The following is a 70,943-nucleotide window of genomic DNA, read 5'->3' as shown; positions in this document are numbered from 1 at the left end:
TAAGGTGTATTAGTCTACTATCCATTTCACTGGTTTAGTGACTTCACTCTAATATGTAGAAATGTATCATTTTGTAATACTATTTACAATTAATAATATTATAATTTTTTATTATAGTTGTAAGTGCAATACAAAGTGACAAATACAAAACAACCCTCATAAAATCAATTTGATTACGGCAATTTTAGTCATTTCTATTTGACCCATGATACAAAGTTGTATAATTAGTGAGGAGAGTCGAAGTAAAACAAAAGAAAACAGTGAATATCTACTACTATGTAGTGCAATTTTTTTCATGCTTCAAGTAAAATCACTAATGCAATGTTCTGTTCTGTTTATAATATAATATGTATCACTCGTTATCTTCGTATCCTCAAAAATCGGTGCTAGGAAACTGTTTTCTTATCGCGTGGTATGCACAAGCAGGCAGTGGGATTCTCTTGGATCCTCCTCCTTAATAACCATGAACCAATTGGGTGAATTCCCTGTAAGCTGTTGCACGAAGAAGCCTAAAATATGAAATAATAATTTGTTAGTATATAAACTTATCAAACAAACAAGAATATATTCTTGCAATAAACAACTGTCAGTTACAATTGCTATTTACATCATTATCATGGAAATAAGTAATACTTTAAAACGGCATGGTATGACTTGTAAAGCACGTGAACAGTAAAAGATATAAGAAAATAAGGAAGAAAACATTAGTGTAGTGCTAGTCATAGTTATTTTACTTGTTCTGGGCCCATGAAATTAAAACTAAGCTTAGGAAAAAAAAGGATTTACTCACTCTTCTTCACTGCCAGTTTGTCTATACTTATATCCGTCGATAGTGCGGTACTTGGCACATGATGAACGTAGGGACCAGCGATTTAAACAAACAGGCTCAAACCCTGGATGTAAGGTCACACAAATGGGAGGTACTTCCAATTCTTCGAGCACTTCGGAAGACTTCAGTGACTCGAGACAACCCTCTATTTCGTGACAGCAATTACACTCTTGAGTTTTTTGAAGTAAGTCTTTCTTGCAATGACCGCATCTACACCTAAAAGAGGAAACGTTTAGATTTGCGAGTTAGTAAAAAAATCAAAACGAAACTAAATATTTTGCAAAAAGAGTGAGCTTGTAGCTAGATCTTGATAGTTACATACCAAGCGCTATTCGGCGTGACGCCATCAAATCTTTCTTGAAGCTTTTCATTTCTCTTCTCGATCTTTGACATTTCTTCGTTATATTCCCTGAGCCAGTCCGCATCAGTAAGTGGTTCTGAAGAATATGGTCCTACCAATTCGTGAGATTCAGACCTTGGGTAGCTATCATCTGACTCGTGTGTTTCAGCATGTTGATGGCATTCGTCCTCGATTTCTCCATCCTCTTCCTCTGAATATACACTTGAAATCTCGCTTTCAGAGCTGCAATCACTCCCGTAATAGTTCGTAGCCATCTTGTGAAATTATATATTGAAATTTATGTTTTTTGAAGGAATGAAAGTCACTAACGGGTCAATGTTTACAATACTTTGTCTACTCGTATCCTTGACAATCGCTTTTCTCGGTTCTCGAATTTACGTCACTAGTTACCAGTCTCCCAAAACACGGTCAACACGACTGGGCGTCGCCAGAAATCTAACTTTGAAGGCTGATTTCGAGGTGAAAAAAATTCGAAATCGAAAAGATTTTTTGGCAATATTTATCAACCAGCTGCCCTGGAACACCCCAAGAACAGAGATAAGGTGCCAACTGCTTTGGAGACCCCTCAAGTTCTTTTACACTATCAAGCTGGGTGTTTTCATGCACAAGTGCTACTACAACCAAGATTCCAACCAGGAACTGCAGGACCACATCAAAAAGAGAGATGTTGGCTACTCCCTACGTAGTTCCAACCAAATAACATTGCCTCTTTTCCATACAGTCAATCATGGAAAAAAGGCAATAAGGTACCAGGGTGCAAAACTGTGGAACGCGCTCAACAACAATACCAGAGAATCGAGTTGCCCCATTATTTTCAAACAAAAACTTAAAAAGGACATATCTCAACTAAAGATGTAATATCTCTTTCCAGTCAAAATATTAAATTATGTAATAATTAGCTTAGTAGTAGATAAGATCGAGAGAATGAGAGAGAGAGAGAGAGAGAAAGAGAATGTGTGTGGGTGAGAGTGAGAGGACTAGTATAGCTTAGGAACTAGGATTAGAACACGACCACATCAGCTACGCTGTATATAACTTATCGTGTATAAATAAATATTATTATTATTATTATTATTATTATTATTATTATTATTATTATTATTATTATTATTATTATTATTATCTATATCATCTAGAGATGACAAAACCGTAAAAAAATTCTAGACCTGATATACACTTTAAGTAGAAATTGGATATCACGCGCCGTCGGGTCTCTGTCTCCAGTCTTATTTTCTTTAGTTTTCTGTGACATTATGGAATTATTCACAAAAAAAATTTCTTTTCAAGAACGAAATGTTGCCCTAGTTGGAGAGCGAGTTAGAGCTGTTGATATGGTATTTTATGGCAATAAGGACTTACATGTTGGAAAGACCCACAGGCTAAGGAGGCAGCCCAATAATCCAAAAGACAATAATTGTATAGAAATAATAGACAAGTTTATGAAACCCAAGGCGGTAGTGAACCGTGATGTCGCTCTTATGCTATCTCAACTATTAGACAACGGAAAGCTGGAAAATGCCTAATGGTGAGTATGACTCACGATCACTTTTGAGAACTGGTCACTTCAGACAATAAGTTCAGTAATTGTGGTAATTATAACTAACATATGAATATTTGTTTCAAAATAGCGAGGTGCTTGATGAGGCAAAATGGAGCAAAGGGGATAGACATGTACCAGCAAGGGCACACAAGATTAAAGTGACAGTAGCCGTTGCGACATCTCACATTTCTGACAGTGATGTGAAAGCATTTATGGAAAATGTAAAATTGTCTTATCTAATAAACTAGCAGTGTTTATTCCAACTAATTCCATTTTAGATGTACGGGGTAGACCCTTAGGTATCAATGCCATGTATTTCATATTCGTATGCCATTTATTGGTTGTATTGGCAGTGAAAGCTTAATAAACGCGTTGTATTAACTTAAAGCTGCTCTGGGTCCTCACTTTAATAAGGTGTGCAGGATGTTTCCAGGGCTTGTAACTATGCACTGCCAACATGGTAATTATAGTGAATTGAAATGCTGGGTTTTATTCTTTATTGCATTTTACTTTTTCTGACATTTGGCTTTAAAGAGCATAGAAATGGTTGTTTTTCTTAAGCGCTTGGAACTTGCGAAAGGAAAATTTTGTCCTCAAAAATGTTTATACTCAAACTGAACAGATTCCCACAACAGGAGCCTCTCAAACTAGGAGAAAAGGGAGAGGCAGGGTGCAGAACTCTTTTCCCTCTAAAAGAAAACAGTACTACATCTTTGATGTAGCTTTGCTGGATCGAGATGTCGCCGCAGTACCAAGAGGAAATAGCAGAACAGTTCTCATTGGTGCTGGCCTTTTGAAATGGCTGATCTTAGCAAAAGGCTGCCTAGAAGGGGAAACCCAAGCACAGCTTGTGCAGCTGTTCCCAATTTTAAGGTAGCTTTGTTTGTAATAATCATGTTATCCCAAAATGTTTAATTACTTTTCGGAAGAAATCATTTATATTCTATTTTGCACCTTTTAGTGACAAGGATTGCAAAATAATGCAATCTGTGGGACACAATATCCTTGCTCCATCTGCTAGATATCCCTAACAATGCACAGCGAGAGATCTCAATTCTGTAAGGGGTCAGGGATCCCTATATTTGAGAATTTGTCTGACTCATCTGTCAGATTGGTATGTTTTTATTTTTCATACATCTTGTTTTTATAATTCCATATTGGACATTTTTTTGTTTGCGTGATAGTCATTTTGTGTGAATATTATGTTTATTTAAAATCTAACTATAATATATGACAATTTATATTAGAATTTCCTGTAAATTACGAAACATTTTTCTTGTTGAAAATCATATGTCACTGTTATATTAATTTTGCTCTTTTCAAGTGAAAAGAGATTAACGTTATGATTTCTATTTTCAGTATCTGGTTCGTATTTTAATGCGAATTTTGATACTTAAAAGCGTCTGCGTAATAATGACCTTAAAGAAAGAATTGAGTGCGGTAATATTCGACGACGAATCGAAAGCCCATAGAGGAGAACGGCATATTGACGGATGATAGAGAAAATCGAGATTCGTATTACAACGAGAGGACGTCTTTGATTTAGTGAAAGCTGTGATAAAGAAAGTTTTAAAAAAGCCATATATTACAAGGGCTTATCGGTATCATATTTTGAGAAAAGTAATGGATAAAGATATTCGTATAAGCATGTGAAAAATACGACATTTCGATTTACGTGGTAATCAGAAATGGAAATTATTGTGGGTAATTATACTGAAATACTATATCATTAGTCCTACCAAACAAGTGGTAGTCGTTATTGTCAATGGTATTCCTAGACGTTATGATAGTATACTAGATGACTATAAATACAAATATAGTTTGGAAGATTATGATTCTTTTTCTTATGAAATTAAAATTCCATCCTACTTTAAAGAATAAAAGAAAGAATGGTTAATCAAAATGAATAAATTAGAGCATAAAATGTTTGCTCATTTCACCGCCATTCCAAAGGCGACACTGATGTCCTGATAGCTAAGACGGCTGTGAAATCTGCTAAGGACAAAACTACCGTACTCGTCGCCGATGACACTAACTTGCAATGCTAGAGTTGCTACTGTACTTCATTTCTTCATCCCTTCAAGCCTGAACCCAGGAGAATGAATGTTAATCGAAGTAATATGATCATGCGGGTGGATGTAGTCCTGAGAGGGACTGTTTGATGTGTTTGATGTGACTGCCGTTTCGACAACCTGAGCGAAAGTCATCTTTAGAGTCAAGTGAAGAATAAAAGTCAGATCGGTCATATTTATACTGCTATGATAACAATAGCCTGTTCGCCAAATTTGAACCCAGTGGAGTTTTATTTCAATAAAGTCAAAGGTTTGCTGAATGGAAGGCTGGCACACAACGCGAAAAACCATTTAAAGCTAGCAGTCATTGAGGCAGTAGAAGACATTTCTAGCTCAGATGCTATAAAATTGGCAAATACTGGCAAGTCAGTAAAAGCGATTTTTTTTTTCGATGTTGAGCTTGACGGTCGATTATCTGACACACAAGGTGAGTTATAAGCAAGAGGTTTCTTTCTTGGGGGAGATGTTAGACCTGGTGCATCAAACACAAGTGCCTTGACTTCAATAGCTTTTGTGGAGCTTGTCTCTAAAATCATTCTCAATTGATGTTGGAAAAAGAAAGTATATCTACATCTACATTTTATTGTCAGCAGGAACTATACATTAAGTTATCACGCTAACTACGGGAAAATTAAATAAATAGATAAATAATAAAAAATAAAATATAAAATATAGAGTATATAGAATAGCCTAGATCATAGACGAGACATGCCCCCCGCCACCCCGAGTCCTACGCCCGCGCAGACAGACTTTATGGTCTGTCTTAGTGCGCTATATACATCAACTTCACTGCCATGATCTTGAACAGTCAGCCGGAAGTCTAAAGACTTTTTCAAGTGTGGTATCTCCTCCAAAATATTCTCTTTGAAGGCATAAAAGTTCATCTTAAATAAATCTTCCTCGTTAATAAAGATTGTTCTTTCAATCGAGTAATAGGGATAATACACTTTGAGTTGTACAAGAGACATTGTAACACTGAGCTAGTCTAACTTGCAAACGAACTGTTATTGTATAATAGCGATCTTTTCACATGCTCCCAAGTCGCTCCCGCTTTTCACAGCTGTCAAAAAAGTTTGGATATTTAACCAAATTGTTAATAAAATAAAATATTGAGAAAATTAACTAGAATTATTTAAATTATGCGCATAGTTTTTGCAAATTTAGTGATTTAGTGACGAAATAAAACGTTAATAAAAAGTTTCAAAACCTTGTAAAGCGTTACAAAAACATGTTAGTTGTGTTCTTCAAACTTGATATGTTCAAAGTCAAAACTTTAATCAACCACGCGACAAAGGCGGCCGCTCGTCTAGTCAGTGTCAGGTTTAACGCTTGAGCAAACGCGGTAAGATGTTTGTCGTTCACGATAGCTTTAAAATGGTATTAGTTGATTGTTTCAGGGAATTAACAAAACAGACCTTCACCATGAGGAGCCCCGACCCTTCTTTTTCTGTCCCAGCGGTACATCTTGGAAGCATGGAGTAGGTGATAAATCAACTAGCATTATCCAATCGTCAGAGGCTTCGAATGATAATATCAACAGCATGAAGAAGGTTGCTTTCAACTCCTTTCGATGAAAATAAGCAGCTCAGTTTTTCAAGCTTCAATAGGATAATGCTTTTAATGGTTATGGCCAATGGTCATGGCGTAAGAATCAAAACTTTATTCTCCTCTCGCATTCACTTCTTGGTTTGTCGTTGGCACCTATACATGATCAAAGTTTTTCAAGGTTTTTCCAAGCGATATTCAAGAGGTTGCGATAAAAGAATTGACTACGATCCATGGAGGCGAATTTCCCACCAAATGGTTCGCAGGGTCAAAGTCGGATGCAAACAAGAATCGAACTCAAAATGTTTTCGTATCATCGACGCTTGGTGCATTTGCAGGCATTCTGAGCTCATGCAAGGAGAAAGGAACGAAAACTTTGGGTCTAGTCAAGCACATATTGGACCTTATTCAAGAACAGAGGCTTGACAACGAAGACGTTTCGACCCCTAATAAAAAGAATAAGAGACCATTACTTGATGAAAGAAAGCAAAATCATGCCCATTTCCAGCTGAGCCAGCCAAATCAAATCCATTCCCAGCCGACTAGCCCTCCTTCAAATCTCATTCAGCCCAGCCCGCCTAATCTTATAAATCAGTCCAGCCCACCAAAACTTAATTATTTCAAGCAGAGCACACCAAATCTTGATTGCAGTTTTTCTTCATGTACTAGTGGCAGCTTGTATATACGAAGAGACAAAGTAAGAGAAAGATGAAAGCGAGTGTTCCAAAAACCAAAAGAGGAGGACAATATTGTGTTGCTGGTGCACCAAACGATCAAAGCTGCACCAACTTGAGCTATTCCGAAGGCATAACTATGTATCAGTTTCCTGTTGACCCCGTTATACGAGAAAAATGAGTGAAGTTTGTGCAAAGGCATAGGAGAGATTCTGGGGAATCCGTAAACAAATATGCCGCCCCTTGCTCGGCTCATTTCGAAGATTCGTGTTATTTGCGAAGACCTCTACTTATTGAGGGAATGGCTATGAAAATGAACAAGGCTTTAATAAAGGGTTCGGTCCCAACTCGAGCTACGGTGATACCAGCTAATCAACTTTATTATTGCATTCAATATTACGTCCAATAATGTAGTTAATAATGTTGTCCTAAATCTACCTTTAATATAAAGGATCACTTCGACTGTACTTCATCTAACACCATCTACTGCATTCAATGCTCTTATTGTAACATGCTGTATGTTGGAAAAACTGGACGAAGATTAGGTGATCGTTTCAGAGACCACCTTTACGATATTCCAATAAAGACCTCTCTAAACCAGTTTCTTGATATTTTATTTCTGCGAACCACTCGGAAACTAATGTTATTGTTTTTAGTCATTGCTTAAAACATGGTAGCAATAGTTCATGCAAAACAAAAGAAATGCGCTTGATTTATTTGCTTAGCACAGTTAATCCGCATGGGATGAACGAACGCTTCACCTTTAGTTAGCCATTTCTCACTTACCATTGTTATTTTCGATCTTTTTGTTCTCTTTTGCTTAACGACTTACTATTTTCTTATTGGTCTGTTTTCCCCCTACACCACCATATTAAGTTCCATGTTTATCCAGACTGCGTGAAGCAGGTCATCAGAGCGATAGTCGCTGATGACCTAGCTGATTATCCAGATCCTACAAGGGTCAAGCGTATGTAATAAATTCATTATATTTCCTCAATGGCATCCACTCAAATAAAAATGTATTCAATTTCTCTCTGTATTATGTTCTCAAAACAATAGCATGTAACTGTGAGCAATGTCAAAATGAAAGACCTATTCAAAGCCAAATGGCCTGCCACCAAGAAATAGTAGATGTTGTAAATAATTTAATGCTCACTTGCTCAGTCAATTTTATGCTCATTCCACCTTTAATTCTAAAATTTAATGAAAAACATTTGTATTTAAGTGATTTTTAAAAATCGTATAAATAGTTATGAAAGATTATGACAAAATAATTTTTTTACATTTTGGTGTCCGCATAAGCCTGTTATAAGAGATATTCTTTACAAAAACCAACCATGTGGTTTTCATTGACGATCCAATTGTGACATCCAATTTCGGAGAGCTTCTACTCCAAATTCAGAGTGGGCCTGCCATGGGATCCCAAAAGGCAGGACTCACGCATCCTCAAGGACCACTCCTGATAAACTCTAATGACCCGGTTAGGCAAAGGTAATAAAATAAAAAAGAGAGAACGGCTGCCTTCTGTTTTCACTTTAAAAGATGTGAATTGTGCTATGTCTTCATAAGTTTAAAAAGAAAAGCTTAATATATTTTCACAGTTGAAAGACGGCTTATATTTTCCTATTACTATTGTTATTACTATTACTATTACTATTGTTAGCCGCAAACGAACCTTTATAAAATTGATCGTAATTGGTACGTGATATTATACGCTTTTAATTTGATATTTGACAGGAAATTGCAAGTGCTTTAAAGCCAACTTAGACTGCACAGCATTATGTTTATGTGGTGGCCACTCACTCAAAGACTCCTGATGTAAGTTGTATTTATTGTGACACAAATAAATTAAAGTTAAGTGATAAACACAGAAAGGCTCTCACAACGTTTCAATATCCTCGATCCTAACACAATGTTTTTAATCTGTTTTCAGCAATATTCTATTACCTCATGAAGTCCAATTACAAAAGCAAAAAAAAGAAAAAAAAGATTGCACAGGAAATTTTAAGCGCCTAAACTTAAGACAGGTTAGACTACACAAATGGAGACTCTTGATGTAAGTTATGTTTATTGCGACACGATGATGAAACCAAAGTACATCGGCTAGCTCTTGAGTCACGTGTGTGATCACGTGATAATCTCAAAAACGCTCTCCCAACCTCCTTCAATTACTATTTATATTTACATAACCTCTTACAACTGTTTTCAGCTTTATTCGACCTTAAAAAGTGGTAAAAACGCGATTCTTTTGATCAGCCTCGTTTCCATGCAATAGCGTTTTTTGACATCCGCATTACTGGAAAGATAGGCCATATCTCAGATGGCTCCATATCACAAATCAACAAGCACATCGAGAGGAGTATATGTGCCAAGTTTCATGCTTTTATCACAAAACGAACAATTTATCACCTAACAGCTGGACTACTAGCCTAAATCAACAAATGCTGTTTTCCATTAGGAGTGTGCCGCAATAAAAACACTTTAAAAATATACATAAAAAACGAATGTAAGTATAATATATTAGATAAAAAATGTCTAAAGAAAAACAAATGATAATAAAGGACAAAGGAGTGATTTCTGCAATTTCCGTTTAAAGGTAAGCGATTTGCAGCTTCGTATTTCCTCCAGATAGTAGTATAATCACTTTGAATTTGGGATGAAGCTTTGCTTCTTGTAAATAAAATCTTTCTTTGTAAACCATCAATGCACATAAGCTAAATGATTTGATAACTTGACAAGATACTTTGCTCCACATTCAGGAACAGGACAATCCCTGCACACTCGGTTTACCGTGTTGACGGTTCGAAGAGTTGTTACGAATGAGAGTTTTCTCAAAATGGCCAAAACCAGGACCGTAAGGACAAAACCAGGATGATCAGGACAAACCCAGGACACTCGGGAAAACGGGACATATTAAACATAGGGCCATTTTTTTAGATCCCTTTGCTCAATCTAGCTTGTCTAAGTACATTTTCTATTCCCTGAGTTCGCTTAACTCCAAAACAGCTTAGCTCATCCAAAATTTCAAACATGCCTGAACTTTCCAAGGTGACGTCATTGCAAGGGCTGTTCCGCGATCCGCCCTGATCCACCCGTCCAAGAACCCCTATTCTGTATACTACTCACGCTCTTTATATCCAATAACGCTAATATTTTAGCGCGCACAGTTTTGGGGGAGTGTGGAACTCTCTTCAATAGTCGATTAATGAAGAAACACTTTCATTTGAAATACACGGCGTGAGAGTTAATAGTTTAAATGTTTATAGTTCTCAAATTCTCTGAACGTCAAGCAGTGAGTTGGGCATTTTTATCCGTACACTTTTTGTGGAGGAACAATGCCTTACGGATGTCTTTTTCGGGACTAGTGAAAATTTCACCCGTCTTGAGGATCTTGTATTGCTAGCTGGGGTTTGAAAACATAGCAAAATTGCATATCCTGAGCAGCAGTTTTCTCACGGTACGTCCACCATCAATCTCGGGGATGTAGCAGCATCTCGATTTGGAGTACTGGACGAATACATCCCAAGATATGATAATGGGATGGTTGTTAAACAAAGGATTGATGTTCTGGAATGCCAAGTCACTAGCCAGCTCTTGGAGGTAGATTTTCTTGTCAGATACTGAGAAGGCATGGCTCTTAACGTGGTTCATTTCCTGCATCAGTTTTATCATTTTTCCACTGTCGTTATTATCGTATAGTTCGTGGAAGTAGTTTCTCAGGACTGGTTTTAAGTACTCAAGGTTTCCTGAACCATGTTCATACTTCACGAAAGAGTCGAAAGCTTGCAATAATGTCGGTAAGGGAAATTCTCTTTGCATACGAAACCAGACTTTCTGAAAGGCCTTTTGCCAAAAGGACTCATCCGTTTCCCAATGGATTAGTTTATCAAGAGTGACCTTTCTTCCCTTGGTTCTTTCAATCTCGTTAATCCTTTCTTTGTTGGCAATGTCCTCACAGCATCCATAAAACAAAAATCTAAAAAAACACTAACAATAGCTGGACGCCTTAGCCAATGAGCGCCCCCATGGAATGACACCGGCGGTTCGACTCGGGACTGGGATCAAGCACCGGATGGCACCGGCACTGGATGTTGGTGAACTCTTACTTTCCTACTACTGGTAATTTGTTCAACTTTCTGGAGTATTTTTTTCATTTATTTTCTAAAGCTTTCGACCTACATCGTCATCTTCAGGGCAGAGTTGAACATTTGAACATAAGGAAAGCACAATAAAACGTTATCAAACAGCGTAGAGCGCGTGCAGAAAATCAAACGCTGAAATAATTGATATTGGATGATATTTTAAGAATAGATTCTAAAAATAGCATCAAAGTGTAAACATGATGGTGCACGGGGATTCCTTCTCTTAGTTTATATTCTCTTGGCATACGTCATTTACTTACTATGAAACGATCAAACTAGAACAAATTAAACATAAAATACAATTAGAAGACGGAACAAACTTGAACTGGAAAACTTTGAGAAATACTTACATACGTTGGGGAAAAATAACTTGAACCTGTAACTGATTATCACTTGAACTGTAACTGACTAAATTTACGAAGGCTGACTCTAAGCAGAAATTAACATAACGAATACACAAGTAACTACGAAGGAATTACAACGAACGGTACAACGAGAAAAATACCAATAACCTAACAATATATATTATTTGACCGCTACACAAAAATATCGTCAACTTTAGGGGGAAAAAACAAACGTTTCCAATGAGAACTGGTCAAATGTTTGATCAACGGCTTCTCCTCTCACAAGGTTGGTGTAGTGGAAGGTGCTGTCCAAGAGGAACATTGGCCAGTGAAAATGTCCAAAGGCCACTGTAAAGTCTGCTTGAAGGGCAAGAGAGTTAAGTTCTGCACGCAAGGATATGAGAAGTGTGGACTGCGAATCTGCAAGGACTGTTTCAAGAACCACAACTTGCACCTATGAGCGCCTTCAAACAAAATGGCGCGAGATTCAAATTGTAGTGAACACTGTTGTTGTTTTTGACTGTTCTCAGTGTATATAGAACACGAATTATTGAATACAAGTACACTGAAATATCTCTTACATTTCTAGATTCTTATTTCTCAATTTTAAGGTCTATATTTAAATGATTTATAGCACTATATTAGCAACATCAGTTTGTATGTTAGTAGTTTCAATTGAAACATCAAAGGAATGATTTTACCTAATGAATTTTGCTATTTAAAATATTCATATTATTCTTTAATAGGTATCATTGAAAAGATTATTTTTTGGAAAATAAACTTTTTTACTATTGTATTTCTTAAAATCCTCTGGTTTTCTTGATATGAATGATTTAGTAAGGGTATCCAAAAACACCTCATATTTGTCTGGCACCCCTTGGGCAATTAGAGCAGTTACAACCTGGACCCCTTGGGACTGAGAGGGTTAATGGCCCTCCACACAACAAGGGGATCCTTATCTCCCAGAATGCAGCCTTCAAGGATTCCAACATGATGCTTAACGCAAAACTGAAAAGCCTGAAGCAAGAAGGAAAGCACAATGTACAACACAAACCTACAATTGAGATGGAAGATCTCCGGAAGCTCAAAACAAGTGCTATCATGAGTCCAAGTACTCCCAACAGTTTACTAATGAATGTATGGTTTCATTGTACTTTATACTGGTGTAGGAGAGGGCGTGAAGGTCAACGAAACCTGTCTAAAAGCAGCTTCAAGTTCCTCAATGACGAAAACAGGCCGTATGCCACTATGACTCATGACGAGGCCAGCAAGAATCACCCAGGTAGTTTTGGCGACCAAGAAAGCTATGAAAAGCTTGCTTTGATGTACAAAACTGACACTCCACATGACGGCTTCTCATCTCTTCAACTTTACCTTAACTGTGACGCATTATTTCAGGTTCCCAAGAGAAACTTGGCACGTTCTTCCGAAGCGGTGTGGTGCAAGAGTCAAGTGCTTGGTGTAAACAAACTCGGAAACATGATGAAGGAACTGAGTTTGGCAGCCAAACTTTCCAAAGTCTACACCAATCATTGTGTAAGGGCAACTATGATCACCCTCTGGCCAAATGCTGGGCTATCAAACAGGCATATAATGGCTATTTCTGGCCACCGCAATGAGCAGTCTCTACAGAGCAACAACTCGCGGCCTTCGTCAAACCAACTTCAGCAGTGTAGCAACATCCTCTCTCTGGCTGTTATAGCTTATGCATGATAGAAGTGGGTTCCCTGTGGAAGAGAGAGAGAGAGAAGGAGCTCGTGGGAATGGGACAGAGTTGTTATAGGGAAGAGTAGACAAGTTGTTGTGGTTTAAAAAATGAATCCGGAATTCGAATGATTTTATCTTCAGGACAGTACATATGTGTAAGTATAATGATCCCGTTTTTCTTGGACAGAATATATTCTCATAGAAGGTTTTGCAATTGTCATTCTAGCGAATCGTGAAAACCTGAACTCGTGAAAACCTGAACTCGTGAAAACCTGAACTTGCGAAAACCTGAACTCGTGAAAACCTGAACTCGTGAAAACCTGAACTCATGAAATTAATCCTGCAGCGTGGAATTGTGAAATCATTGACTGACTGAACTCTGAATAAACTGATAATCTAGAACTTGAACGTCACGCATCTTGACTATAGTCCTCGGGATAATCTAGAACCACTACAAAATTCGACATATCGTCAAATCTGAACGAACTGATCGAGAAAGAAAACACAAAATGAATGCTGAAGGAAACCCGAACTTGACCATCGCACAACAACATGAAAGAATCCTCGAATTAGAAAAACAACTTGAAAACATGATAAAAGGACCGTCTGAATATGGGAGACAACTTGAGCGAGAGTTGGATCTTGGATCCCGAAGAGGTAAGAGAATTATTCAAGAAAATATGAAAGATTTCGAAGGCCGTAAAGCCGAACGGATTACACAAAGACAACATTCCTTGGCGGGATATTTATCCCACCTGTCAAGACTTGTCAACCAAGTTGGAGACGTGGAACGATGCTTCGAAGCCGAAAAAATTGTTGATTATTTAAAGAAATTAGAACTTGCATGGGATTTGTACAGAAATGAATAGTGTTTACATCGAGGAAGATGTAAGTGAAACAGAACTTTTACGAGTAAAACAACAACACGAACATGCCAAAGATAATTATCACAAGTGTGCCTATGCCGCATGCGAGCGTTTGAGACAGGCACAACAATGTCGAGAAGACGAGCAGGCGCCAGTTCGCCGACAAAGAGATAATGAGACAATAAGCCAATATTCCTACGCAGGGGGGTCTACTAAGTCGAAAACTAGATCGCTGAGCTCTTCGAAGAAACGAGAACTACAGAAAAACGCGGAATTGAAGAAAATGATGGCAGAACAAGCTGAAGAAATAGCAAAATTGGAAGCGGAAAAGGAAAAGCGCAAGATAGACATTGAACTAGAGAAGCAAAAAACAGTAATAAAACTGAGATTTGAAGCCAAGATAGCAGAAAAGGAAGCCGAATTTATGTCAGAGGATGAAGAGTCCGATCTAGAATTACCACGTGGACCATGCCTTTACACAAGCACCCCCTTGACAAAGGAAGACCAGACCACTGATTGGGTCGTGAACGAAACCACACGCATCCATGTACCGGATGACCGCGATGAGAGAATAAAACAAGAATACGAATATGAATACCAGAGAAGCTCCCAATGCCCCGAGAAGTACGATGAATATTGGAGAAACTCCCACGTTCCTAAGAGGTACGACATGCAAGAAGAAAGCGCTGACAAGAGCCACGCCCAAAACGTTATGGCCGACGAAAGATACCATTCTGAGAGACCTCGAAGAGAAGAATCCATCTTACAAGAAACTACAACCCACAATGCAATGATGCTGAAGTTGAACATGTTGCAAGCCATGCAGCCTGTAAAGTTCTCCGGAGATGCTGACGACTTCCCCAGTCTTAGAAGCCGCCTGAAAGACAATTTAGAGGACGGACTATTGACCGACGGACAAAAGCTGGAGTTCTTACCGAAATTTGTCTGCGGAGAAGCGTATGAAGTAGTTCAACGAGCGTCTGGATGCAAGTACGACGATATTGTGAAGCTGCTAGAGGAACGATACGGACACCCATCCGCGGTTGCAGCCGCATGTATCGAAAAACTGACCATTGGTCCAAAGTTAGCCCATGATGACAACAAAGGCCTACGTAACTTTGCAGAACAACTTGAATCAGCATCGAAGAAGCTGGAAGGAGAATACGAAGTTGAAGCAAGCACGACGTCGAACCTGAAGCTGATCGTAAGTAGGTTGCCAAACTACCTATCAGCAAGGTGGGGAGATACCCTGTACTTCATCAGAGAGAAAGGGATGTCACCGAAGTTGAAGGACCTTGTGGCATTTGTGAAAAGACAAGCAGCAATCAAGAACGATCCCGCCTTTGTCACTACAACTTCATCACGGAACAGTGAATCGAAAACGAACACTGCTAGACCAATGAGATTCACTCACAAGGTAATGAAAGCTCAACCTCCGCTGAAAACCGCCACCTTCACGACCGACGTCAGACCTAAGGAAGCGTATCAAGCCGGTAGTAAAACAGAAAACGCAAGTACGCCGGGTCGCTGTGTCTGCTGCTCTGGAAGCCACGACCTTCTACATTGTACACAGTTCGCAAGGAAAGACATCACGGTCAGATGGAACGTCGTGAAGAATAATAAACTGTGTCATGTTTGCTTGAAAGCGGGACACTTAAGAACACAATGCAAATCGAACGAGAACTGTGGATGCGGAAGTGAGCGACGCCACCACAAGCTGCTACACAACTTTCCCAGACCGAAAGCAGCCCCAGTCGACAAGAAAGCTGAAGAAAGGGAACAAAGAAAGGATCCACCGAGTAACGACCAGAGGCCTGCTCCTGAACAGAGGAAAACCGACCAGTACGCAACCAACGTACGAAATACAGACAAAAGTATACTTCTGCACGTGGTACCGATAAAGATCTCCGCGCCAGATGGAAGTGCGATAACGACGTATGGACTCCTGGACAACGGGTCCCGTGCCACCGTAGTTGACGCCGAAGTGGCAGAGATGATAGGACTCAAAGGAAGAAAGAAAAGAATATCGGTCAACACGCTGATGAATAAAGAAGAAGAAGAGTTCCAACTGGCTGAGTTCCAGATACAGTCTGCCGATGGCGAAGGACAACCAATCACAGTAGAGGAAGGGTTGATATCACAAAAATTCAGCATTTTTGAAGACCTCTTGCCTTCCAATATCAACAGAAATGCGTACCCTCATCTGATAGACATTGAAGTACCGGAAGTAGAAGTCCCGCGGGTATCTGTGTTGATTGGCAAGGATGTTGACGAAGCACACGAGATAATTGAAGTACGGAAATCTGACGAACCTACCTGTAAGCTCCAGGCTCAGAGAGGGCCCCTTGGGTGGGTCATTACGGGTACTATTGAAGGAAAAACACAACGAACGAAACTTGACTTACACTTTACTGACATAGAAAACCTGAAGTTACGTGAACAGATAGAAAGATTCTGGAAGATAGATGACTACGGAACAAGACAGGATGTCAAAGAAAAAGAGGTGCTTTCAAGAGAAGATCTGAGAGCAGTAGCGAAGCTTGAAGAGACAACAGTGTTTAAAGAAGGGCATTACGAGACCGGACTGCTGTGGAAGAAAGATGATGTGAAATTGCCAAACAATCGCGAGCAAGCTGAAAAGAGACTGTTGAGCCTCAAGAAAAGGTTTCAAAAGGATCGAGCGTTCGAAGAAGTGTATTGTGACACCATGAATGGCTACATCGAGAAAGGATACGCGCGCAAACTCTCCGCTGAAGAAACTTCGCAGATTGGACCGCGAACATGGTACTTACCTCACTTCGGAGTTACGAACGTTAATAAGCCAGGAAAAGTGCGTATTGTTTTCGACGCCGCTGCTGAACATGAAGGTACGTCATTGAACAAGAATCTGCTTCAGGGACCCGACTGCACGAACAGTCTGCCTGGCGTATTACTGCGATTCCGTGAAGACGAAGTTGCACTTGTAGCGGACATCGAAAGCATGTTCCATCAAGTCGGAGTACGTGAAGAAGATCAAGACTCTCTAAGATTCTTATGGTGGAGTGGAGATGCTGATGATCCTCCTGAAGAGTATGTGATGACAGTTCATATATTTGGTGCAAGAGACTCGCCGTGTGCAGCAAACTCAACCCTGAAGAAAACAGCGGATGACAACAGCGACGACTTCGATACTGCGACAGTTCACACTGTAAAGAACAACTTTTATGTCGATGGCGTCCTAAAGTCGTTACCTAATGCGGATGCTGCAACACGCATGGCTGACCAACTGACACAGCTGTGTATGAAAGGAGGCTTCAAGTTAACGAAGTTCATCAGCAACGACCGCGAGGTCCTAGCTGAAATACCAGAAGAAAAGAAAGCCACGTCCTTCCTCGATCTGAAACTCCAAGAACTACCAACAGAAAGAGCCCTCGGTGTACGCTGGGATGTCGAGTCAGACACCTTTGGGTTTAAAGTGTCAGAATTGCAGAAACCGAATACAATGAGAGGAGTTCTTTCAACTATTAGTGCGGTTTTCGACCCTCTAAACTTTGCAGCACCAGTGATATTGCCTGCAAAAAGAATCATGCAAGAACTGTGGAAGAAGAAGTATAAGTGGGACCAACCACTTGAAGGTGAGATCCTACAAAAATGGTCCAGCTGGAAAGAGAATCTTCCACTGCTGGAGCGAGTATGTGTACCGAGATGTTATTTTACGCAAACAAGTGAACAAAGAATTTCTCTTGAGCTTCACCACTTCTGTGATGCGTCCGAGGTCGGGTACGGAGCAGTATCGTACTTGAGAGCCGAGTATCATGATGGAAGAATCGAATGCTCATTTGTGATGGCTAAGTCCAGAAACACCCCTTTCAAGACCCTCACCATCCCTCGTCTTGAATTGCAGTCAGCGGTACTTGCAACGCGTCTTGACAAGACAGTGAGGAAAGAGCTAGAGCTTGATGTCCGACAAGTAACATTTTGGACCGACTCCATGATAGTTCTAAACTATATCAGAAACGAAACTCGACGTTTCCAAACGTACGTCGCAAACAGAGTGACCGAAATCAGAGAGGAAACACTGCCCGAACAGTGGAGACATTGTCCAGGCAAGGACAATCCTGCAGATGATGCAAGCCGTGGTCTTGATACTGAAGAATATCTCAAGAACCAACGCTGGCTTAAAGGACCAGAGTTTCTGTGGAAGACGAAAGAGAACTGGCCCAAGAACAAGTTTGAAGAAGTTAGCGTACAAGATCTGGAAGTTAAGAAAGAAGCTTATCTGACCGTACTTGAACGCAGATCATCTGTGGAGGAACTTACAAGGAGGTATTCCAACTGGATAGTACTCCTGCGCCGAGTTGCCTGGCTAGTCAAATTCACCGAATGGATCAAGTCCCGACACGTGAAAGAGAAACGTATTTCTACTGAAGACCTGCAGAACGCTAAATTGAAGGTTGCTAGGATCGTGCAACGTGAAGCCTTTTCCGAAGAAATGCAGAGCCTCAAGAAGAAGAAACAAGTTCAAGGACACAGCCCCACAGCAAGTCTAAGCCCAAAGTTACATGATGATGGTCTACTTCGTGTTGGTGGAAGATTGGCTAAGGCACCAATTTCCCATGACGCAATGCACCCAATAATTTTGCCTCGGAAGAGTCACGTTACGACAATCTTGATACGTTACTTGCATGAGAAGAACGGACACTGTGGTCAAGAGCAAGTGCTAGCCCTCCTGAGAGAACAATTCTGGGTAATCCAAGCACAGTTGTTAGCCAACCATTACTGGAAGAGATGGCTGAAAGAATATATACCCTCACTACAAGAGAGACAAAAAATGGCGACAACCAAAGAGAAACATACAGATTGATGATTTGGTGCTGGTAGCTGACGAAAACCCTACAAGGAACAAATGGCCGCTAGGCAGAGTTACTAAGGTGTTTCCAGGAAGTGATGGTTTGGTTCGAAGTGTAGAAGTGAAGACAGTAGTATAGGGAATGGGGGTTCCAGCGCAATCTCAACACGGGGTAAGACCCGCGTCAAAAATCCACCTACGGAAACAACCCACTCCAAGTGTGGTTGGGGGCAACAGCGCAAATATGTTAGTCTATATATGGAGTGCGAAGAATGTAAGAGAACTTTTAAGAAAGAAGCGGATTTGAAAAAGCATTTGAAAATGAAGACGAAGTGTATGAGCAGTTATGATTGTGGATGTGGTAAGAAGTTTGAGACTAAGGTTAAATTGTTTTGGCATTGTCAGGACTGTGAGTACGACTACGACGACCTAAAAAGTGCTTGGTATTAGGTATAAAATATTTCCTATTATATAGATGGAATCCCAAAGCAACTTCAGCACGGTGTCAATACCCGGTAACGGTGAGATTGACGTTAGACAGTTTTGGCGTCAGTCAGAAAGGAAGGTTAAAAGGACTCTCCGAAAAGGTATAGAAGAATTAGGAGCCCTGAAAGCGAGCATAATGGTAGAAGTAAGTTTGTCAAAAGACGAGGTAATGACGACAGCAATGTTGCGATCAAAGTCGTTAGTGATATTAGAATCCACGAATCTGGATAGGTCACTCAGTGAAGCCTTAGAAGCAATAATGGAGTCGCTGTCTAACTACACGAAAGAAGGATCGGGTTGGACAGTAGAGGAGGTTGAAGGAATAGAGATAAGTATAGCCAGGTACGTACCCATACGAGGGGGGAGTTACGTACCGCTACCAACGTGGGTAGAAAGGAAGAAGGCTATTGTAAACGTGAAGAATGAAGACAATCGATGCTTTATGTGGGCAATCAGGTCTGCACTGTATCCAGCAGAGAAGGATCCCTGTAGGACAAGTATCCCACAGATGATTTAGAGTGGGATGGTGTGGAATTTCCCATGCAGTTGATAGACATCCCCATATTTGAGGAAATAAACGATCTAGCAATTAACGTTTACGGAGTCAGAGAGCAGACGATAGTACCGTTAGTTCTGTCAAAAAGTAAAGGAGAGCGCGTACATTTATTCTACCACGGCGGACACTACTCATGGGTTAAACACATTAGCAGACTATTCTACAGACATACTAAGCACAAAGGCAAAAAGTACTTCTGCGACTGCTGCTTGCTGTCATTTACATCCTTAAATACCCTAAAGAAACACGATGAGATCTGCCGCGGAGTCGAAGAAGTGGCGCAACGGATCCAGATGCCCACCAACAAAGAGCTTTCATACGCAGACCATCAAAAGCAGATGCAAGTGCCTTACGTGATATATGCAGACTTCGAAGCGTTGATAACTAAGGAAGAGCAGAAACGTGGCGCCACGAATAAGGTAGGATTACACGAGATCTGCTCCTTTGGTTACATAGTAGTCAGATCAGACGGTAAAGCAAACCCTCCTGTGATTTACCGAGGTAAGAACGCAGCTAATGAGTTTCTAGAAGCATTGCGAGAAGAGGAGGGAGAGATTAGAGAACAATTAAGATGTCCAAAGAAGATGGAATTTACCAAAGAGAACCAGGAGGCTTTTAACAAGGCAAAAAAATGCTACATTTGCCAACATACGCTTCTTCAGTTTGGAAGACGAGCCAAGAAAGCGTGGGATGAAGATGGAAAGTATCTAGGAGAAGCTCATTTTAAATGCGGGAAGTATGCTAAGAAAGGTGAGAAGCCGGGAAAGCCCTCCACGCACTGCATTCACTGTCACAAAGCATTTGTTGAGGATTTCTATGTGGATAAGGTTAGGGATCACTGCCACATCACGGGTAAATACAGAGGAGCGGCTCATTGGAAATGCAATATAAACTTCAAAGTAAATCCAGACATGGAGATTCCGGTGTTCTTTCACAACCTCCGCGGTTACGACTCCCATTTGCTACTACAAGGAACAGACGGCTCCGACGTCAAATGCATACCCAACAACAAAGAGCGCTACATGTCCGTAACTGTGGGTAAGCTAAAGTTCTTAGATTCGCAGCAGTTTATGGCGGACTCCTTAGCAAACCTCGTAAAGTATAACACCAACTTTCCCATTTCCAGTCAATACGGCGCGGAAAGGAAAGGAGTCTACCCATACGAATACATGGACTCCTGGGATCGATTCAAAGAACCCCTACCACCCAAAGATCGCTTCTACAGCACCCTAAACGAGTCTGGTATAAAGGATGAGGAGTACCAGCATGCGTTAGACGTGTGGGAAAAGTACTCCTGTGAGAACATGGGTGACTACCACGACATCTACCTAAGGTCTGACGTAGTGCTGCTCGCAGATGTTTTCCAAAGCTTCAGAAAGATGGCTATGGAATATTACGGATTGGATCCCGCTAATTTCTACACGGCTCCTGGGCTCAGCTGGAGTGCTTTGTTAAAGAAGACAAATGCGCAGTTGGATCTCCTAACGGAGTACGACATGTATCGGTTTATGGAAGACGGTATTCGTGGCGGCGTATGCGGACCCAGCCGACGTTACGCCCGCGCAAACAACCCCTTAGTAGAGCACGACCCAGAGAAACCAACCACATACATTTACTACCTGGATGCGAATAACCTTTATGGTTGGGCAATGTCACAGTACCTACCTGTGAGAGACTTCGAATGGGATCCAGTGAAGCCGATAGACTTCTACATGCAGGTAGGAAAGGAGGAAGACAAGGGTTACGTCTTAGAAGTGGATCTGGAGTACCCAGAGCGCCTGCACGACGAACACAATGAGTTCCCCTTAGCACCAGAAGCGATAGAGATACCATTTAAGCAGCTAAGTCCGCTGCAAAAGCAAATGTGCCCTGGTTACAAACCGTACAGGAAACTAACTATGAACCTGATGGATAAGAAGAAGTATGTGGTACATTACCGCAACCTGCAGTTCTACGTGCGACACGGAATGCGCGTAGAGAAGATCCACAGAGTCCTAAAATTCACGCAGGAACCCTGGATGCGCCCCTACATTGACTTTAACACGCAAAAGCGTACCGCAGCGAAAAATGACTTCGAGAAAAATCTCTTCAAACTGATGAACAACAGCGTGTTCGGAAAGACAATGGAGAACATCCGCAAGCGCGTAAGCGTAAAAATAGTCAGCACCAAAGAGGAAGCAGAAGCATACGTGTCACAGCCAGGCTTCGTTAGATACGTAGAAATGCTGAACTTCTACGTGATTCACATGAAAAAGGCAAACCTCTTACTAAACAAGCCCGTTTACACAGGCTTTACGGTGCTGGATCTATCGAAGCTGCTTATGTACGAGTTCTACTACGATAAGCTTAAGCCAAAGTACGGAGACCGCTGTCGCCTCCTGTACACAGACACCGACTCCCTAATTCTAGAAGTGCAAACGGAAGACGTTTACAAAGACTGCCTCCCCGACATAGACGAGTACGACACCAGCGGTTACCCGAAGGAGCACTTCCTTTACTCTGCGAAGAATAAGAAGGTAATTGGGAAGATGAAAGACGAAATGTTAGGAAAACCCATCGTGGAATACGTGGGTCTGAAACCAAAGATGTACAGCGTGCTAAAGTTAGACGGCGTAGAAAAGAAAGCTAAAGGCGTAAAAAAGTATGTGGTTAAGAAGGACATTACGCACGAGTCCTACCTCAACGTATTACGAACACGCAAGGAACAGCGGCATAAGATGAACAGCCTGCGCAGCTATGGTCATCAGATACATAACGTCACGCAGGAGAAGGTGTCACTGTCTGCATTTGACGGTAAGCGATGGATGTGTGATGACGGAGTGCATACGATAGCATTCGGACATCACACGATAAGCAGTTCTTCTTTGACGAACCCACGCGTGGGACTATCATGAAGATAATACAAGATGGGCTGACCCTTCTTAGCTATCGCACTTCGGATCTGGTAAGTTTCCAAAGACCAATTAGGATCCGTAGCTCTTTTGGATCCTCCTTCTAATTCACCCGGCTCATAGAGATATCGAACCGTGACATTACCTAATTTCTTTTCATGGGGGAAGACCGCCCTCGAACTTCTGATGAAGGACTTGTGTTCCGCGTGTTTCTTTTTTATGGCATCCCTGGGTTTCATTCCCGTAGCCCTGGCCGCCTCGTTGTTCGAAGCTGCGACGACCTGGGGGAGCCTCTGAGTCCATTCCCTATTGCGTTTGGAGGGATCTTCCAGCTCTTTCCAATACTGGTATCCAAAGAGACGCTCGGCCAGGGTCTTATTGAATCTTTCGACAATGCTTTGACCCCTGTGGTACTCTGCTTTAGCTCTTCTAATCTTAGTGTCGTGGTCTTTCAGGGTCTTGGTAACCACGCCCATAAACTCCGTCCCCGCATCCACTTGCAGCAGCTTAGGCCATTTCAAGACGCGCTTATAAACCCTACCTAGGGCTTCTGCGACTTCCCCAGAATCCTTGCTGGTTATAGGTTCGGCGTCCTTGTATCTGCTTGCGATATCGACTACGGTCAAAGCGTACCTATAGGTCTTCTTTCTCACCTTATCGTGCGGCAAGAAAAGCAAATCCGCCTGATGAACTTCATTGGGGGTATTTACGGTGAAGCTGGGCCTGGGAATGTACTTAGGCACGGGAAGATAAACCTGCCAGAGGGTTTGTTTTTTCAACCAGTTCTTAGCCGTTTCGTCTGATACCCTGGCCGCGGTCGCGAGTTTCTTGATAGCTGACGCTCCTCTCCAATAGCCTTCAGGCCCATAGTAAATCCTTTTAATTTTGTCCTCTACGCGGCCCATTATATGAATTCCAAAACAAGATTGATCTTACGTCCGTTAAAATCCACCGTCTTTCCGTCCACTTTAATGGTGATGTTTATGCTTTCTACCAAATTAGATAAGTCATAGCTCAAAGAAATGGGAGTGTATTCTACTGGGTCAAATGGATTACCTTGGGGCAGAAACTTGGACATAAGAGAAGACTTTTCTCCATTGTTGTAACTATGGACCAAGTCGCAATAGACTTCATAAGAGGATGCGACTTTCCATTTCACATCATATGTACTGCCGCTATTTATCGTGGTACTAGTAAGGCCCAGGAGTTCTACCAATGAACTGTCCTTTAGATTGGCGCTCCCATTATTTTTCTTGAATGTCATTTCATGGGGTAATCCTGTGGTAAGAGTGTATCCATGCTTCGCTAGCTCCTTAGCCAGTGTTATTGGGGTGTAATGGGAATCTGGTATTTTTGGTTTGGTGCCGGAAGTTCCGATGACAAAGCCATTAATTAAATTATACCAAGAATTATACAAAGAGCAACTAACCAACCGAACCTTACAGGCTTTGATGGGAGGATTCAAATACGTGGTAAAGTCATTCTTGTCGCTTTCCAAAAAGACGATCATTATATTAGATACGCCAAAGCCACGCCTCCGGCCAGCCCTGCGACTCCTACAAAGACCAATTCATTGTCTTTTTGTTTCTTAGAAGGCTGGTAGTAATTCTTGAACTGAGGCTTTTTCATTCTAAAGTCGGGGTGTGCTTGCGCATAAAGTTTGAAGGCGTAGTCTGTGTTTTCGAAGTTCTTGTCTGCCTGCATTTTGTCTTGGTAGTTCTTATCCAACCAATCCCTGTAAGCTTGTCTTTTTTCATTCCAAGCCGCCACGTCCCGCTGATATTTCTCCAGCGCTAAGTCGTGTCTCTTCCTTTCGGCGGCACCGCTTTTGTCGCCTCTGACTAATCTATCCAAATATTGACCGCCATAATTAGCTCCAGTGAATGCTAAAGCTGCAATGACTCCACCTGCGACTAAGCCAGCCATTATATATTACGTCGTAGGCAGGTACTTTTCCTTTCGTAGGTAATCCTTTAGCATGATAGCCCCGCCTACGGCAGCGGTCATCTTAGCAAAGTTAGCGAAGCTCTTGCTTGGGTCTTCAGTAAAGTCTTCTTTGAGCACTTTCTTACCTACCCAACCAATACCCGCAACAATAGAAGTAATGATAGCTGCTTCTTCAACAGTTTTCAACAACGCGGTCGACATTATATTACAAAGCGAGAAGGTTATTCCATTTCAGGGATCTTACTTTTTCTAACCTCCACAGGTGCGTGATATGTTGCGGCCTCCCACTTTACTTTTGGCTTCGTAGCCCGCCATTGTAAGTAGAGGCTGCCTGCTGCTATAGCGACTCCTAACGCGCCAATGACGTACCCAGGATTGATAAAGGATTCCTCTTCCTCCACCTTTTCCTCCTTCTTTGCTTTGTTCTTTTTATTCATCTCCGCCAGCTTCTTTCCGGCAGCGACTCTGCCCGGAGATTTAGCCTTGGTAATCTTGGTATCTTCTACGGGAGCCTTTTCTGGTTGTTCTTCGGTGTCACTCATCTTATATTAAGGGACTTGAAGGACTTGACAAGTAACTTGATGACGACTTGACAATGACTTGGCAATGACTTGACAACGACTTGACTAAGTACTTGAGAATGACTTAAGGACGACTTGACTAAGTACTTGAGGTGACTTGACAACGACTTGACTAAGTACTTGAGAATGACTTAAGGACGACTTGACTAAGTACTTGAGGTGACTTGACAACGACTTGACTAGGTACTTGAGGCGACTTGATCAGGTACCTCAGTAAGTGCTGCCTGGAAGACCTTTTCAACGTCTCTGTTCTTCTTGAAGTCCTTCCAAGAGGCCGTAAGTTCCTTCAAGTCGACGTGCTGAGCTACGTGAAGTGCCGCAGAGGCGACTGCCATTAACTTACCGCACTTCAAAGACAACCAGCCGCAGGTTATCTTAAGTTCTTGGGCGATGACATAGTCCTCGCTTATGTCCTTCCGCAGTTGCTCCACGTCGTCTATAGGCAGTGCAAGTCCAAGCAATTTAGTTGCAAGTCGGATAGCGGAGTCTGCGACGGCGTCTGTGGTCTTACTTGCAAGGGCAGCCTCGTACCTTTTATGGAACTTTTTGACTTCCTCTTCCGACAGCTTATTAACCTGCTCATGGGTAAGTTCCCTGCCTATCATTTCTTTACACTTCCCCGAAGACACGAGGATGTTAAGTTGTTCCTTGAGGTTACTTTCGTCTAACTGCGTGGGGACTTCATCTAAGAGCTGCTCAATCTCCATATACATTAACGTCATAAGGAAACCTCAAAGAGAAAATCATTTTGGAATGTTGGTGCGTCTTTAAATGCCGCATGTATTCATGCAACTGTTCCTTGCTTATCTCACCACCGTAGTCGCTTAAGATGGTTTCCAGATCAGACTTACTGGGTGTATAAAATACTACGAGAGAGCCTATGTTTTCCCTAAAGGGTTTAGAGACACTGGTAAGCTGCTGGGAAAGCAACCAAACGCTGATATTGTCGTGTCTGCCGCTGAAAGCGAGCTTCACTAATTCGGAGGTGCGCTTTTTTACGTCGTCCCCACAGGCAATGTCATCCAGTATGAGTAAAGTCTGCGTATCTTTAGGGAATTGCTTGTGCCAGAACTTAAGATGCCCAGATAACTCGTTAGGGTCTAAAATATCTACGAAGAAGTCGTCGTCTTTCACTCCTATGCCCGTCCAGGTGCGGTTATTCACGTAGGTGGGACAAAGCAGCACTATGTAGTCAAAGCGGTATCTAAAGGGTCCTAATAGCTGCTCCACGACGAATTGGGTCTTTCCACAGCCGGTGGGTCCTACTATCAGAGCGTTACAAGGCATGTGATCTGGGTTCATATATAGATGGAACCAGTGGAAGCAGTAAGAAGGATTACCGCCGACGCAAAGGATAAAAGAGACACCATAGAAATGCAAAGGGAAGAGATAGACCGGTTAAAAGAGCGCGTACAGGAATTGTACGATGAAATGTGTGGTCTGAAGCGTGCAGAACGGTTTGGCGCGCTTTTGACAATGGCGGGCTGGGCTAAGGAGTCCATTAAGGACTTCATTCGATATCCCCCATAGATATATGGACTGCATTACGTGCGAACTACCTGCTGACTGCATCATCGTTACCCCTCCGACGCCTCGTAAGAAACACAGCTGCTGTCACTGTAATAAGGTATTCTCTGAAGAAGACTTCGTTGGACATTGGTGTCCCGCGGATACTAAAGCACAAAGGACTTTAGACGACGTTCGAGAAGAGTAAGAGGTCGCAAAGAAGATCTTACTAAGCCCCAGCAAGAGGAATTAGCATAGGTCTTTCTTTTTTTTTATCGTTATTTTGTTAAATGCTGCAAAGAGGTCTCAAGTAAGGATCTATCTTTTATTGTTATTTTGTTAAATCATCACGATCGAAGAATGGTTAACATGATTATCTTTTTGCTGGTTTCAACAATGAGAAAGAATGATACCTCATCTTTTAATGGGGGCTTAACAAAATAACAATAAAAGATAGATCCTTACTTGAGACCTCTTTGCAGCATTTAACAAAATAACAATAAAAAATAAGGTATATATAATGAAGTGCGTGCAATGTGATAGAGCTTTTAGTAGCAAGCAGCGACTGCAATACCATCTTTCCAAGAAAGTCTGTCAGAAGACCGTAAGTACCCTTTGCGGTGACTGCGGTAAGGAACTGTCCACTGTACAGGCCCTACGATATCACCGCGAGAACAGAGTCTGCCTCAAAGACCGTTGTCTCCGTTGCGATGAACCTCACTTCGAGGAGAACTGGCATAAATACCGCTGTCGTCGTTACCACCTCGAAGATGTCGTCTGTGAAACCCACGGAGACTTAGCCGAACGTTGTTGTCCCCACGAAACCTCCCGGGTGCTCACGCGACGTAAGAAGGAAATAGACCAGACCTTCGTATGCTTTGACGACGTTGAGGGCGTGAGATGGGAATACAGGGAACACTGGGACGGCATTTGCAACCGATGTGGCTGTATACGTAGCGGTCAACATATTTGGTGTTGCCTGTACGACGGACCCAAGCCCTTAGACCATTACCTTGCTGTAAGAAAAGCATGGAAAAATGAATAATATATGATGTTACCTTACATCGCAGCGTTCGCAGGAGGAGCCTTAATTTACCATACTAATTACATGACAGAAAAAATGAGGTCCGACATAGCAGACCAATACTCAACCGCCCATGAGGATGACTAATCACATAATGGATTAGCGTCGGTGCGGCGTTCGATGTCAAACTTCCATCGACCATTCACTTTACCATAACTTCTTACGTGTGTGTATTCCTCACCTTGAAGGACATACCGCACGCAGTCAGGTGCCCATAAAGTGCACTCTTCATTGTCATGCATCAAGATTAACCTCAATCGGTTGATATCTTCAAACATGACATAATTTTTTATTTTGTAAGTTTGACCAACGGTCAGATTACGCCAGTGTGTCTGTTCAACTATCATTATATCTATGAAATATTCTTTGGTGAGTCCTTAACGCCTCCTGCGTCTTAAAAGCCTTAACACACCAAGGACAAGGTACACGAATGCCTTCCGCGTAATGGTCGATCTCCCTACATATAAGGTCGTAATCGTTGCACACCATGGTTAGGTAACCATTTGCCTCGTATTGTGTGAGTAACGCCTCTTGTTTTGAGGATAATACGCCGTTACCCTTAGGCGTCTTCAACTCCAGGCATAACCCATTATGTTTTTTATGTGCATTAAGGACTAAGATGTCGGGTTGCCCCGCCTGATACCCTTTCTGCCAACATACTATTCTTTTGCTAGCTGAGTCCTGTAGTTCTCCAAGACCTGGTGCGAGCAGTAGGATAGGGTGGAATCGACGTATGTAGTTTACGACCTTCTTATGCAGGTCAAATTCATTTTCTATTTTGAATACCAACTTGTTAGGACTGTCAAAGCGTTTGTCCATTGCATATTTACCTGTTTTCCTGAGGGTAGGGAGAACGTCACCTAACGCCCATTTTCTGAACTCCTTAGCTACGAACTTTTCAGATCCGAATATTAACTCATAAAGACCCATTTCAGTGATGTAAACGGAATGTGGTTGCGCATTAAGGGTGTCAGTCAGATTTACACCCTTTATAGACCTCAAAGTTACCTTGTTTTCCTCTGAGACGTGATCAGACGCCGCTTTTCTGGAATTTACGTAACCCAAGGCATCAGCCACGGACTTTGCTTTGAAATAAAGTTTATCGCCTTGCACTATGCATTGCAGTTTGGTGTTGTTGTTTTCGAATACGCGAAGCATTATATACGCAAGGGATATTTTATCCTTTCTTGGATGAGGGAGCGCAGCGCGCGAATCAATACGCAACGCTCTTTAGCTGATTCATTTCTACGCTCAACTGGGCGTCAGACACCACGAAGATGTATGCGTTGATCTTGTCTGAGTCGCCTGCGCTAGCGTTTAAGTCACGCTTGATTTCCAGGGTAATGCCGTCCTGGGTATTTACCAGACGCAATCCCTGCCCATGTAAATCCTCGTCGTTGGTGGTTCGCATGTCAATCCACAGTGCATACTTATTGGTAAAGAACTCACCGGGTGCAACTTGATCCCCAAACTTTCTTTTTATTTCCCTGTAGATGTCTGAGGGCTTCATTCCCTGCGAATACACCTTATTTGGAACTCCATTGATGCTAATCCCGACGTTGGTGATGCCGGGGTTATGAAAGGCTTCAGAGTCGCGCTTACCGGCTTCATAAGGCTTAATAAATACCAACATCAGCCCCGTAAGACTGCGACGTGGTAAATTAATGCTCTGAGTAATTACCGCGTCTGTCTTATCCAGGAAACTAAAGGTTTTGTACATTACCGCGTGGTCGTACAAGAAAGCCTTTCCAGCACTGTATTCCATGCCAGCGCTACGTGCTAGATCTTCGGAGTGTATGGTTTCATACTGCAATTCCAGGTTGGTAATGGCGTATGGATGAATACTTCCCGACAACGCAGTGCTTAACCCGCCAATGATGTTAGCCATGTTGGCTAAGGTCACTTCAAACTGCAACTCACTCAACTGTCTAGGATAATAAACCCCGTGGCTGGTAATAGCCTCAAAGTCCAATGGTACTACGTATTTAGTACCATAGGCTGTCTTGATGGCCTTTGCATCTGCCACGTCAGTTGCGTCGCCAGAATCGGTAGGTTGTGTCTTGGTGGGAGTCCTAACCTTACGTAATATTGCGCTACCGATACCCTGCTCTATTTTTTGTGCCCTTTCGAATGCAGTCAGCCACAGATCTTTGTAGGTGGTGTACAGGTCATAGTTGTTTAAGTCTAAGAGGGATTCCCCGGCGAACTTTACGCGCATCTTAGAAACAATGTTGCGACCAAGGTTGTTAACGATAATCCTTTCATCTGTGGGGCTTGACTGCACCGCTAGGTCGAACCTTAAAGCCAGGGTGCCAGGAACCAATACTAGGTTATCCGTTAGGCGGGGTACGCCTACGTACAGCGTTTCCCCTGGCTTAGCGCTAGAAGGCGTGAATGTAACCCGGTGAAAGGTGCGTTCTGCTTTCAGTCCGCCAACCTGCTTAGGTAATACGTTGGGGTTTAACTTTGAGCTTATCATATATAATGGAAGTAGAAGGTGATTTTGATCCCCTTACCGAAGAAGGTCAAGTAGACATTAACGACGAAGAATACGACGCATGGACTAAAGGCGCGGAAACCGACCCCCTAATCTACGACATGGCCCTAGAAAACACGTACGGCAGTAGGTGGAAAAGCTTCAAGGCAGCCTTGAATCGCATGTGGCACGAAAAGAACCCCGGTGAGTCCCCTCCTGAGTACATAGAACTTCGAAACATGGGTGAGCAGGGAGCAACCGCGCGGGAAACCGTAGAGTGGGCAACGCAAGAGCTAACGCAGCGCTATTCCCACTTCGAGGCCGACGACGTAAGGCTCACAGAACGCGGAAACAAAGTCCTCATAAGCGTTCAAGACATGAGATATCCCGACAAAAACCGTTGGACCAAACCACAAGTCCTCTTTGACGAAAATGGCTCGGTCAAGGTTAACGTGGCAAGATTAAGAGGCTTTCAACTAGCTACCAGAAGTGCGTTAGAAAGGTTGGAAACCCTAAATGAACGGGTTGCGCTAGAAAAACGCGTCGAGGGGCTACAAGAAACGTTGGAAGAAAGGGAGGCAGAATACATGAGGCAAAACCGACTACTTCTCGATGCTCAAAAGAGAGAAGTCGATGACAAAACCCAAAGAATAATAGAAATTAGAGGACAAAGAGACAATGCCCTACGCGATAGAGACCAAGCCCAAAGGGCTTTCGACCTCACCTTACAGGAGTTAGACCTGACAAAAGAGGAAGCTAAAAACTTGCATATCACCATATCCGGCTCTTTGGAGGAACGGCGGCAGTTGGTTGCCGAAATCGACACTAAAGAGGAGCAAATCCGGCAAAGAGATCAGGCTATCGAAGACCTGGAGGGGCAAATAGAGCGGCAGCAAGAAGTAATCGAGGACCAAACTCGTACCGAGGAAGAAAGGGAAGCAGCTCAAAAGGAAGTGGAGGCCCTTGAAATACGCCTTGCGGAATTGCGGGCTCAAAAGGAAAACCTGGAAAAAGAGCTGGGGCTTACCACCAAGGAAAAGGTAAAAAGAGCCCTTTTGAAGTATGGCGTTCCGCTGGCGTTTGCGGTCGCTATTAGCACCGTAGTAGGAGTTATCCTATCCGCGCTTAAGGCTACAGGCGCGGGCGTAAAGAAATTAGGCAATGGACTAACGGACTTGGGAAAAAAGATGGCAGCCGGTCTTCCTGGGCTGCTGGGTTCGGTTGTTTCCTTGGCACTTAGGGCTGGCGGAGAACTGTTGAAGTTCGTGGGGAATAACATTTGGATCTTGGTTGTCGCTATTGGGGTGGTACTCCTGAAGAAGCTAGGTCGATGAAGGGACCTTGGATTTCCTGTCCTTAGAATTGCTGCGCTCTTTCCGCGTCCTTGATTGAGGATGATGAAAGATAGTATTTGCGCCGCCCTGATAATTTGGGGCTAGCGGCAGCACGCTCATAGTGGAAATGGGTTTATGACTCCAAACCGCATCGATAATATTGCTACCCACGCCAATGCTGTTTATCCTTGCGCTGCCCGGCGTCGACCCATCATTGCTACCGTCATCAGGAAATATTTGTAACTTAGCATATTTACAATTAATTACCATATGAAACGTGACCGGCGTCAGATCTTCTCCGCTAAATTTGTTTGGCTCCATCGAAAAGTGGGCCGCTCTTCTGCTGTTCGGGGAAGTTCGATAGGGGGGCAAAGGCTCGTCATTCTCATCGACAAGCCTAAACCCCACATTCGCGCTCATTCCCGTGTTAATGCTAATGGTGCAAATGACTAACGCAGGACCTCCAACTTCAACCCACATTCCCATATCAAACCACTCATGCCTTGCGTACTCCTTTACGTCTAAGTAGTGAACGTAATGCGTTTCACTTAAATGCGGATTCATATAATTTAAGAATCACAGATTCTCACAGGCTTAACACTGTAAGAGTGCTGATGGTCGCGTGATTATAAGGTCGATCTCTTTGATCTTCTATGCTATTTATGCACGCCGACGCCGTGTCATCTACGCGTATTTGCAACTTTACCTTCCCATGGCAATCAGCAACCATGTGAAAAGTCCAAACCGAGAGATTTTCGGTGCTGGTGTCGGGCGGCTCTACCGAGAAATGTGTAGGCTCTCTGTTGTTTGTCTTCGCGCGCATGGGCTGTAATACTCCATTGTCGTCGCAGAAACGAACTCCTACGTTTGCATCACTCGCCGTACCAATGCAAATACTGCATATTATCAGCTTCTTTCCTGAGTAGTTCAGATCCACGGACACGCCCGTGACATCAACCCAAGATGCTTGGGTGTATTTTTTCTCGCCTGTGTAAGTCGTATAAACGCAATCTACTCCAGTTACGTAGGGGTTGTTCATCGCCATATATAATAGCTCAGACCAATGCTTGCAGCTGCTAGACCGGCTTTTAATAAGTTATGGTCATATTCCTCAGGTATCGCAGGTAGGACCTTCTTTGATGGTTTCTTAACTGTGGGTAGCTTCGTTTCGTGTGACTTTTTTGGCTTCTCTACGAAGTGAGGAATGTTCCTAAGAGTGTCAGAGTTCACGTCATTCGCCCCAAACTTCATATCCTTAGTAGCTCGCTGCAGTTTATTGTTGTATCCTACTACAGAACCAGTATTTATAGATAAATTACTAGGCATTAACCAACAACCCGGGGCTACTGCATAGTCCAACCTCGCCTTAGAATTTTGTATGGCTAGTTGGTAACGCTGTACGCCCTTGCTAATGTCACCCTCCAAGATTGAACTTTCGAATAAGATCAAGGCTTCGGCTCGCGTTTCTTCTGCGGCGCCAGTATTTCCGATTATGCTGGATCGGGTGTTTACCTGAGCTCCAAGGATAGAATACACGTAAGCTTCTATGCTGCGGTTTAAACGGGCAAGGCCGGCTTTGGTTAGTCCTTTACCTTCTGGGGGTATGAAATTAAGATATTGCTTTGTTTGCTCGTCGTTGGTAATTTTGATAATCAGTGGATTAGCCCCTGCATACTTACCACCCTCGTCTTTGAACAGAGGTCCGTCTCTGACTTCCTTAGTAGTCTTAGCGTTTGGTTCAAAGAAGGTGCTACTGTCGTGAGTTTCTTTGTGATACCCAGTGTTCCATCGTAGATTCAACGCATGAACTTCCTTATCACTTAGCTCGTGTCCACCAATCCCCCAATAAGCCCAAATATGCCCCAGACCATTGTTAGCGCCGGCAGTGCATCGGAAATCCTTCCCTACAACGTCAAACTCCTTACAAAGTCTGTCATAAGCCGGCACGCTGTATTTATTATCTCTTGGATAAAACGTGGCATCTCCCGGTAATGCAGTAACGCCCATCTCATGCAGTATTCTTCTAACCGTGAAGTGAAAATGAAACATAAATATTGAATTCTTCATCAAGCTTGCGCTTACACCACAGCCGCTAGTGGCACACCAAACTGCAAAGTTTAGTTGCTGCGGCCAATAACGCATGTTAGGACCGCTTAACCATTCATGAGATTCCTTAGCGGTGGTATGAACAATGGGCACGTTTTTGAAGATATCTCGCACCTTTAACAGAAAGGAATGATCGTTAGAGACCCGCATGTTCAACATTAGGTCCAAACTTGGGTGTTCATCAAATGACATCGCGGGTATTGGATAAGTACTGGTACCAAGCAATAATTCCTTTGACCAACTGGGTTCAACATGCGTTGGCGCTGGCGTTGGCTTATGCATTGGCGAATGCTTCAGTTGATCGTCTATTTGATTAACCAGCGTAGGCTTCAAATCCTCGTTGCTGTACATCCTAGAGCCGTTATAGTAAATACCATCGGGTCTTCTTTCGAACTTACTGGGGTCTGCATGTGGAAACATCTTCCTAAATGCTCTCCAATTCCAGTAATCCCGGTTGTCGTGATGTGGCTGCTCCTCAATATCATTCCCAAAAGCGTCGTACATTAGTATATATAATGGATGTTATACCATCAGCACCTCCACTTTATCCTGAACTTCCTAAGGAACCTAACGAATTAAACGCTGAAAACTTTAGGCTCAACAAAGCAAATTTAATCCTGGCTTACTTGGAAGGGCAGGCAAAACACTACGAAAAAGTTAGGAAGAAATACGTCAGAGCCCGTAGCACGCTACATAAGATTGCGATAACTTCAGGATCCATATCTGTTGTGTTAACGGGCTCCGGCGTTGCTACTTCGCTTACTGGGCCGGGAATAATCGTTGGAGTTCCTTTGGCCAGCGTTGGGGCAGCATGTGGTATTATTTCGGCTGTTGCTACGGGCATTATGAAACAGTTGTCAAGCAAAATATCAAAACACGACACGACAATAGCTCTGTCAAGGGCTAAAGTAAATACGATCACTGACCTTGTCTCAAAGGCTTTGCGTGACAGAAAGATAGACGACGTAGAATTCTCGCTTATCTTAGCCGAAGAGGAAAAGTACGAGAAATTAAAGACTGACATAAGGAATAAAAAAACAGTCGTAAGAGATCTTTCCGAGGAATCTCGCAAAAAGATCTATCAAGAAGCGAAAGAAGAGCTTCAAAGAAAGCTTGCTCAGTAAACATCTGCTTCGAAAAGAGCGTGACGGGATTCTATTTACATATCGAACGTCAGTCTAGAAATTATGCAGATTAAATATAATAATTTTCACATACATAAGCGTCCAGATGTGTCTGGCGTTCGCTCGTGATCGTGGGACTTTGGAGCTGGGGAGGCCTAAAGTCCCGAGTTCGAGCCTCGCTGTAGACGCATTTGGACCGGTTGCTGTGAGTGAAAAAAAAAAAGCCTCCCCACACTCACAGCAACCGTGGGGGGAGGGGTAGAAAGTGCGATTCAACCCCGCGATGGGGGGTTTCGTGAGGAAAAGTTGGAAAAGTCAGGGGGTGTCTCGGGACGCTGTCCGGAGTTCACCCTCTGGTGGGTCGTAAGAAAGATATATGTGTACGTACTAGAGGGCCTCTGGCGCGGGATGAAATAAGCCCCGTAAGCCCAAAATGCAAAAAACCCCACTGGGGATAGCTTGGTGTTCTGCGCGATGCATTCCCCAGTGGGGTTTCTGGCAAAATAAACGCCAGTTTTGCATTTTTATTTTCTCGGAATCCATCCTAACAGGGGGTGGTTGGGGTCTATTTTGTAAAATATTTCGTAAATTACATCAGGATAATAAGGAATATCCTTATTCAGCCGACAAAACATCCACTCGGCTTTTGTCATATCAGAAACCTCGGGAAAAGCCTTACCGGTAATTTCAGACAAAAGATAGGGAATAGCTTAGTAATATTTCCCTAGCTTTAATTTTTTCAACGTTTTCCGTAGACTTTGTGGGGTAGGCTCTTCTAAATGGTCTATGATTTTCTTCCTTACTTCGTCGCTTAAATATATCGGATGTAAACCTTGGATATGACTCATCCAGTCTCGGAAGTATTTTATTCTTTTGTATGGGGTCTTCTTACGACCTCCATTGGCGTAATATTGCTCTTTGGTAGCATTTGGTACGGCATTACGAATATTCTTACCACATTCGTAACACTGTGCTGACGTGTCGTCTTCTATTTGCATTTTCTTGTCACAACAAATATACTTATTTGGTTTAGTAGGTACAAACTTGGGTTTCAAGCACTTTACACAGAAATCATAAACAAACTCTTTACAATCTTCGCACTCCATATATAGACTAACATATTTGCGCTGTTGCCCCCAACCACACTTGGAGTGGGTTGTTTCCGTAGGTGGATTTTTGACGCGGGTCTTACCCCGTGTTGAGATTGCGCTGGAACCCCCATTCCCTATACTACTGAAGACTAAGGAAAACAGCTACCGACGTCCAATCCACAAGTTATGCTTGCTGGAAGCTGAAGATGATGACGTTTGAACCAAGAGACTCAGACTTTGCGTTTATAATTTAGTTGAAACTGTTATAGTATGAACGTTTTAGTATAGACCGTTCATAGGGGGCGGAATGTTATAGCTTATGCATGATAGAAGTGGGTTCCCTGTGGAAGAGAGAGAGAGAGAAGGAGCTCGTGGGAATGGGACAGAGTTGTTATAGGGAAGAGTAGACAAGTTGTTGTGGTTTAAAAAATGAATCCGGAATTCGAATGATTTTATCTTCAGGACAGCACATATGTGTAAGTATAATGATCCCGTTTTTCTTGGACAGAATATATTCTCATAGAAGGTTTTGCAATTGTCATTCTAGCAAATCGTGAAAACCTGAACTCGTGAAAACCTGAACTCGTGAAAACCTGAACTCGTGAAAACCTGAACTCGTGAAATTAATCCTGCAGCGTGGAATTGTGAAATCATTGACTGACTGAACTCTGAATAAACTGATAATCTAGAACTTGAACGTCACGCATCTTGACTATAGTCCTCGGGATAATCTAGAACCACTACACTGGCCATCAATCCAGTTCCAAGCCGCCAGATTCAAGTTGTTCCTGAAAAGCCATTCTGTTTCACAGAATGTACTCACACAACAGGAGAAATTCAATTTTGGAGCCCTATTCAGTGGATGTTCCATCAAGTTGGTCCGCATTTCTTTCATCAACACCGACGGAATTCAAGCTCGAGTTCTAGCTCTTAAAATAGTGTTTTCTTTTCGGTCTAAAATGACTAAAGCCATTGGTTAAGCTTTGGAATTATTATTTTATCTAGATCTGCTTGTAAAAGGCTCTAAAGTTTGGCTTCTTCTCGCTTTGAAATAAAAAATTTTCAACTTGAATTTCGTGTTTGAAGGCATGTATGAAACTCGCAATTTGATTGGTTAAGCGTCTTCTTTCGCGCAATCTGATTGGTTATTGCAAATGCACAAGTATGTAGGGAGAATTAGTATTTAAAACTTTGAATTAAATTCTTCTGTTTCATTCAATTGTGTTTCGTTATTTTTGTTGTTGAAGAAAATAATTTTATAAAACAAATAAAATACATTTACTGTGTTTGCACAGGCAAACCACCTGCAAATCGCCTGCGGCTTGTGTTTGCACTGATCTGCTCTCGAATTTTTCCAACAACATCTCAGTTTGCAGTAGCCTGTGCAAACACAGTAAATGTATTTTATTTGTTAAAAATTAATTTTTTACAAGGAAGATATATTAAAGATAAAGTTGAGACTTACAATATTGTACCATCCTGTTTGAAAGAATTTCTGTATGGTGGCAAACTTATGCCCAATGGAACCAATTTCTCTGAAAATTGCAGGCACAGTTCAACATTTTCAATGCTTGGGGGCTCAGATTTCATGAAGAAGTATACCTATTAAAAGAACAAAGTAAATAAACTTAACTGTAAAACTATAGATATTTTTATAATATTATTGAAGATTCACATTTTCTTTTCAAATACATTAGTTTAATAATCACAATTTGTGAATATTTGTTACCTAAATATAAGTATATTTAGTTATTTATATTTATATTTTATCATTTCTACTATTCAATTTCAAATGGCTGTTTAAAATTATTAATAATAATAGCCATTTCAAACTGAATATTTTTAACCAGTATATTGCAAGATTCGTAGTTCCAGAAATTATCCATACCACACCCAAAGATTTTCGAATTTCCACGGGGTGGGAGGGTCAAAATAATTAAAATATGAAATTTCCAGGGGTGGGGGTTGGGGGATCTAACAAGAAAATTCCTTCCGTTGGGGGGAGGGGGTATAGATAATTCCTGGAATTACGCAATACTAGAAGAAAAGGATGTGCTTTTTCTGATAAAAGTGCACCATATTTCACACTTGAACAATATAAAAAAATACATTTCTTGCACAAAAATATTGTTTTATAATATTTAAATATATATCAGAAATATGTAAAGAACATTTCTTTCAAATCATGCATTAATGTCGTTATAAAAATTAAAATGTCATAAAAAGTATTTAAATAGATATAAAGGATTGGAAACTTGTATTGATATCGGAAAAATATGTACATTCGGAACTCTACATTATAATTACAATAACATGAGCTAGGAGCCTAATATAATTTTTGTTGTATTATTTATACTGTTTCAAAGTTTCCCAATGATTTTTACAAACTTAAACAAGATTTCAAGGTCATTGCAAAACTTGCATAATAAGAAATGGATACCACAACCATGGTAAAATATAATACAACTTCCTTGGTAAAATGTTCATTTCACTGTTCTGAAATGAGCTTGTATCTAAATGGTTGTGCAAATTATATAATTATGTACATCTAACAGTCAATATCTTGAATTAATCCTTTCTTGACTTTCTTTTTGGTGCTTTTCTGGGGGACTTCGACTTTGACCGCGTTACCCTGCCAATCACATTGTCTCTTGTTCTTTTCCTTAAACAGAAAGAGCTTATGTTATCAAGATACTGCTACATTAAAAAAGATTATCATATACATAACTAATTTATTTGGGTGAAATCCAAAAAGAGCACTAGTGTGTGTGTGTGTGTGTGGGGGGGGGGGGGGGGGGGGGTGGGGGGTCACATGACGGTTCTTGTAAACCTCGTACAGCTCGGGTTATTAGTACTCTTTATTTTATGACATTTCTTCTCAGTTTCTTGAAGTGCACCTAAAACCTTCAGGATCTCCTTGTGATGTATAAGTCCTTTGAACATGACTAAGGATGCCGTTTTCCATTTGGTGTTACACTTTTTTCTTGTCAAGATATTTAATATTGGAGTTTGAAATTGATGACGTCATTACAGGGATATAAGAGAAATACAAATCATACAAGGAATATCTTCCTGAAAATTAGCTTAACTCAGTTGAAACTTTACTCTTATAATGTACCAGGGACAACCATGGAAACTACTTTGTACACAGGCTCCTTCTCAAGAAAGAGTAAAAATCCTCAATTTCTGGCTTTTTCAACTAAACTTCTATCAAAAATCCAACGTAGACCACAGATTAGTTGAATGGGGAAAAAGATCATAGCACGACAAAGTCATGACTTAACCAACAGCTGGTAAAAATGAGGATTTGGAGTTTCTCTTGAGGAGCCTAGATACTAAGTAGTTTCCATGGCAAACACACCAAATTGTTTGTTATCCCAGGAACATAATTAAAAAGGTTCAATTGATTTGATCTTTTCTAGTAAGGTATTTTTCCTTTCATGGTTTGTGTTTCTCCTAGACCCATATGATGTAATACATACAATACGAGTGGCCGATCTGTATACGATATACAACCATGAGCCGGAGGCGAGTGATTTTATATCGTATACAGATCAGACACTCATATTGCATATTACTTATGAAGCATCTAGATTAATTCTCTCAGGTTTTAAAGAAATTTTAACAATAAAAGTCAATAATAACAAGAAAATCCAAGTTGAAGTTTATGCAAGTGAACAGAATTTTGCAGATATACAACTCTCTTCATGATTATGATTATCTATTGTATTTCCTTCATGAATTATTAAAGTGCTACTACGACGAAAATCGCTCAAACTTGGATTCAGCTGAAACTTCCTAAAAATACTCTTTAAAGGTCCAATAATCACTGTATGAAGTGTTTTCTCGATATTCAGGACGAAAGTATGATATTTTTACGATTATTTTTTGGAGTCTGTGACGTCATACACTCAACATCAAACATTGCTACATATATTTCTTTGTATATAAATCCTTAATTTATTTCATTCCTATGAAGCCCAAAGGGTGGCTAATGTGCTTATTTCACATTACTTGTGACTATAATTTATATTTTGGGGTGTTTGGGTATTTCTTTCTCCCTTTACTACTGATATTTTGATCATAAACTACAAAGAAATGTATGGAGCGATGTTCGATGTTGAGTGTATGACGTCACAGACTCCAAAAAATAATCGTAAAAATATCATACTTTCGTCCTGAATATTGAGAAAACACTTCATACAGTGATTATTGGACCTTTAAAGAGTATTCTTAGGAAGTTTCAGCTGAATCCAAGTTTGAGCGATTTTCGTCGTAGTAGCACTTTAAATGAGTTTATAAGACATCATCAATTTCGAACTCCATTATTAAATATGTTGACAAAAAAAAGATATCATCAAATGGAAATTGCATTCTTGCTTTTTTTCAAAGGGCTTTGATATCACAAAAAGATCCTGTAGAGGTTTGGTGCACTTTAAATTTCTCCCAGGTGAAATTAAAGGAGCTTACCTGCCAGTCCTCCGTACTGGAGATGGACTTCTTGATGGCAAATGTTCAGGTGTTGACACAATATTTCTTTAAGTGAAAGACAGAAAAGGATATACATTAATATGACGTTTGTTCACAGTTCCTTAAATTCCTCCCAGGTGAAATTAAAGGAGCTTACCTGCCAGTCCTCCGTACTGGAGATGGACTTCTTGATGGCAAATGTTCAAGTGTTGACACAAGATTTCTTTAAGTGAAAGACAGAAAAGGATATACATTAATATGACGTTTGTTCACAGTTCCTTAAATTCCTCCCAGGTGAAATTAAAGGAGCTTACCTGCCAGTCCTCCGTACTGGAGATGGACTTCTTGATGGCAAATGTTCAAGTGTTGACACAAGATTTCTTTAAGTGAAAGACAGAAAAGGATATACATTAATATGACGTTTGTTCACAGTTCCTTAAATTCCTCCCAGGTGAAATTAAAGGAGCTTACCTGCCAGCCCTCTGCACTGGAGATGGACTCCTCGATGGTGAACGTTCAATTGTTGGCACAATATTTTTTTAGGTGAAAGACAGAAAATAATATACATCAATATGACGTTTGTTCACAGTTCCTTAAATTCCTCCCAGGTGAAATTAAAGGAGCTTACCTGCCAGCCCTCTGCACTGGAGATGGACTCCTCGATGGTGAACGTTCAATTGTTGGCACAATATTTCTTTAGGTGAAAGACAGAAAATAATATACATCAATATGACGTTTGTTCACAGTTCCTTAAATTCCTCCCAGGTGAAATTAAAGGAGCTTACCTGCCAGCCCTCTGCACTGGAGATGGACTCCTCGATGGTGAACGTTCAATTGTTGGCACAATATTTCTTTAGGTGAAAGACAGAAAATAATATACATTAATATGACGTTTGTTCACAGTTCCTTAAATTCCTCCCAGGTGAAATTAAAGGAGCTTACCTGCCAGTCCTCTGCACTGGAGATGGACTCCTCGATGGCGAACGTTCAATTGTTGGCACAATATTTCTTTAGGTGAAAGACAGAAAATAATATACATTAATATGACGTTTGTTCACAGTTCCTTAAATTCCTCCCAGGTGAAATTAAAGGAGCTTACCTGCCAGTCCTCTGCACTGGAGATGGACTCCTCGATGGCGAACGTTCAATTGTTGGCACAATATTTCTATAAGTGAAAGACAGAAAATAATATACATTGATACGAAATTTTTTCACAGTGCATTTCATCGTATGATTTTACTATTGATGAAATTTCCATATTTATCCTTGTCTGAAAAGTCGTAATCTAGTGCTATTGTCGTATTAAACAAAAGTAACTACAGTACACTCCTAATACATGTGGTATACAAGTCAATACCTGCACATGCACTTTACCTTGGTTGCCTCTGCACAGCCCACATTACAGGGTTTCTTGGCTTACATCTGGTAGATGGAAGGCCACGAACCCTTGAAACTCGTGGCCTTTCAGACCTTTGAGTTTCAACTTTACTTTGCAGTCTTTCCATAAGTGAGTCTGCTTCTTCAGATCTCCAAGCAGGGTGCCTGACGACCCACTTTCCACTGTCTTCCCGAATCCCATTTTCCTCATCACTGACATACTCATAATTTAGTTGCTTAATGAGGTTGAGACCTTCCCCATCTGCAACTTTACATCTTGCAGTGAAAAGCTGTAAGAATTAATAACTTGTTTCAGTTACAAAGATGTTATAATGATATTAAGCTGACTACAATACATTGACACAAAACAATTTTTTCTTATGACCACCAACAGTGTAAAACACTGAACCACCTGGGGAGTTAGGAAAACCTGGGAGTCAAGGAGAAAACTTTCATGGCAAGGGAGAGAGTTGTTATAAAACAACTTCAACTCACAGTTCTTTTATCCTGCTCAAACATGGACCACAGTGTTGAGAGGTAAGCAGTAAACCCATGTCACCAATTTCAATGTGTGTTACCCAATTAATCCTTAACTAAATTTAGCTTTTCTATTTTTTCTTTAATTTTCAAAATGCAAAAATAAGTTTAATAAACAAAAATCAACAACAACAAAACAAGAGTAACCTTTTCAGTTTTCATACAGTATAAATGCTTTGCTTTGCTTTCTTACCCTCTTCCTCCTGGAACGCAGTTTGTTGTCTGATTTTAACTGCTGTGTTCTTTCTTCATTTTCAGGAAGACTCTGTAAATACAGCTTCCTCTTTGTCTCATAGTACCTCCCCACAGCTTCTATATCAATGAATGCAGTATATCAATGTTAGTGAAAGTTTAAAGTTATAATCCAAAGTGGATAAGTATCCTCATTTCTCATTCAATTGTGCATTCCAGCTAGTGAAAAATTCAATCAGTAAAACTAGAATGGATTTTATATCAGTTACAATAGTACATTTTTCAATAAGTAAATACCATGGGAATAGGAAACTTGAAAAATTATAGAATTAAGTTACCTAATACAAGGAAACTTTCTGGAAATGGCATTTGCAGGTAAACTCAATTTTAAAACCCCTTTTAGAGTCATGCATACTTACTTTTCACAAGTCTAGTATGATACCCCTTGTCAGCTTTCATCATCTGGTCTTCTAGCCTTTGCCGGACTGACAAGTTGTGGGCAGAAAGTATACTATGGAACATCAGAAAATCAATAGAGTATTAGGTTTTATTCTATCTTTTATTCTTATTTTCAACTGTGTTTCAACAGCGAAGCGTGGGGGAGGGAGTGGGGATGCCTAGTCACCCAGTGTAATAGAGCACATGTGATGTTGGGAGAACTAAAAGAAATCAAGAACCGTGGGCGATTTTAAAACGATTAAGGAAACTTTAGAACTTTATTGATGAATAAAAGAATACGAAAAAAGAAAAACCATATAACCTTTTGTCCTCATAGGGTTTTAAAAGTTATTTGCTTCTTGGTTAACAAAAGCCCCCAAAGTCGTCCACAATACTAGAGTGTGTACTATCTAAGCTATACTATAAATAAAATGTTACCTCTCCTCAGGCTTGTATTGGTCATCTTCTTCAAGCCCATTATGCAGAAGATGCACATCACTCTAGAGAAAATAAATGTTTGATGAGTGTAATAGCATATAATGATACAGTAACTCCTATCATTAGTTGACGCCCTCGGAAGTTAAACAATAGTCAAAAATTTAAAGAATGTTTGAAATGCAAACTGATAGTTGCCCGCCTTCCCTGGATCACCACCATGTTGGAAATATTTACGCCATATGTCTTCTTAAAATACTAATAAACCAGAAAAACTTGCCGATATTTCAAACGGTATCCTTTGATTTTCTTCTTCCTCTGTCGCCGTACCGCTGGTGAGAATCTTTTCGTTTATTTCATCAATCTGGCCCGATATTTGGGCAACCGACTCTGCAAGCTTGTTGTGGGCGTTCTCTAACGCTTCCAAGGACTTTCTCTGCCCTCTCATTTGCACTGATATTTCATTCAAAGAAATCAAACATCTTGTCAATTTCTTGCGAAGTAACATTAACCGTAGTATCTCGACGTCTAGATGTTAGCGGTGTTGTGTCGTTTCCTACCCTTGGACGGCCAGAATTCTGACCAGTATGGCCATTTTGACTACCATTAGGAGTGGTTCGTCCAATCTGACTACCACTTGGGGTGGTTCGTCCATTCTGGCTACCACTTGGGGTGGTTCAGCCATTCTGACTACCACTTGGGGTGGTTCGGCAATTCTGACTACCACTTGGAGTGGTTCGGCCATTCCGACTACCGTTTGAGGTTGAAAAGAAGGATGATGGACGTATTCCTGACATGGCTTAAATGATTAATTCTGAAAAGCAACAAAAACTAGTTTAAGAACTAAAGTAAGCAGTCGTAAAACTGATACAAACTTAAGCTTTTAAGTCTCTCGAAATACAAACTACACGTGGCTTTACTGTAGCTTGTTTGGCTATACAACGCTCGTTAGATTTGTCCAAATATCGATTAATAACCTTAACACTTGTTACACTAAACACGCGCCAATAAAAAAGAGTAACCTTCATACCTGTATCGTTTTCAACATTTGGCGTTACGAAAACTTTAAGACAAGAAATCCAAAAGAGCAAGAGGTCAGTTAACCGCCCAGTTCTTCTTATACTACAGGCAATGCCAGGCACACAATCTAAAGATGGATCAAATGTCGAGACAAGTCACGTGCTTCGTAATCTTCTCGAATGATTGGATGATTTTTTCAAATTAACATTTTCGGAATATTATCGGGTGCGACGAGCCTTTTGCGAATTTTTGACAAGCATAACGAAAATCATACGAAATAGCAGGGCGGGAAATAGCTACGAAATAGCTCCGAACCACGACACTTAATATACTGGAAAGAATCAATATGGCATCGTCAAGAAAGATATGTTCATCTTGTAAGAAAAATTTCAGCAGGTTAGCTTATTATCTGCATCTTCCTTGTTCATTGCCAACTGAGTCCGCACCATCGGGAAAAAGTTCAAGAGCCTATGTGTTTTGTGACCACTGCAACCAGCGTGTCGCGAGACCGACTTACTATGAACATCAACGAAACTTGAAGAAATGTGCGACTCCTGATGACAGACAGAGGGGCAGGGCAAGTATGGAAGTTAGTGAAGTCTCCGGCCTGGAATGTACTGGAAGAGAAGTGATAGATGAAGACTGCCGTGATGATTTAGAAGATCAGGAAGATTTCGGCGAAGAAGATCAAGTTTTCTTTAGTGAGTCAGAATGTGACAATGATGACAACGACTCTATGTCAGATCAAGACATGAGCAATGTAAGTTTAGTAAGCTATCTAGTTGAGGGCATATCATTCAAGAAAGATGAAATGTATATTATTGTAGTTTTAGATAAGTTTAATGATCAATTTAAACTAATATTTTTAATAAATTTAATTTAAGCTTCAAATATAAACCTCCTTTTCAGTTTTATCCAAATTTCTTTTCTCATGATCAATATATTGTAAAGCGTTGTTGAAGCCAGGTGATATTGACGTTATATAAAATACTCTTTATTATTATTACTATTATTATTATTATTATTATTATTATTATTATTAAAGCAATCGTGTTCCTTGCGGGCTGAGGCTCCGTCTTAGAGAAAACAGGGGAAGGTCTAGTTTAGTTTTTAAGCTTACAGTATTTCCACAAAATTTTCGTGACTCCATCCCTGATATATATATTGATATATATTATATATATTAATGAATATTGATATATATTGTGTGGAGCATAAAAATGTTCTCCCCTCTAATGAAATTAAAATGAAACAAAATTAAATCCACTCACTTTAGTTATGAAGGAAAAGTTATTGTGGAATTTTAAAGTATGATTGATCTACATGTATATATAGTGACTTTGCATTGGTCATGGTTTTATTTGAGTAACTACCCATCTGCCTATTTAATTTGTTGTCTAGTATCTTTACTTTATTTCATTCACCTTGAACAAACTCTTTTTCAATCTATAGATAAACTTGGATAATGCCTCTCAAGAAAGGGAAGAGGATGATGAGAGTGAGGAAGTTATTTCAGATGGTGATGATATGGAAGAAATGAATGATCAGTCTGCAGGCCAACCTGTGTTGTCATCAGAGTCCAAAGTCCTTTTTATGTTTATTCTTCTATGGCAAACAATGTACAAGGTGTCTGACAATGGTATTACTGTCCTTTTAAATTTTTTGAAACGGTTTTTAACATTACTAGGTACGCTGGCCAAGATAGAAGTCCTAGTAAATTTCGCCAAATCCATACCAAGTACCCTGTATATGGCAACAATGGCTTTTGGCTTCATGCAAGATGAATTTGAGAAGTTTGTGGTTTGCCCAAAATGTATGACTATTTATGAGTTTGATAAGTGCATAATTAAAAGAAGCAATGGCAATGTAGTATCCAAAAAATGTACTCATGTGAAATATCCAAATCACCCCCAGAAGCGGAGGCGAGTAGAATGTGGTACTATATTAATGAAAAAAGTTAGATCAAAATCTGGTTCCCTTTACCTCTCGCCCAAGAAAGTATATTGTTTCAAGCCACTGGTTTCTTCCTTGAAGTCATTATTATCAAGGCCTGGTTTTACAGAAAAGTGTGAACAATGGCGGAACTGGAACATTGAAGAGGATAGAATGGGGGATGTATATGAAGGGAAAATCTGGAAGGAATTTCTTGATTCTGATGGGAAGGACTACTTTTCTAAGATTGGAAATTTGGCAGTGATGATGAATGTGGATTGGTTTCAGCCATACAAACATACAAAATACAGCTGTGGAGTCACATATTTAGTGATAATGAATCTTCCTCGTGAAGAAAGATTTAAATTTGAAAATGTATTAGTGGTTGGCATCATTCCAGGTCCACATGAGCCCAAAGGGAACATCAACTCATTTCTTCAGCCCTTTGTGAGTGAGTTAACTGATTTATGGGACGGTGTTATTTTCAATGAGAGGATTATTTCAGGTGGGATCAGGAAAATTAAAGTTGCACTACTAGCCATTTGCTGTGATGTTCCTGCTGCAAGAAAGTGTGGAGGCCTGGACACTCAGCAACAAAAGGTGAGAATGATTGTTCATGCATGATTGCAATAGGCTGGGAAAAATCATGGAAATTAGCTGTAAGACTGTAAATTGTTAATGAGTTCATATCAATCAGGGTGAAATTTGCATGTCAATATTACAATGGTAGCTATTTATGATGGTAATAGGACTGAGCGTCGTCCAATTTGGTCTGCAATCATACAAGTGATTAACAAGATCAGAGTCCAATTTGTTAACCACAAGTATAATTACCAGACTGAATTGGACCACACTCAGTAAATGCCAGTTAAAACACAGTGAAAGAAAAATGTTGCTACTGTACTTTCTTACACATATTATTTTTTATTTGCTTTCCATACTTATAGAGTAGTTTCCATTAACCCATGAAACACACTTTGGTTCAATTGTGTTCTTTTGACTTTCACACACTTTAATCAATACACTTTGTTTCATGGGTTAATGAAAACCACTCTAACAACAATGGACAAACAATGTTATTTTTGTAGGCTGCAGCCGATGTTTTAAGTCCTTTCCTCGAGACGGCTTTGGTTCGAAACCTGATTTTTCTGGCTTTGATAAGGATCAGTGGGAAAAAAGAACCAATGACGTACATCGTGCGTATGCTGAGCAAACCCTTTCTGCCAACTGTCCAACAAGGTTTAAGGCTCTTGTACGCAATACAAGTGCAAAGTATACTGCGTTATTGCAATTACCATACTATGATGCTATTCTTTTTGTGGTAATAGACCCTATGCACAACCTGTTTCTTGGGATTGCAAAGCACACGTTGAAAGTATGGATGGAAGAGGGAGTCCTTAATGAGAAAGACTTTCAAATCCTACAGAGAAGAGTTAATGCTGTCGAACCACCATCTGAAGTAGGCAGAATACCTTCCAAAATCGCTACAGGTTTCAATGGTTTTACGGCAGACCAATGGAAAAACTGGGTTTGTTACTACTCAGTTTTTGCTTTGAAAGGTATTCTACCAAGCAAGCATTTTGCTGTTTGGACCCACTTTGTTGATGCATGTCGCCTCACATGCTGCTGGACCATCACATCAGAACAGTGCTCATTGGTGGAAACAAAGCTTATAGACTTCTGCAAAGCATTTGAAAGCCTCTATGGGAAGGATAAGTGCACTCCAAATATGCATTTGAGCTGCCACCTCTCAGAATGCATGAAAGATTATGGCCCTGTATACTCATTTTGGTGCTTTTCTTTTGAAAGGTACAATGGTATTCTAGGGTCATTTCAGAAAGGAAGTCAGTCCATAGGCAAGTACAATTTTTTTCTAGAATTATTAACTGCTTCTTGCTCATTCAAGCTGAAATCTTTTAAGTATTTGATATTGAAGGGAGAATATTAAAATTGGTTTCTTTTGGAAATTGACTACAAAAGGTCATGAAATGGGGAAATAATGAGTGGTTATCCTGCCGGTATGGCTTGTAGTAATTCACAGCGTGAGGTCTGTAGGATTCCTACTGTTTCTACCAATGAGGAGCTTTATGTATATTTACGTCATGAAACCCTTGTCAATAAAAAAATACTTTCGTATCCGGCTTACTTTGTCATTGACTGCGGCATCTACAGCTCTGGAAAATTCAGCAATGGCAGCCAAAAAAAATTATAAGGGCAGAAGTCCAAACGTACTACGCTTTATTGAAAGCTGCGGCAATGATGTGGACATGAGAGGTCTAATTGCCCCAAATTTAGCCGCAGGGGCAAGGCTTGCCGCCAAGAATAGAACCGAAGCTCTGGATGAAAAAACTTCTAGGACTTACGAGTTGCGGCTCATAGCTCTCGAAGATTTCGCTCTAAGTAACGGGGACGATGCTGTTCTTTTTGGGCTAAACAAAAGGCCATTTTTGGCAGCAACAATACAGACGTTCATGCGTAAGTACAATGCTATGTATTACAACAAAAGATAAATGGGGTCAATCGCGGGTTGTGTTGTGTTAGTACTGGTATGGTCTTTGGTCTTATTGTTCCATACATGTGTGCAGCAGGATTCTTCTCGGAAAATGTTTTTGCATTGTTTTTAATAAAGCTAGGCCTTTTTAGACTTTTTTAGACTTTCTAGACTTTTTTTGCGTAAGTCTTATCATAACAAATGATATATTGTGTATGGTACTCTGATTCCCATAATGTTATCCGAACACGCGTACATAAGCTTAATTGATGGTTGAAATAGTCACAACGTGCCAGAATCTTTTTGCACAACTATTCTAAATAGTCTTATTAAGAAATTGGCACTAATTTTCAGCCGCCACTTATGATTATGGAGGATAAGCAACGTCAGAGTTAGCAGATTTATCCGAGTCGTCTGAAAACATCAGAACGGTACCTGGCTGGGATTCCAGTTATAACATGTTTAGAATAGCATCCCTTTAAGCATAATGTTCTTAACGTTAATTTGCACAATTATTCAAATATTTGTTGTAATAGAAATGCCGAGTGAAACCAAGGGGAAGAAGCTGGGAACACTGAAATGCAAAGGCCTCAAGCCTCCAGCAGTTAGAGGCCACGCAGCAGCATTTCGCTACTGGTTTGACTCATTTGGTCACTCCGGACCATATAGTCAAACCATAGAGAAAGACGGCAATGGGAATCAAAGAGTCATACCTCATGGAAACCCAATGAACTCATCTGGTAACTTTTTAGTGAATTGAATGTTTTTACCAATATCTTATTGTAAGGGACGAACCATTAGATTTTTGAGGGTGGGGGGGGGGGGGGGGTTAGAGGGAGGAGTTGGGCAAAAACCAAAAAAAAAAATCGAGCATGACTTTAAAGAAAGAAAAAAAAATCGAGTATAGGTAAAATGCCGAAAAAAATATTCATGCAAGCTCCAAAAAAATTCCTGCTCAGCAATGAAGGGTAAAAAAATTCCTGCACAAAATAAATTGACCAGCCCCCCCCCCCCCCCCTTCAAGATTCTAATGGTCCGTCCCTAAACAGAACTGGAATGTGTACCCTCATTATGAATAGCTTAATATTTCATACTATAATCTTTTCTGAGGGGTTTCCCTCAAATTTTTTATCATCAAATACTAAGTGTGAAGCAAATGAATTTCCACCCTAAAGTATCCCTGAGTTAATCCCTGCTTGTTCTTTGCCCACCATTCCTCATCCTCCAGGTTGTTCAAATTAACTATAATTCCTTTTTCCAGATGTGAAGCAAACCATCAGACAGCTCATTAAAAGGTCACTTAGGCCATCAACTAGAGACTCAAGCCGTGGGAGGGTGCCTTATGAGCCAAAACAGGCACCTCCTTTCACCCTTGAGCAGATGTTGCGGATGCGCAACTACTGCTTGAAAACAGTTGAGGTATGCTCACGATATGGTTTTCCATATGTATGTAAGACTATAATATAGTATGTATAATATGTCATTATTATTCTTATTATTACTATATTGCCTAAATTATTTCTGCTTTATTTTTTTATATCCAGGGTTTACGTGGCTTGTGGTTATGGACTATAACCTTGTTTTCATTTTCCTTATTCTTACGAGGGGAGGAACCTCTACGTTTGAAGATGAGACACATCAAATTACCTCCCAACTATTCAGGTACAATATTAATTTTACAAGTCAGGGAAAAATCATGTAGGATGAAAGGAAAACCAATACATGTACATCTACAGGTACAGGTACAGATCTGAAGCCAAAGGCCCAAATGTTCTATCAAATATTTTTGGCAGTAATTGGTTGTCTACGTCTTATGGTTTCCTTTAATCCTACTTAACTATCTATCTATTTATATACATATAAATTCACATATATTTTAAAAATAATGCTTTCTATGAAACACAAGAAAAAGTCTATATAGTACTACTTATATGCTGGTCAAAATGTCTTATATGTCTTTTATAAGTGTTTTTCTCTTTGGAGAAATGATCTTGCAATTGTATTTCATTCTCATCATCAAGAAAAACATATTTGCATGCATGATATAGTCAATTTAGAACACCCATTGGCATCATCTACATCATATTTTCTATTGACTTACTGGTTGTATTGACATATTGATTTTGAAATACTTCACATATATGCAACTGTTCTTGTCCAGTTGAATCAGGTAAATTGCCACAGCGATTGGAAGTGAAAATGCCGTGGTCAAAGGCAGATAAGAAAGCTAAAGGTAGGTGCAAAACATTTTATTCACTTTTTAACATATATTAGGGTTTGTATATTGGCAATGATTTTACATATTAAAAAAATGAGAGCCTGCTGGTTGTACAAAAGCACTAAACCACTGGATATCACTTACCCTGAGCAGGTAAAACAAATATAACTGTATAACTCTTATCTGGTGTGTTATGTACTCAATCCAGCCTTTGTACATGGGATCGGATAACACATATTTAAGAATAACATTTTCTAATGCATGTCATTAAAATATGTTTCAGGAGTAACACTTACACTGTGGGCTAACCCTCTAAAATCAGAGTTATGTCCAGTTACTGCTCTTTTAATATGGCTACTTGTTTCAGGTAAAATTATAATTTGATATTTAGTCTATATCATGTATGAAATGGCATATTATACTTTTCTTCCAGTATCATTTTATATTGAGGAAGGTGGCAGAGTCATCAACCATAAATTATTATACCAAGTTATTTTTAAATCTTAATTATATATGACTACCATACCATAGAGTTTCAGACAATTACTAGATTTTCACTGAAATAAAATATTATTGTTATTAATAGTTTTATTGCAATTTTTTTTGTGTGTGTGTGCATTCATATGTTCCTGCTGTCATGCCTAAAAATATGCTATGCTAGTATTCAGTTGCAATTGCAACTGGAATCCATCTAGGAGTGCATGGTAGTTTTGATCAGTTGTATGGCATTTCATTTCAACTGATGAGCATGTGGAAAACAAACTAAGGAAAAGGCTCCCTAAAATTTACAAAAAGAGTTGGGGATTTTATCCTTTATAGAAGGCTGAGAAATCACATTTCTTGACTTGCCTTCAGGAAGCTGAATAAAGATTGATTAAAATGCATTGGTTTCACAATAAAAAATGTATATATAATTTTATGGTAATGATATGTGTTTTTGATCATTCCTTTTACAGATGTAAGAAAAGGACTCCTTTTCCCCAGGGTTGCAAAGAACAACCGCAAGTTACATCCCAACTCTGCCCGAGGTGTAACATCGTACAGAAAAATTTTTTCTGAGGTAAATTATGTTATGTCAGCTTATCAAACATTTGCCGCTTACAGAACCTTTCTCCTTCAGTAAATAAATTGAACTAGTTAATTATGACATACGATATTTTCCTAATAGATGTGCCAAGCTCTTTTTGATAAGGAGTTCACAACCCACAGCATTAGACGTTCAGCTGCTATATGGGCTGCTCGATGTGGGGCAGATGACAGCACGATTAAAAGGGCAGGAAGATGGTAGGTTCCATATGATGTTATTACATACTGTTGAGTCTGCGATAACATATTGCTTTTGTCTTGGAATGATCCAAGTGGGGCATTTGTTTGTCAATAGAAAACCTGTTTTCTCATTTGGCTATTTGCATTATGCATCTGTGATATCTACTAATAATTTCACCTCCAAATCACCATTGAGTTGTTCCAAGTTTTATACAAACAATCAGCAAGGGAAATCAGTATTTATTCATAATCTAAGCTTCAGCTTTTTATTATAATTGTGCTTGCTTCATTTTGTCCCTAAAGATTAAGTGTCCCAGTCATTAAAAGTCCAAGAGCCTGGTTCACATACAAAAATACTGACCTAGGAAATGAAACTTTTATTTAACTTTACAACTATCCATGTATTTTCAAATTGACCTTTCAGGAAATCCAATAGCTTTGAGCTCTACACTCAAGATGCTAGAGCCCAAATGATAAAAGAGCACCATGATGGCTGCCCTGTATCAGATCATAAAATGTGGATGTTTAAGCCTCTACGCTAGTTAATCTGGCTTTATGCTATTCTTCAGCTGACTTCACTTTTTGATTTATGTTATAAATTATGTTTCTTGATTTCTAACTTCAATATTAATGTGTATACAAGTGCTATGTATCCAATATTTCAGTTCTTTAGCCCATATTTTTAACACGGATAATTTTTTCGAAAGGAGTCTTTTGTTAAATCCTGTTTTTAATAAAGGCACTAAACCCATGAAAAATCCTTACAGCCAGAAAAGAAAACGATGGTTTAGTGTATGTTTCATAGGTATAGTCACTTCGCTTTGAAGCATAAAACGTTAACCTTTTTGAACTTGAAAGTTGGAATGAGAATAGACCTTTTAGTTCCACTCGTTTTTCATGAATTAGAGGATTGATACAAATCACTTCTTTCTAGATTTGACTAGTTTGTAAATCTTTCCTGGTTTTACCTCTTGATATTTGCTATATATGTTTTGCAAATTAAAGTTGTGTTCTTTGTATATATTGTAAATGCATTTCCTTTGACTATAAATTGAAGTGTGGCTTCCATTTTTGCCTTTGTAGTTCCTCATTTGGCAGGTCCAGTCTTTAAGTGGAGGGCAATCTTCACCACCATTTTCCCAGATTTCTTTCACTTCCTCCAGTCTTTCAATGTTTCTTGGAATTTTTAATGATTGCAACCAAAATTCAACACTTTGGTACATTTGAGAACCATACTCCCGAAAAACCTTCAAGGTATCAAGATCATTTGAATTTACTGGTTTTGGAGGTGGCTGTGCATTCTGTGGTAGCAGTAGTGGTGGCTGTGCGTTCTGTGGTTGTGTGTGCGGTAGCTGTTGGGCCTGTGGTGGTAGTAGTGGTGGTGGCTGTGCGTTCTGTGGTTGTGTGTGCGGTAGCTGCGGGGCCTGTGGTAGTAGTATTGGTGGTGGCTGTGCGTTCTGTGGTTGTGTGTGCGGTAGCTGTTGGGCCTGTGGTAGTAGTATTGGTGGCTGTGCGTTCTGTGGTTGTGTGTGCGGTAGCTGTTGGGCCTGTGGTGGTAGTAGTGGTGGCTGTGCGTTCTGTGGTTGTGTGTGCGGTAGCTGTTGGGCCTGTGGTAGTAGGATTGGTGGCTGTGCGTTCTGTGGTTGTGTGTGCGGTTGCTGTTGGGCCTGTGGTAGTAGCAGTGGTGTCTGTGGCGGTAGTGATGAATGTGCATGTGTCTGTGGTTGCTTTGGTAAATGCGATGATAAGCCCGGATCTGGATGCGACAGTGATTCTGTTGGGGGCAAAAGTGCATTGACCTGTGAAACCGATGACGGTTTGGGCGACTGTTGTGATATTGGAGCTTGGGGAAGAGCATGTCCAAACATAGAAATAAAAAGGGAAGCCCAATGAGCAATTTGTCTTGCGGCGTGTACTGCAGAATTTTCACTACGACTGTCTGGCAAACCATTTGGTGCAGCTTGAAATCCCTCAAGGCGCGCGTGAATAGCTTTGAGGGAGTCAATTATGGCAGCATTTTCCGACGACCTTGACTGTGATTGGACCACTGGTACCGCATCGAAGTTATTGAAACTGGAATCGAACGATTTTTGGTGTAGAAGCTCCCCAACCAACACAGCATCATCAACAATAGCTGCCAGTGATTTTTCGCTGGTGTCTAGCTTTGATTCCGTTTCAGGAGAAGTTCTCAAGGTTGCTAAAACTGCAGCCAATTCATTGTCCTGACGAGAAACGAAGTCCGTATTAGCAAATTCGTAACGTATTTTGCGAACATTGCACAATGTTATTATGTTAAAAGTTAATGAACGGCAAGAAATATATCACCTCCTCATGTTCTTGATGTTCTGAGTCTTCCGAGTCTGTCCACTCTGATAAAGATGAGTTCTGTCATGAAAACAAAGAGACGGCATTGACTCATTAATATCTCACTATAACGCAGGAAATTTGTTTGTATTTTTAGAGTCACTTAATTTTTTTGAAATAGATCTTCATTTTAGTGATGCCATAAAAGGTAGGTTAGAACATAAGTTATTAGAACCACAATCGTATGATATTGCGCAAACAATCATTTGGCGGTTGCTACACGAGAAACCCGTTAGATAGACTAAAACATCAGAGAGCAGCGCCAAAAAGAAGAAAATAAATACATGTACTAAGACATTTATGGCAATAAATAAAGATTAACTTTTTTATAAAATTGCCACGACCTTGTAGCGGAATAATGTTAAGTTACTTTACTTACATCTGATTCTGTGTTTGCGTCCTCTGAATCCATTTTTCTGGCAAGTCAAGAACACCGCGCGTGGTGAAACTGGATTAAAAAAGGTACTCTACACCTCCCAATTCTATCGGTGATTAGGTGTTGTGAATAATTCAAGTGATGATGCAAAGACTACTCTGATAACAGATGACGACTAGTATTAGAACTAGTTTAGACTGCGTCGGTGATATTAAAGTTAAAACAAAGGTGTCGTGGTAGATAATCTTTTCTCCGTAATAAGAACAAGAGTAACTGACGTTTCGGACGTTAGTCCTTCGTCGGAGTCAATGATAACTCTGATAACATTCGACTTGTGCGTCTTATTTTTTTTTTTTTTTTCGATCTTTTTCTTACCAGTAAATGCTACAAGTATTGTCAAACATTTAAAAAAAACACACACACACACACGAGAGAATTACTTTTTGGAAAATCTTATTACCAACTTTTTTATTTAGCATCTCATAGTTATCGTCCCTTGACAAAAAGACGGCATGAATACAAGTGTCAAAAGAGTGACAATACACAGCATCAGTAGCTTTATTATCAAGATACCGATGTTACTTGAAGTGAGACAAAGAGCTACCCTACTTTTTAAAACTGGCGATAAAACGAAGTGAACACTTATATTAAGTAAACTGAATACATCATACTGTTTTTGATAAAAGTTCAAATGTTCTTTCATCTATGAAACGGTAACGGTAATGGAATCTTGTTTCTTATTATATGTATGCCCATGGTTATTCATTGCTTTGCAATGAGTCATTTCCGTTAGAAGTGTCACCTCTAAAAACAATGAGGGTTTCAAAGTTTACAAAATTACAGGTATTGCTAAAGCATAGAACATTTCCGTTAGAAGTGTCACCTCTAAAAACAATGAGGGTTTCAAAGTTTACAAAATTACAGGTATTGCTAAAGCATAGAACATTAGCTAAAAGGTATATCATACGAGGGGAAAATATATATATATATAGCTATGGATCTTAGGAAAAAAAACTAGATTATAATCTTAATAACTAAATGGTAATAATAATCAAATACAAAATAATCATGATCATGTATATATTAGATCAGAACGTATACATACTGTATATGTAGGACGTTATAATGACAACATTTCAAACATAGGTTACTGTTGCTCGCAGAATAACCTTAACTTAAAAATTCTATTTTCTTGTTCGAAGTCTCTTTGATATTGGGGTTGGGACATCTTCACCAGCAGCTATTTCTTCATCTGCCACTTTTTTTTTATCGCCTAAACGAAGTATTGCACGGAGGGTTGGCATCTCCCCTGGAACTTCCATTCCAAGGGCCTCTCTGCATTTTGGACAAGGCGTGCCACATTTATGACAAACAGGTATATTTTCATACCAGGGCATTGTGGCTGGTGGAGCTGTGTATGAATTGTCTTTTTCAGGAAAGGAAAAGTTTTTCCTTCTCCATTGGTCTTGGCACCAATCTACCAATTGCTTGGTCGCTCTATCCCCAAGGGACCAGCTACCCATTGCTTTTCTAGCAGCATCTTCTTGCAGTGCTTGCTGAATATGCTGAAATGCTGGCATTTCAACGAGTTTGCAAACAAAATTTGCAATGACTTCATGCACCTTCCAAGTAAAAGTGATCTTCTCTCCTCGGAGGTTCGCTATTCTTCGAGTCGGGAGCCGAGTCTGGAGCCGAGTTGGGAGCCGAGTTAGGAGTCGAGTTAGGAGTCGAGTTAGGAGTCGATAGGAGCCGAGTTATTTAACTGCTGATCAGTGTACCGCAGGCTCGAAGTTTCAAAATGGAGGACAGCGACTGTGTGAGGTAAGAAAATAAATTATTCAGGAATCTGCTTTTATCATGCAAAATACTTGCCATCGTGAATATATTAAGTTTACAAATAAGTCCCAAGACTGTATAGGTTGTAAGTGCTCATTTCTTTTTCGTGAAAAAGATGTTCGGGGTGTAAGAGAATCGTAAGCGGAAAGCTTCGAAATCTCACGGCATGGACGGCACGTATGTTTCAACGATAAAACGTTTATAAAAAACAATATTGAAATGTATTATATTCTTTTTTTTTAGCAAAGAAGAATGCATAATTATCGAAGGTATTTTAAACCTATTTTATGTGGTGTATTTGCTGATTTTTTACCTTCTTTTTACTGATTATGTTTGTCATGTGCGTCCACGTTGTCATCTCGAAACTGTCATTCCATTTAGATTCTCCAGTGAAAACGCCTATAGCTGCACAGTGCATCACAATATCAGGCAAGAATAAATCATAACTTCTCTTGCTACTTCTGAAAACTTTCTTATTCGATTTTGCTATTTATAATTCTGTCATTCCATTTTATAGATTCTCCAGTGAAAACGCCTATATCTACACGGTACATCACAACATCAGGCAAGTATAAATAACTTCTCTTACTTTCTTATTTGATTTTGCTGTTGATTGTAGGTTCTTAATGTGTTATAATATGAGGTATAGTGTTTTGTTTATATCGTTTCGTGCATGTTTTTGCTTGTCCTTTGTTTTTTTCTTTTCCTTTTTTATATTCATGATAATAATAGTACTCCCAGCACAAATATTAATAGAGTCATATTAATATATTTAATAATTGGTTTGTGAATTTGTGCCCTAGACTCTCCAATCAAAGATTATCCACAAAGGTAAGAAAAACACACTTTATTGTTGTTGTTGGTTGTCTCAGTGCAAAATTTAAACCTCAAACAAAATCCTATTATACAAGGCAATACTACATATGACTAATGATTATAGAAAATGATGTACTTTATAGGTTGTTTATAGCATTATTATATAAACATTATTCGATTGATGCCTTTCATGACTCACTTCTTTCTGAACTTCTCTTTGTGGATTAAATGTTTCATTGAGATAGAGTGCTTGCAATAAACTTGTCAAGGCTACTTTAGTAGCAATTAGCACATAGTTAGCTGTGCTAAATGCTTTTGTTTTGACTATTGGTTTCAAAGATTTAGTTTGTGCACTCTATTTGATATAATTAATATTTAGATCTATTAACTATAACTTCCATTTGATGAAATGGTTCCATTGGCTTGTTGATTGCAGATTTAAAGAGGATGAAAAGCCAAAGCAAGTTTTAGGTATGTAATATTTTAGATTGCATATAAGGTCTTCCAATAATTGATATTTATATATTATTGATATATTTATTTATATAATTATAGCAGTGTTAGAAGGATTAGCAGAATCAAAGTATATTGGCATGCCTCAATCTGATTCAGAGGACAATATAGGTAAGCTACTGATTGCTTTGTTTTTAAGTTGATGTTTAACAATACATATATTAAATCCACTGTATAATGGTACATAATTATATAGCATAATGCTTACAATGAAAGTGTTCTTGTTGTCAAAAACCAAAAATTGATATTTACATTATTTAGCAGATTTAGAAGAATTATCAGAATCAAAGTATATGGAGTTGTCTCAATCTGATTCAGAGGATGATAAAGGTTAGTAATAAAAATAATATTATTATCAATAATAAAAATAAATACAAATAATATATTTTAGAGTTCACATAATGCTTACAATGCTTATTGTCAAAACAAAACCATTAATTTATGTTTACATTATTTAGCAGATTTAGAAGAATTATCAGAATCAAAGTATATGGAGTTGTCTCAATCTGATTCAGAGGATGATATAAGTAAGCTTAGCTATTGAATGTTATCTTGACAGCTGTAAAGATGTTACATTAAAATCCATTACATGTATATAAATAGTTATAATGTCAATCCATGCAAATGTGATGAAAATTGTTAATGTGAAAATTACTATTTTCTCAAGGTGATCCCAAACAGTGTCCTGATTGTAAAACTGTCTTCTCAAAAATAAGCAACAGAAACAGGCATGTAAAAAGAAAACTGTGCAAATTTAAACAAAAAAGGTATGTATATGCTTATATTAAATACCAGGGATGCTCGTCGAAAATTTTCAAAAAGACCCCTAAAATATACCGAAAGTTTCGATCTACCAGATCAAATAATTTTACTTATAAAAGCCCCCAGGTTAAGAAATATGGATGCGCTCTTTCTCTTATTTTCTGGCACCCTATGAGATACCAGAAAATGCTGATCTTCAAAAATTCCCTAAAAGACCCTAAAAGATACCAAATCACAAATTTTTACCCCTAAGAGATATGACAAGCATCCCTCGTAGTTTTGTACAGGATTCCACCCCCGCCCCCCCCCCCCCCCCCCCCCCCCCCTCCCCTCTTCCCCCCATCCCCGGGCGTGCTGGTCACTGCCATTTACTTGCAGCTGTAACAAAACTTATAAACTTTGCTAATATTACTAATATTACATGGTAAACATAGTTTACAATATACTTGTATAATGAAGCTATTAATAATATGTATTTAGGATGTCAACAGTGAAATCAACTAAACGAAATACTGGCGAAAGCACTTCAACTAAGGATATGTAAGTATCAATTGCATCTTACATAAATATTACATTATGTACTCTATCATGTAGCTTTTTTTTTTAACTTTACAATCACTTTCACATGATACTTCAATGTGATTGGACCATTATCTATTTTGACTTGTACATTTCTGGAACTGATTCTTTGACAGACGTGCATACACAGTAGTGCCAATTGGAAAATTACTGTAGTAGGAGTGAAAAGACTGTTTTTAATTTAACCACAGGAAAGTCTATACAACTGGTATCAATAAAAAGCTAGTGTAATAATAATTTATATTTACATTACAGGACACGAAAAAAGTTGACCCCAGAAATTTGGGCAGGTTGTGATATGCAGGAAGTTACTACATTGCCACATGACATTGATGGGACTTGTTGCTATAAACTCCAGTACGACAAAAATGCCATGATGAAAAGCACAGTTGATGGCAGACCCTGGTGTTCTTGGATAACATCTAACAGATCCAACTTTCAAGGAGTACGTCGTATAGCATCATGCAGCGGAACATATGAATGTGTCAACGAGAAATGCCCATACAAGCACTCATTTACAAAGAACAACAAAGTTAACTTTGAAAGACAAGGAGAAAATGTGAATTGTGCATGTTGTGGGTATGTAGCCAATAGAATTCCGTGTCTTGCCAAGAAGGTTTGGGAGTTTAATGATGCCTTTGTCAATGTATACCATTATGGAAACCATACATGTATCGCAAAGAAGATAACCCCATCAATCAGGAAAGAAGCTGCAGAGTTCTTCAAAGCAAATAATTCAGCTAAACCATGTCAGTTTCCTTATGAAAGTCTACGTAAAATGCTAAAAGAGGGCAAGTCTGTTACTGAAGTGTATGACAATGCATCAAAGATGGCAAAGCTCAAAGATATCCAAAATGTAAAGCAGCAAGTTATGAAGGAAATTAATCCAGCTGGTCATTCATTTGAGGCACTAGCAAAAATCAAATCAGAAAGTGACAAACATGATAAATATTTATTGTGGGCTGTCCAAGATGGCCGATTGAGCAAAAACAAATTGACGTATGTGTTTCGCACTAGCAAGGAGCGTATTGAAGTTGCTGCATTAATGCAACGAGATGGTATGCATCCCCTTGCTAAGGAGTTTTGCTATTTGGATGCAGAGCATGATAAAGTGTTAGGAATGAAAACCATCAATCTAAGTGTGCAACATCCTACACTTAAAGAGATGGTAACTCTTGCAAGTATGGATTGCGACACAGAAAGTAAAGAAACCCTTTGTGAATTTTGGAGTCACCTGAATAGTGTAAGTTTTTTAACACAAACTGCATATTGTTCAGCGCAATCTACCATTTTCTTCAAACTTATACAACCTGCCCAAACATTCCTGCATAATTTGAGTTTTTATAGTGACACTAATTTGGACCCCTTCACGAAAGGCCACACATTATCTTCTAACCCTTTAAAGTACTATGACCCTTAATCATTCTGTTTATATCTGGAATTAATTGTCGGGGTATAAAGGTCATGCATGTGACCAAATTGGGAAATCCTGCTTGGACTGGTAGCTTATGCATTGTTGATGAGTTTAATAATGTAGAATAATTTTTGTGAAATGATTGTTTATTAAGGGATTTTGTTTTCTTTGTTTTAGGCCTTAACAGAATTCACTGGCAATGCTCAGTATATTTTCGATCCGCATGGAATTGTCAGCGATGAGCATGGTGGAAATCGTGCAAGTATTCAGATAATGCTCAAGGAAGAATTGCTTGAGAGGTCAAAGTCTTGTGAGGTTCACTTTTATGATTGTGCTCACAAGGTTTCTAAGGGTACTTGGAGTCCACGATCAAAAGCGGAATTTCTGGAAATGGTTCATGCTATTTACTGTGCAGAAACACCAACTGCATATGAAGTGAAGCGCCGCACTCTGATGGACTGGGCCAAGGAAAAAGATAAGAGAAAGCATGTTAAGAATTGGTTTAACAACTTCTGGCATGCAAGAAGGTACATAGACTTTTATTGATGTCTCTGTAATGTGCTTTTTTTAATTGAGATGTCCACCTTGAGCATAGCTAAGCTTAGCGAGTAATGATCTGAAAAAGTCATGAAACTGCACACATTTTTTGTGGATATACACATGTTTTGATATATGTTAAATACTTTGGTAATATTTCTATTGCAGATTCCATGTGTTCAGAGCATTTAAAGGACCAGATGCACCAAATACCAACATGGCAGAAGTGGGCCATTCACGCAATGCAGTGCGTGGAGCCAAGAGGGATTCGCTGTCAAGAGTAGCAGAGGATCACATTGTTGAGAGTGCCCTTTTGAAGGCAAAGTTAAAAAGGTATGGACATAAATAAAGTGTGGTTGAGTGATATAAGCACTAGTGACTATAGTGTGCCAAACTCACTGATCATGAGTTTCCATGAGTTTTATTTACTTTTTTATAAGTGCATGAACCAGTGGACATATTAGTATCACTTGGGGGAATGGGGGACAAAAGCTATCATATATCAAATTAAAGCTTATCATAAAAAGATTCCAAAATGTATGATAGTATGGTGGGCGTGGCAGATGAGGGCTGTTGAGCTTATTATATGTGATATTATAACTGTCAAAACAAATCAATGATAAAATTTTGGTTCTTTGGTTTATACTGAAAAATACCAAAATCTAATTTTTATGAAATTGAGCTTCGTAACATTGAAGGTTTTGTAAAACATTGTACATTACTTGTTTTAAGATCCCAACTCACCTCAATGCAGTTGAAGTAAGTAAATAATGTTGTGCTTTTGTTTTTGTTTGAAAGGTTTGAGGAAGGGTCCTACTCTGGGGGTAATTGCCATAACCAAAGGCAAAAAGACATGGCCACATTGAGAAGGCAATTGGATAGAGCAAGCCAGTTCGCCAAGGATCTCGGCAGTAATAGTAATAATGACAGCAAGTTCTCGAAATTCTGCACTTAAGGCGTATAAAGTCATATAATGTGATCTTTACTACTGTATAGAACTTTATCGCGTTTTTTATTGACATTATTGTTTTATAAGATATACACATCGAGTTAATGTTTGTGCATGCATCTAGCTGTACTGTATTTTTCTATGCATAATTACTGATCAGCAGTTGCAGCAGTTGCTGAACCATAGTGATAACGCAAACAAACATTTTTTTTCAAATAATTTGTTTATGTTCCTAAAAAGATTATAATTATAATTTTTCAAAAATTAATTTCAATAAAGATGATGATTATACTAAATAATTCCCAAAAAAATTAATTTAAATTTTTAAATAACTCGGCTCCTAACTCGGCTCCCAACTCGGCTCCCAACTCGGCTCCCAACTCGGCTCCCAACTCGGCTCTCAACTCGGCTCTCAACTCGGCTCTCAACTCGGTGTTTAGTTTGTCTCCTCTCCTCGTGCACAGCCTGACATTATAAGAAATTGCCATACAGCAATGTCGTATAGCGGCCTCAGAAATGCCAAAGGATTGCTTCGGGGCATGTCTTCCTATTAACTCGGGAGGAAAGTGGTAGGTAGTTGCAAGGGAGAAATCTGTAATGAAAAGATATCTATTATTCGAAATGTAAAAAAAGGTTTGCATACGTATACATGTTTAAACCAGTACTTAGTGCTAAATTAGGCCAAATTTGGAAAAACAATCGCAAACGAAATGCCACCGTAAACGTACCATTAGTTTGTTACGCTCGGCGGCGTTTTTATTTATTTATTTTGTTAAAGTTATTAAAGTGCGCTTATATACAGGAGTGGTGCGGTTTTATTCCATGCAACCCTCCTACTGTGAGATGTAGTGCAGATGATCTTCGACTGCCGCGCAATATGAACATAGCTTGCTGGATTGCTTTCTGGACAGCTTAGTCGCGAAAAAAATAACCCTTTTTTTATTATTTTTGGCTCACCGGATCAAACAGGGAGCTCAATAGTGGTTCAATGTGCTCGTCGCAACATCATCAAACCATTAACCTTTCATCGTTGTTATAGACTTAGGCATAACAAAAAAAATTCATCCATGTCTTTGAATACCTTTGATGCGCTCCAAGTTAAAGCGGTCCTTACCTTCTGAGTTGAGAAATACTAGTATATATTCGACTTTATGATTGCTTCTGTGGTTCTAGACGTATACTTTTGGGATCTAACACGCTCGATAATATTTACACGTGATGACTTAACTTCGGCGCGAGACTGAACGAATCATCTCTTAACCAATCAGAACGCTGTACGTCTAATATTTTATTCATCTTACATCACTGATGTAACCGCACACGCGGTTACGATTTTGAACTTTTTAAAATTTTTTTACAGTTTTGTGTTGTTGTGATGGCTTCCAATTCAGATCAAGCTGCTTGTCAATCGACATCATCTAAGAAGAAGGTTCCAGAAGCTATCACAGACTTACTAGATTTGGCAATTTTTTCGTTTGCTTGTCAGTCTGGCCTACGGTCATATCACAAGGTTCGAGGCGATCCGGTGATCGAAGGTGTGTGTGCGTTTTTTGGTCGCCTTCTTCAGTGCTCAAGCCCCGTAACGCTACAAGTTTACGAAGAAGTTGCTGCCATAAGATTTGGTGGTTGGGAACCAGGATCTGCCCCATCAAAAGAGCTCCTTACTTTGGTGTCTTCCAGAATGAAGACGCTGAAAAGTAAAGGCGAAATAAAGGAGAGCGACAATCCCGAAGTGCCGAAGCTGTTGCTGTTGAAGAAGGACAAATATTTTGAGGACGCAGACAGGGTGAAGACACGGTACTTCCCTAAGTGCTGGCGCTGTGGCGATCGTTGCGATTTCTGTCGCAATAAAAGGAATGCTTTCCCTAAGTATCTGGATAACTTCAATGTTGAGTAAGTTACGCATATTAATTTCCTCGTATCAAAATGAAAGCACACACTTTTTTGATCGAAATTTTCAAACAATCTTTTAAGGAATACTGCACATGATACAATAGGAACACAAAATGATGAATAGCATGAATATCGCTTAAGGTAGCTCCATATAGTTAATTTTTACCACAAGGGAAATATTAACGAGTTTTATGATGGCGCGAGCTTTTAAAGCCACGAAAAACAAAATAAAGATGGCGGTGCGCCAAGCAGTTTCAAAAAATGTCGTAAAATTACTTTTATTTTGAAATTTGGCGGTAAAATGTCTTGAAATTTTTACAGTGTTTTTTCGATATCAAAAGCAATTAGCTTGCAAAATGTGTAGCGAGTTCTAACGACAGAATGTTTTTAATTGTGAAAAGACAGAATGTTTTTAATTATGAAAAGACAGAAATTGCGTTAAATTCAAGGTTCTTTCGTTGGGATACTTAAGTCGCGGTGTCAAATGATGAAATAAGTAGTATGATTTCAAAATTAACCGCGAAAAACTCGAGCTTTAATTTTTTTTATTACAAAAAAGCCTCAATTAAGACTAACGTTACGTTGCTATGGCGACCCGTCATGTGATATTTTTTTGTAAAAACTGAAACCTTGATTTACTAATATTAATACAATGCGCAAAAACGGGCCAAAACATTTTTTTTTTTTTTTAATACAGCAATATGTAACATGTACCTCAAAAGCCTTTTAACTATATGGAGCTACCTTAAAGATAATGAATTTTCAAAGTCCCATACACTGTTTACTGGATATATTGGAAGAACAATATTGCTTTATCACTGTTCGTGGTAAGAAACTATAATATATGGTTTTAAAATATATCTCCCTTTTACATAGCATTGCCTCTCCTTTCCTTGGAGTTTTGGAAGATATGCTCGGAGAGCATCAGAGAACCACGGACGATGAATCTGATGTGGATGGCGCCGTTAGCAAAGATAATGACGATGACGACACAGGAGATGATGACCTTTATACTGAGTGTTTCATGTCCAACAACAGCTTCTCGGATAACACTGATGATGATGATGATGAATTTTCTATAACATCAGATGTAGTTAGTAATGAAACAGCTGGTGGTGCTGGTGGAGGAGGAGGAACAGAAGAAGAAGAAGAAGAAGAAGAAGAAGAAGAAGATTAAAGAAGAAGATTAAAGGATCCTTATACAATAGATCTAGACTTTTCAGCTTCTTATGCAAATTTCAGACCACATATTATGTCATTCCCTAGAGAAATGCTTTTTTTTAAATAAAATATTTATCGCATTTTCATCATTTTCTTCCTCAATTGGAAACGAATTCGTTAATTTGTGGAATTCAGTTCCACAAAAAGTTAAGTCTTCGAAATCAAGATGTTACAGTTAAGGAGAGCTTCTAGTATAAGGCTGTAAAGGTTTCTTAAGCACATATGTATTTCATATTGATCTCGTTTAATTATATATTCTTTAAATGATGTGTAACATATGCATTATATATATATGTGCGAATAAAGAATTGAATATCTACATTCACAGTTTATTTGTGCTTCACTTATGATACGGACCCGGGATACGGAATATAAACGATATGAAATAAAAGATATCTTGCTCTTTATATGTGGTAATGTAGACCAGTTTGTGGCTGTAAGAATATCTGTTTTAAAATATATATGACTTATTAATAGTAAAATATTGTAATACTGAGGCTGACAGTTGTGTTTGTCTGTTGGCGAGGGGTTATAATGGTTGAGGGAATGGGTGGGTTACAGGCAAGGGAAAGAGTGAGCTTTAAAGGAGGAAGTTAAGAGTTGCAGACACGCGGATTGTAAACTGATAATGTTGTGAGGATCGGAGACAACAGTCCACTGAAATGTATTTCACTTTGACTGGCAATTGACCAAGTTTGAACCGTATGCTTCAATTCAACCACCAAATAGAAATTAACAGTTGATTTTAAAATGTAAGTGAAAAACCGGCACTGAACTAAAGCTTTGTTATCAATACTGAAACCAGTTTGTGTAAGGTATTACGGATTTTGCGTTTCAACGGGACAATGCACAACCGGCAGTCAACCGAAAATACGGATCCCCTTGGCGAGTAATTTATTTTACAAAATGGAAAGGAAGTTAAAGAAACTGCGTGCCTTAGAATTCCTTACGATTGACCATGTTTTGCGACAACGCAAACTGTGGTGACCATATATCGATAGCAAAACTTTGTTTAATCGAGGCAAAACGTTTATACACACCAAGCGCACCATTGCTTTGCTTTTTTCTAATATATATTGAACAAACATATTTTGCGACATTGCAAAATGTGGCGATAAATTATCGCCATAGATTGAATTAGCGCAAACCATGGCTTATGCGTGGGTACCACGTTTTGCGATGACAATTTGTCGCGAACTGTGTTGTTGAAAATTGAACCACAGTTTGCAATGACGCAATATGTGGCTAAGTTAACCCTAACCCTAAGACCATATTTTGCGTCGTTGCAAACTGTGATTTACAACCCATGGACTATAGGCTTGACTTCAGATACCACAGATTGCGACATCTCAAACTGTGGCTTTGAATGGCCACCGTGTTTTGCGACCAACCCTAAGACCATATTTTGCGTCATTGCAACTCCACAAGGCGGTATCGGCGGAGAATCGGCGAAGAGGTAAAAGTAAATCGTTTATTCTCACTAGCGCCTATAGTTAGTGGATAAACCTCTCTTAAAAACATTCTCTCTTAAAAAATGTTCGAAACATGCATTTATCAGGAGAGAGATGAGCATGCAAAGACTCAACAGACAGTAGTTCCACATTAATAAGAGTGAAGTGAATGAAAACTAAGGAAAGCTGCTCCCATTGCTTTCTATCGAAGGGCACGAGCATACCATACTATTTGCAATAATAAACTGCAAACTGCACTTGCGCCCGGCCAATGTTATATACTTGGTAATTCGATCTTTATGTTTTTGATTTTATGCTATAGCAGGATGATAAAGTGCAAACACAAACTTAAAGTGTGCAGGAAAAATAATACTTAAGTAAGAATGTTTATATTTGATAACATACAACTTTATAACATCTTACAAAAGAAATATAATAAATATCCATAGAGTGCAAACACTAAATCCGTGAAATAGATAATAAAATAACACTAATTTATGCAAATTCCTTTATCTTCTATTGTTTAATTACACTGCTATTTAGTGCTATTTAGTTAGTAGATCTACTGTTTCATGCTTTTAGAGTTTGCACTCTAATATAAAGAAAAGTATTTATATTTAGAATATATTATAACACTAAAAATCATTTTGAATAAGAATGTGTATATTTAATAACATACAACTTTGTAACATTTAAAAAAATAAATATAATAAATGACCATAATAAAAAGAAAAGTATTCAATACAATGATATAACTCTATAAATCCTTTTAGAACTTGTATTGGCTAAATTATCAATTTAAAAAATTGGTTTATTTAATGACAAAACCAAGCTGTTGTACAAATAATGAAATTTAAAAATATGAAAATTGATATGAAAATTGAAACGATTCTTAGTGGATTCATAGCAGCTCAATTTTTGCTGAGGGGACCAGGAGAAAAACCCTCGAAGCACAGAAGAGAACCAACACACAACCTTCAAGCTTCATTTATGAATTCCTTTTTAATGATCTTAACAATTTACACCTACTTGCTAGAACGTCATACTAAAATAGAACATTAGTGATTTAGTGGGATAGGAATTACATTACAAAACAAAAGAAGATCACTGAAGCAGAACTTTTTCTTTTGTCTTTTGATGAATTCCTTTCTCATTAAATTACAAATGTTCTATTCTTGTATGACTACCTTCTTGCAAGTAGGTGTATATGATATTTTCAGATTTAGAGTATGAATGGCATGCAAATTCCTTGGGCTATGGAGGCATGGTTTGGATGGGAATCATATTGTATTATATTCATAGCCATACTGTGTGAATAATGTTACAGTCATTCTAGAGTGCATGCCATAAATCCATGAAAAAAATACTAAGTACTATTAGTCAAAACAGGTTCTTGTATTATGGGGTACTTATTGACAGTTCAGGCTAAGTAGGTTCTTAAGTAGGTTCTTAATTTCTACAGAGTAGACATTGTTGATTATCAGAAAATAGTATAAAGTGTGGTTTGTTCTTCATTATATATATTTTTTCATGTATCCATGTTGCCAAAAGTCCAACAAAATTAATTGATCAATGATATATACAATGTATCTTTCCACCAAGAACTGCCAATATGGAAACCCTGCTGTAACAATAATATAACAATAATATAATTTAACCCCACATATAAGAACCTGTTGGAATTTGTTTGGCTACAAAGAGGTTCTTATATTTTGGGGTATTAAAAAATCAAATTTCTGCCAGAAGGTTCTTAATTCCCTAGGTTCTTACATGCGGGTTTTTACTGCACTTAGTTATCGACAAACTAAGAATTCACTAAGGCATGAAAAACACAAAGAAACACATAAAAGCTAGTTGTTTGCAATGCTCTGCTTCATCGATAGCATTATAGTTTGTAAAAAATAGTGCAATTTAACAATAAATGTTAAGTTTTGTTTCATGGAGTTATGGCCTGCACTCTACTCTAACCATGCATGGTCACTTGAGTTGCACAATTAGTTTATCAAACAATGACAAGTGAAATTCATATTTGTATTTCAATTCATATATATACTTTTAATATATGTTGTGATATAATCTGTGTTTTTTTAATGTTTAAGCAAGTGACCATGGTTATAGAAAGTAGTATAGGGAATGGGGGTTCCAGCGCAATCTCAACACGGGCAAGACCCGTGTCAAAAATCCACCTACGGACAATCCCCACTCCAAGTGTGGTTGGGGGCAACAGCGCAAATATGTTAGTCTATATATGGAGTGCGAAGAATGTAAGAGAACTTTTAAGAAAGAAGCGGATTTGAAAAAGCATTTGAAAATGAAGACGAAGTGTATGAGCAGTTATGATTGTGGATGTGGTAAGAAGTTTGAGACTAAGGTTAAATTGTTTTGGCATTGTCAGGACTGTGAGTACGACTACGACGACCTAAAAAGTGCTTGGTATTAGGTATAAAATATTTCCTATTATATAGATGGAATCCCAAAGCAACTTCAGCACGGTGACAATACCCGGTAACGGTGAGATTGACGTTAGACAGTTTTGGCGTCAGTCAGAAAGGAAGGTTAAAAGGACTCTCCGAAAAGGTATAGAAGAATTAGGAGCCCTGAAAGCGAGCATAATGGTAGAAGTAAGTTTGTCAAAAGACGAGGTAATGACGACAGCAATGTTGCGATCAAAGTCGTTAGTGATATTAGAATCCACGAATCTGGATAGGTCACTCAGTGAAGCCTTAGAAGCAATAATGGAGTCGCTGTCTAACTACACGAAAGAAGGATCGGGTTGGACAGTAGAGGAGGTTGAAGGAATAGAGATAAGTATAGCCAGGTACGTACCCATACGAGGGGGGAGTTACGTACCGCTACCAACGTGGGTAGAAAGGAAGAAGGCTATTGTAAACGTGAAGAATGAAGACAATCGATGCTTTATGTGGGCAATCAGGTCTGCACTGTATCCAGCAGAGAAGGATCCCTGTAGGACAAGTAAGTATCCCACAGATGATTTAGAGTGGGATGGTGTGGAATTTCCCATGCAGTTGATAGACATCCCCATATTTGAGGAAATAAACGATCTAGCAATTAACGTTTACGGAGCCAGAGAGCAGACGATAGTACCGTTAGTTCTGTCAAAAAGTAAAGGAGAGCGCGTACATTTATTCTACCACGGCGGACACTACTCATGGGTTAAACACATTAGCAGACTATTCTACAGACATACTAAGCACAAAGGCAAAAAGTACTTCTGTGACTGCTGCTTGCTGTCATTTACATCCTTAAATGCCCTAAAGAAACACGATGAGATCTGCCGCGGAGTCGAAGAAGTGGCGCAACGGATCCAGATGCCCACCAACAAAGAGCTTTCATACGCAGACCATCAAAAGCAGATGCAAGTGCCTTACGTGATATATGCAGACTTCGAAGCGTTGATAACTAAGGAAGAGCAGAAACGTGGTGCCACGAATAAGGTAGGATTACACGAGATCTGCTCCTTTGGTTACATAGTAGTCAGATCAGACGGTAAAGCAAACCCTCCTGTGATTTACCGAGGTAAGAACGCAGCTAATGAGTTTCTAGAAGCATTGCGAGAAGAGGAGGGGGAGATTAGAGAACAATTAAGACGTCCAAAGAAGATGGAATTTACCAAAGAGAACCAGGAGGCTTTTAACAAGGCAAAAAAATGCCACATTTGTCAACATACGCTTCTTCAGTTTGGAAGACGAGCCAAGAAAGCGTGGGATGAAGATGGAAAGTATCTAGGAGAAGCTCATTTTAAATG

General features: G+C 39.4%; 7 protein-coding genes, 2 long non-coding RNA genes and 1 pseudogene across 9 annotated transcripts; 6 read left to right on the top strand and 4 right to left on the bottom strand.

Annotated features, from left to right (window-relative positions):
- Positions 1-777: 777 nt before the first annotated feature.
- LOC148907559 (uncharacterized) lies at positions 778-1,605 on the bottom strand. Its single transcript, XM_089035650.1, has 2 exons — positions 1,152-1,605; positions 778-1,045 (listed from the first exon to the last, which is right to left on the bottom strand). The coding sequence occupies exons 1-2, from the start codon at positions 1,442-1,444 to the stop codon at positions 787-789; spliced, it is 552 nt and encodes a 183-aa protein (XP_088891776.1). The 5' UTR covers positions 1,445-1,605; the 3' UTR covers positions 778-786.
- A 10,860-nt stretch (positions 1,606-12,465) lies between these two features.
- LOC148907558 (uncharacterized) lies at positions 12,466-13,220 on the top strand. The gene has a single exon (XM_089035668.1). It carries the CDS (start codon positions 12,498-12,500, stop codon positions 13,218-13,220), a length of 723 nt encoding a protein of 240 aa, XP_088891794.1. The 5' UTR covers positions 12,466-12,497.
- Positions 13,221-13,723: 503 nt separating this feature from the next.
- Positions 13,724-18,923, top strand: LOC148907557 (uncharacterized). Its single transcript, XM_089035667.1, has 2 exons — positions 13,724-13,871; positions 14,074-18,923. Exons 1-2 carry the CDS (start codon positions 13,724-13,726, stop codon positions 18,921-18,923), a joined length of 4,998 nt encoding a protein of 1,665 aa, XP_088891793.1.
- A 19,388-nt stretch (positions 18,924-38,311) lies between these two features.
- LOC148907556 (uncharacterized) lies at positions 38,312-40,785 on the bottom strand. Its single transcript, XR_016120613.1, has 3 exons — positions 40,718-40,785; positions 40,561-40,626; positions 38,312-38,752 (listed from the first exon to the last, which is right to left on the bottom strand). It is a non-coding gene; the product is annotated as an uncharacterized LOC148907556 (long non-coding RNA).
- A 1,924-nt stretch (positions 40,786-42,709) lies between these two features.
- LOC148907555 (uncharacterized) lies at positions 42,710-43,635 on the bottom strand. The gene is made up of 3 exons (XR_016120703.1): positions 43,543-43,635; positions 43,086-43,177; positions 42,710-42,786 (listed from the first exon to the last, which is right to left on the bottom strand). It is a non-coding gene; the product is annotated as an uncharacterized LOC148907555 (long non-coding RNA).
- A 2,496-nt stretch (positions 43,636-46,131) lies between these two features.
- On the top strand, positions 46,132-49,001 carry LOC148907554 (uncharacterized; annotated as a pseudogene).
- A 532-nt stretch (positions 49,002-49,533) lies between these two features.
- On the top strand, positions 49,534-53,485 carry LOC148907553 (uncharacterized). Its single transcript, XM_089035655.1, has 8 exons — positions 49,534-49,722; positions 50,244-50,401; positions 50,527-50,644; positions 51,144-51,215; positions 51,484-51,567; positions 52,157-52,260; positions 52,369-52,484; positions 52,891-53,485. Exons 1-8 carry the CDS (start codon positions 49,710-49,712, stop codon positions 53,006-53,008), a joined length of 783 nt encoding a protein of 260 aa, XP_088891781.1. The 5' UTR covers positions 49,534-49,709; the 3' UTR covers positions 53,009-53,485.
- A 2,185-nt stretch (positions 53,486-55,670) lies between these two features.
- On the bottom strand, positions 55,671-56,852 carry LOC148907552 (uncharacterized). Its single transcript, XM_089035576.1, has one exon. The coding sequence runs from the start codon at positions 56,784-56,786 to the stop codon at positions 56,391-56,393; it is 396 nt and encodes a 131-aa protein (XP_088891702.1). The 5' UTR covers positions 56,787-56,852; the 3' UTR covers positions 55,671-56,390.
- Positions 56,853-56,870: 18 nt separating this feature from the next.
- Positions 56,871-62,618, top strand: LOC148907551 (uncharacterized). The gene is made up of 15 exons (XM_089035666.1): positions 56,871-57,027; positions 57,286-57,311; positions 57,424-57,471; positions 57,560-57,607; positions 57,846-57,873; positions 58,295-58,329; positions 58,414-58,482; positions 58,633-58,701; positions 58,833-58,898; positions 59,039-59,138; positions 59,614-59,673; positions 59,968-60,955; positions 61,304-61,653; positions 61,832-61,996; positions 62,462-62,618. Exons 1-15 carry the CDS (start codon positions 57,005-57,007, stop codon positions 62,616-62,618), a joined length of 2,232 nt encoding a protein of 743 aa, XP_088891792.1. The 5' UTR covers positions 56,871-57,004.
- Positions 62,619-63,965: 1,347 nt separating this feature from the next.
- On the top strand, positions 63,966-66,047 carry LOC148907550 (uncharacterized). The gene is made up of 2 exons (XM_089035553.1): positions 63,966-64,505; positions 65,382-66,047. The coding sequence occupies exons 1-2, from the start codon at positions 63,988-63,990 to the stop codon at positions 65,680-65,682; spliced, it is 819 nt and encodes a 272-aa protein (XP_088891679.1). The 5' UTR covers positions 63,966-63,987; the 3' UTR covers positions 65,683-66,047.
- Positions 66,048-70,943: the final 4,896 nt, after the last annotated feature.

Source organism: Actinia tenebrosa, unplaced genomic scaffold (genome assembly GCF_029948245.1).
Source record: "Actinia tenebrosa isolate PJP-AT-01 unplaced genomic scaffold, QUT_ActTen_1.0 PGA_scaffold3__52_contigs__length_22856419, whole genome shotgun sequence".
Taxonomy (NCBI): domain Eukaryota; kingdom Metazoa; phylum Cnidaria; class Anthozoa; order Actiniaria; family Actiniidae; genus Actinia; species Actinia tenebrosa.
This window is presented reverse-complemented; position numbering and strand designations above follow the sequence as displayed.

Coding starts and splice junctions, on each gene's coding strand:
- LOC148907551 (XM_089035666.1), top strand. CDS start 57,005: ATGGAGGACAGCGACTGTGTGAG. Junction 57,028..57,285: donor GAGGACAGCGACTGTGTGAG/GTAAGAAAATAA, acceptor CTTTTTTTTTAG/CAAAGAAGAATGCATAATTA. Junction 58,899..59,038: donor TGATTCAGAGGATGATATAA/GTAAGCTTAGCT, acceptor TATTTTCTCAAG/GTGATCCCAAACAGTGTCCT.
- LOC148907558 (XM_089035668.1), top strand. CDS start 12,498: ATGATGCTTAACGCAAAACTGAAAAGCCTGAAGCAAGAAGGAAAGCAC.
- LOC148907557 (XM_089035667.1), top strand. CDS start 13,724: ATGAATGCTGAAGGAAACCCGAACTTGACCATCGCACAACAACATGAA. Junction 13,872..14,073: donor GGATCTTGGATCCCGAAGAG/GTAAGAGAATTA, acceptor GGATTTGTACAG/AAATGAATAGTGTTTACATC.
- LOC148907552 (XM_089035576.1), bottom strand. CDS start 56,786: ATGCCAGCATTTCAGCATATTCAGCAAGCACTGCAAGAAGATGCTGCT.
- LOC148907550 (XM_089035553.1), top strand. CDS start 63,988: ATGGCTTCCAATTCAGATCAAGCTGCTTGTCAATCGACATCATCTAAG. Junction 64,506..65,381: donor CTGGATAACTTCAATGTTGA/GTAAGTTACGCA, acceptor CCTTTTACATAG/CATTGCCTCTCCTTTCCTTG.
- LOC148907559 (XM_089035650.1), bottom strand. CDS start 1,444: ATGGCTACGAACTATTACGGGAGTGATTGCAGCTCTGAAAGCGAGATT. Junction 1,046..1,151: donor GTCACGCCGAATAGCGCTTG/GTATGTAACTAT, acceptor TTCCTCTTTTAG/GTGTAGATGCGGTCATTGCA.
- LOC148907553 (XM_089035655.1), top strand. Junction 51,216..51,483: donor GGCAGATAAGAAAGCTAAAG/GTAGGTGCAAAA, acceptor AATATGTTTCAG/GAGTAACACTTACACTGTGG. Junction 52,261..52,368: donor ACAGAAAAATTTTTTCTGAG/GTAAATTATGTT, acceptor TTTTCCTAATAG/ATGTGCCAAGCTCTTTTTGA.